Source organism: Phaseolus vulgaris, chromosome 8, assembly GCF_051622355.1.
Source record: "Phaseolus vulgaris cultivar YP4 chromosome 8, ASM5162235v1, whole genome shotgun sequence".
Lineage (NCBI taxonomy): Eukaryota > Viridiplantae > Streptophyta > Magnoliopsida > Fabales > Fabaceae > Phaseolus > Phaseolus vulgaris.
Window position 1 is genome coordinate 10,110,443 of NC_143505.1, and position 72,089 is coordinate 10,182,531.

General features: G+C 33.9%; 4 protein-coding genes, 2 non-coding genes and 1 pseudogene across 9 annotated transcripts in view; 4 read left to right on the plus strand and 3 right to left on the minus strand.

The window, feature by feature from the left end:
• Positions 1-6,958: 6,958 nt before the first annotated feature.
• On the minus strand, positions 6,959-12,394 carry LOC137825998 (ERBB-3 BINDING PROTEIN 1). Its single transcript, XM_068631832.1, has 10 exons — positions 12,175-12,394; positions 11,894-12,014; positions 11,630-11,714; positions 11,350-11,499; positions 11,092-11,245; positions 7,957-8,172; positions 7,746-7,882; positions 7,561-7,652; positions 7,291-7,470; positions 6,959-7,174 (listed from the first exon to the last, which is right to left on the minus strand). Exons 2-10 carry the CDS (start codon positions 11,982-11,984, stop codon positions 7,101-7,103), a joined length of 1,179 nt encoding a protein of 392 aa, XP_068487933.1. The 5' UTR covers positions 11,985-12,014; positions 12,175-12,394; the 3' UTR covers positions 6,959-7,100.
• A 3,049-nt stretch (positions 12,395-15,443) lies between these two features.
• LOC137824540 (vacuolar protein sorting-associated protein 2 homolog 2-like) lies at positions 15,444-18,899 on the plus strand (annotated as a pseudogene).
• A 2,645-nt stretch (positions 18,900-21,544) lies between these two features.
• LOC137824422 (ferrochelatase-2, chloroplastic) lies at positions 21,545-29,170 on the minus strand. Of its 2 annotated transcripts, none has more exons than XM_068630063.2 (9): positions 28,630-29,170; positions 23,643-23,973; positions 23,378-23,521; positions 23,113-23,214; positions 22,838-22,941; positions 22,629-22,755; positions 22,372-22,524; positions 22,139-22,239; positions 21,545-22,012 (listed from the first exon to the last, which is right to left on the minus strand). In XM_068630063.2, the coding sequence occupies exons 1-9, from the start codon at positions 28,728-28,730 to the stop codon at positions 21,697-21,699; spliced, it is 1,479 nt and encodes a 492-aa protein (XP_068486164.1). In that variant the 5' UTR covers positions 28,731-29,170; the 3' UTR covers positions 21,545-21,696. The 2 variants fall into 2 exon arrangements, with proteins under 2 accessions (XP_068486164.1, XP_090150093.1); XM_090293967.1 differs by lacking the exon at positions 28,630-29,170 and adding an exon at positions 24,160-25,559.
• Positions 29,171-36,118: 6,948 nt separating this feature from the next.
• Positions 36,119-36,189, plus strand: TRNAG-GCC (transfer RNA glycine (anticodon GCC)). The gene has a single exon. It is a non-coding gene; the product is annotated as a tRNA-Gly (tRNA).
• A 19,883-nt stretch (positions 36,190-56,072) lies between these two features.
• On the plus strand, positions 56,073-56,143 carry TRNAG-GCC (transfer RNA glycine (anticodon GCC)). The gene has a single exon. It is a non-coding gene; the product is annotated as a tRNA-Gly (tRNA).
• Positions 56,144-69,990: 13,847 nt separating this feature from the next.
• EM1 (Stress induced protein) lies at positions 69,991-70,851 on the plus strand. Its single transcript, XM_068629585.2, has 2 exons — positions 69,991-70,231; positions 70,370-70,851. The coding sequence occupies exons 1-2, from the start codon at positions 70,114-70,116 to the stop codon at positions 70,588-70,590; spliced, it is 339 nt and encodes a 112-aa protein (XP_068485686.1). The 5' UTR covers positions 69,991-70,113; the 3' UTR covers positions 70,591-70,851.
• Positions 70,852-71,123: 272 nt separating this feature from the next.
• G4 (UbiA prenyltransferase family protein) overlaps positions 71,124-72,089 on the minus strand; it is a 5,842-nt gene continuing 4,876 nt past the window's right edge. For all 3 annotated transcript variants that reach the window (XR_016514839.1, XR_016514838.1, XM_068629584.2), the window contains 3 exons: positions 71,760-71,836; positions 71,624-71,671; positions 71,124-71,496 (listed from right to left, as the gene is read on the minus strand). Coding sequence is in view for 1 of the 3 variants with exons in the window: in XM_068629584.2 (XP_068485685.1) it covers positions 71,434-71,496; positions 71,624-71,671; positions 71,760-71,836 (188 nt within the window). In the remaining 2 variants the exon portion in view is untranslated. The remainder of the gene's footprint in view (positions 71,497-71,623; positions 71,672-71,759; positions 71,837-72,089) is intronic.

Below are 72,089 nucleotides of genomic sequence, written 5' to 3' on the forward strand. Positions count from 1 at the left end.
ATGCGTTGTTCTTATTTCTAAGTTTTTGCATTATTTTGAAGTTGATCTTGAAGAGGAGCAAACTGAAGTGGTCAAGGCATCACACGAAATCAACAATGGTTATCTAAGCAAGATGGGGTTCACAAAAATTGAAGGAAAATTGGTCAGCAAGGATGGTGATTAAGTTGGTTCCTCAAGTGGAGCTCATGCCGAAGATGGTGGAGAAGAGCAAGCTGGTTTTGTTGTTGGACTCCAAGATGGAGAAGATGATGTTGGTCCAAGTGTTGGAATCATGGGAGAACGCATCACCTTTATGTCACCATTTGAGAGATTGATGCTAAGAAGGATGGATAACTTTGCTGATGAATAAAGAAATCATCATGAGTTTTGTGTGACATGTTTTTCAGAACCTTAATGAGCAGATTGAAGTTGTTCAAAATAAGATTTTTGAGCTTCAATATGGCATAAATGATTAAAGTATTTCAATACTTTATTTCCTATTCTATTTTAGTCTACTGAACACATTTTAAAGGAACGTTTTGGAAGTTGTGTGTAATTAAAGGAATAATTAAATAAGATATTTTAAATAAACAAATAAAGTAGCATATTAATAACATATACCTTTTATTCATTGGCTTTTGGTACCAAAATTATCACTCTCAATGGAATTTGATTTTGATATATGAGTTTGATTAAGTTCATCGACAACTGCAAAAATACAGGATATAACATCTTCATGATAATATTTTGGTATAGTTGTCTTGTTTTGAATGTTAACAACATGGAAAAGGTGAACACATTCTTAATAAGACACCAAGCCAAAACATAAAATCTATAAACCTAGCTATATGTATGAATTAAATTTGAAAATATAAGTTTGAGCATTTCATATTATTAAATAAACAAATTTTAAATAAGGCTGCAAAGGGTCAATTAGATCAAACTATTATAATCGAAATTTATTAACTTTTGCATAACTATATGTAACAAGAGCTGTATACAACAATTTTGCAATAAGTGACATGGAAGAACATAACTTATTTGCACAATAACATTTTCAACCTATAAGGTATTGGAAAATATATTAGATTGATTAAAGCTTTGTCAGAGAAGAGGTACTTAGTCACACAACATAACAAAAGTGAACAAACAATAGCAAATAAAATACAAAGTTATTTTTCTTTACCTGCCATAATTTGAGTGTTTAGCAATATGAGATTTAATGTCAACACATATAAATTAGCACAACATGTGAATTACACGACAACAAAAAATTGTGGCTAAAAAAATAGATTTACAAAGACATGTAACCCTAAATACCATTAATTACACAAAGAAAAAGTTATCAAATACGAAGAATGATTTAGTACTTGTAATAGATTTTGTCTTAGTAGTTTAAAGCAAACATAAAACTGAGGTTAATAATGTGAGAAAAAAAATAAGATAAAATAAAATTATATAAGATATGAGGTTAACAAAGATGTATATTCATGTTTGTCTATGTCATATTGAGAAAGTATTTGTGCTACCTTATTGCTTCAGTTTGTTAACAAACCACAATATTCTTAAGTCTATGGATTACTGCATTTACTTTTTTAAATTGACATAAACATTTAATACAAAATTGTGTGTTTGAATGCATAATATGTGAACGAATGCTGATAAAAAAAACAAATGTAATATTATATGAAAACTAAAATAATACAAAAACAAACAAACTTGACGCATGACCACTGCTATTATGGAGCAGTATGTAACAAAACCTGTGTAAACTATAATGATTGGATTACAGTTTATAGTGGATAATCACAGTTGTGGTTACAAATCACATTAACATTCCTTAAAATAATACAAATAAGAGTAAATTGATTTAAGAAAATGTAAATTTAGAAAATTATAATTATGGAAGTTATCCATTATGTGTAGATTTGTACCTTTGAATTCGAGTATTGTCTTCTTGAAATGATTAAAATAAAAAAAAATGAAAGAAACCTGTTATTATAAAAAACAATGGATTAACATTGTTAGCTTCATATATGAGAATAAAGAAACCACAAATGAATCAATTTTGAATTACAGAATGTTCATACCTAATATGTATGGCTGGAAAAACATGTTGCAAAGATTTTCAAATATTTCCTTGTATACCACATTAGTAGTTGAATTAGTTATTCCATCTTCATTTGAAATCAATATTTCAACCTTTTTTTAGATTTCACTCTGGAAACAACAACATATAATTGACCGTGTATAAATAAAGGACGTGGTAGATAAAATGCCAACTTTATAAAGGGTTTGACCTTGGCTTTTATTTATTGTCATTGCAAAACACAAAGATACTGTGTCTTCTTTGAAACTTAAAAGGAAAGCCAGAGTTAGAAGGAATTAAGTACATTCTAGGTATAAATATTTTATCACCAATATCTTTTTCCTGTAATCATTGTGGCACCAATAACATTCTTCCCCAAGTCATTGACTTGTAATCTTGTTACATTACATAGTCCATTCGCTTGATCAATATTTCTTATAATTATTATACGAACTCTGACTTTTAGTTTAAGATAGTAATTAGGAATTCCTGAGCATTCGATATCATTCAAAAAAAATATGTAAATCACTCAGCTTGAACATTTAGTTGTTCATCAAATTGGCAAGGTGTGTCTGAACTTAAATAAATAATTTGTTCTTCAGGTGTTAAAGATAAGATAAACTCATTCACTTCATCTACACATTCAGTTGTAGGACAAAGTATTGTGCCATCATAAAAAAATCCAGCAAAGCTCATAGTTTATAGGAAGCCAAGATAAACAAATTCAACCAAGTTTCGTAAAGGTTGTTCAATATTTTTGATTAAAAGATCTTGAGGTATTTTGACAATGCCTTCACCAACTTCATTTAAGTTCATATCTCCATTGCTAATCTGAAGGATCCAATCAACAAACTCTTTAATGTCTACTGTAGTTTCGAATGATTGCTCAGTGCTTAATCTCATATTCTCTTAAAGTTTCAAGACTTTGTCATGTTTCCATAATTCATAGTAGTTTATTGTTGCCTTGACAATGTCATATGTTGATCCATTCTTGACAACATGCAAAATTTGCATAAAATCTCCTCCCAATACAATGACTTTACCCCCAAAAAGGTTTATGACAATTTTCTTCACTTCAGCTCTCACAACGTCCCTTAAAAGTTTTGTCCAAAACTTCAAAACATAACCTATTCATTATTGGAGCTTTATCCCGTATAATTAATTTAGTTTTAATCAACAACCTAGCACGAAGACTTCCTTAAATTATGTTGCGGGTTGAATCCTCATGTATTAACAATGAAATGCAAAATGTAGAATGAATTGTTTTCTCTGATGAAAGTAACAAAGAAGCAATACCGCTAGAAGCTACATTCAACACAATCATCCCTTAAGATATCATGAAAGTGGACAATGTTCTCCACATGAATTTTTTTTTGTGCCACCATATCTGTATAAGAAAAAAATCTGCCAACTTCAGAAAATACTGTTGTCGTGATATTCTCGTAGACATCAACTTGATCCACCATATCCATATAAGAAAAAAATTCACCAACTTCGAAAAATACTACTGTCATGATATTCTCGTAAACATCAACTTGTTCAACAGTAAAACATTGAGACAAAGATGCATGCCTTTCAGACATGCTTATTTTATCATAGTTTAATTCTTCAATAATAAATTTTAAAAAATAAAAGAATCTAAATGAATAGGTTTTGAAAGAATATATATTTTCAAGGTAAATATGTGAATTGAGTTCAACACTTAATTTCATGTTACAGATAGATAAACATCTAAAAAAGTTATACTAGCTCTTCCCTTGTCATTTCTATTGTGCAATTCAACAAACATATATTTCTTTTTTGTTCTTGCATTGTTTGCATCATTTGGATGAATAACTAAAGCTAATGAATTACAAAAAAATACACCATATATACAAAAATAAAACATATTTGAGAAAAAAATACAAATGAACCTCACCACAATTCATCTAAGTTAATAGTATTTTGTTTTCAATGTGATATGGTGCATTCTGACAACTATTAAAAGCACTTGCATGTACAGTAACAATTGGACCCTTAGTTTTTGTTTTAAATAAGTTGTTACTAGATAGTTTAAAAAAAATAAACTAATAATATATAGTACCATAATAACTATTTGACCTGACAAGCTAAAACAGTTAGTAAGCTCATGCTAGCTTTGAGTAATCTTCAATTTCATTGTTGAGAATTGTGAATCACTTTCATTCATACCCATGTCTGATATCAGAAATGAGAAATATTTGTATGTCTAATTTAGATTTACTATTTAGATATTTGAGCAACTATATTACTTAGTTTTTTACTTCCATTTTGCGCATTGTTTGGATGAATATCTGAATCAATATTTATAATTTTGAAAATACTTATACAAAAAAAAATACTTTGGAAATAACCAAAATTAAAAATAAACCCCACCACAATTCATCTCAGTTAAGAGTATCTTGTTTTGAACATCATATGGTGCATTGTAATAACTTGTATCTTGTTTTGAACATCATATGGTGCATTGTAATAACTTTTAACTGCAATTGCATATACATTGACAATTATCATGTAGTTTTCATTGTAAATAGACGATTAGTGGACAAATTTATTCGTTTACAAAAAATAGTCTAAGAACATAAGTTAGCAGAATAATTATTTTACCTTAGGCTATTACATTTAATAAGCTAACATAAGACCTAAATCATCTTAAATTTTATGGTTCAAAATTGTAAAAAATATTTGTGGGTCTAATTTATATTTTTTTGTTTAGATATGTCAATTGAGTTCAACACTTCAATTGCAGTACATCTTCCTTTAACATTTTTGTTGTGCAATTCAGCAAGTATATTTTTCCTTTTTCTTTTTGCGTTTCTTGCATCATCTAGATTAATAACTAAAGGTAATGAATTAGAAAAAAAAAATCATATATACAAAAACATACCATAATTTGGACTAAAACAAAAGATAAAAAAATTAAGCTCACCATTGCTTATCTCAGATAAAGAGTATCCTCTTTGGAATGACATGTGTTGTAAATAGCAATACATCAATAAATTCATGCATATCAAGTTAGATTTGTACTATGAATATAAATTACAAATAATTTGTTCATCCCGTGAATACATGACATAAATAATATAAGAATGATGATATTGTTTGGTATCATAAAACTTTTATGTTGTGTTTTTTGCTAGGAAATAATATTCGCAATAGTTTAAAATATGAGTTAGGTTAAGTTCAATGCCAACTGCAAATAGAGGATATTGCATCTTTAAACACCATATAAACATCATATAACATTAAAGGATCAAAATATAAGAAGTATATGTTGTGTATGATATATTAGTAGATATATTTTTTCTTTGAGAATGCATAAGAATTTTGTTTCATCAAGCCGTTTTTTACCTGACTTTCTCCATAGTTTGAGCAACCTTAATCTCTCCACTTCAAATGAAAACAATATTAAAGTCAAAAGTATTTTTTGAGATATGAAAGTTTTTACTTCTTGGATTACTTGGTATGCACAAACTATAGTTACGAGTATAAATTTGGTTTTCCAATTAGCACAATTTTGAAGATAGTTGATGAGCAAAATTTGATTAACTATTATATTATTGGTTTGTACTTATAGATATAATAATAATGAAATTGTATTTTAAAAAAAAAAGTTAGAGATGGAATAAAAGAATTACACATTAAAGTTAACACCAAACCAAAATAGGAGACATATGCTATGAGATTGTCAGCGTCAATATTTACATAAGCACACAATTTTTTAAATAATGTCAACATGTATTTTCTAAAAAATCTTAAATTTCACATTTTATAAAAGTTAAAAAACAATTTCCTATCTGATAGAAATAAAATAAAAAGTTATAAGAACCAAAATCAAAATTTACTAACTTTAGCTAAAAATACATTTAAATATCTGTTAAACGTTATCTTCAATACATTCAGGAAGTCCATCTCCTTAGAAATTTAATCACATGCATTATATTGTCAAAATATTATTCTTAAAATATTTTAAAAACTTTAAAATGATTAAAACCGAAAATTGAACTAAAACAGAAATTATGCTGGGTTTTCATAAAAAATTTACCTTTTGACCCTTTAGTTTTAAAATAAAACAGGTACAAGTACCAAAAATGAAATTTTCAACAAGGCATTGATAACTTTTAATAATCAATGAAATAAAAAGTTCCACTTTAACAAATTTTAAACACTCATAGCCAAGAAAACACATTAAAGTTCCTTCTCAGAGTTAACCCTCATTTCAATAATAAAATTTAATTCATTTAAAATTAATTTTAGAATGACATAATTATATTAAATATTCTATTATAAAAACATAATGTATAAGTACAGTAACGTTTTTTATTACTGCAGAAGTTATTAAAATAAATTCAACTCAATTCATCAGTTTGTTAAAAGCATTTAAACATAGTATTCTGTACAATTCAACTTGAATGCTTTACTCTAAGTAGCATGAATTTCTTTTGAAAATAATATAGGTATGCACAATCATTGATTCTGATTTTTAAATTACGAATGTTCTGCATTGCACAAAAAGAAAGGATAGAAGATAACTTTACTCAGTTATTTAACTTAATTGTTTGAGATAACTTATCAAATTCAAGTTTGCCTCACCCATGGAATTCAAACCCCTTCAGCTTCAACTCATCTCAAAATTTACATATTTCACAAAAATTATTGGAAAACTAATAAAAAAGACGGTTTTAGACAAAATGATTCAAAAACCAACTTGAAACTGGTTTGGCTTTAAAAATCAGCCCAAAACTATTTAATTCAGATTCAGTTCACCAAAAACCAAACCATTTTATCAAATTAACAAACAGTTTGGATAATTAACCAAACCATTGAAGTGAACGGTTTGGTTTTTTTAAGGAACCATATGAAAATTGCTACTGGAATCAAGGTCGGAAAACTATACTAAAATTCATAATCCAACAAAATACAATTTGGTGAACAATGTACCAAAATTGAAAAGGGGTAATGAAATGAAAATTTCTTTCATTGTTTGGGGAGAGAGGATGGGTTTAACTCAATCTTAAGAAGTGGCCCCGTTTGTTGAGTCCATAGGCTCAGCTTCAGCTGACTCATCTACCTTGTCCCCTTTCTTACCTGTACAAACAATCAAACATTGCTATTTATTAAGCCATTCAACACAAGGAATAATAAAATTTTAGATGATTTGTTCAAGAATATAAAAGTATGATACAAACCAAACAGCAACCTACCTTTTTTCTTCTTTCCACCACCCTTTTTCTTTGTTTTTGTGCCCAAGGCTAGCCAGGCCTTAATATCAGGATCATCTATAGTTTTTGTAGGCTGCAATTCTTGGAGTGGATGAGATGTGACCCGATCCGATCCATTTGGCATTAACAAGACTGTGAATTTGATGTGAGCAACATAATCACCTGAAAAACAAACAGTGTAATCAATCATACAAAGGCTTAAATAAATTACATCTGGCTATGTAATTATGCTACCAGTCAAAGGTTTTTTACCAGGCTTTTCATGCAGAACAGGATATGGCTGCAAGAGCTCATGGTTGACACATTCCACTAAACCCAGACGAGCTCTTTTCTCTTCCAAAGCCCTATTACAAAACAAATGAAATTTTAAGAGAAATGACATAATAGGATCAGAATTAGAATACTAGTAGATGGAGTATAAAAAAAAGTTAAGTTACCTAGCAGAAAATGGCATAATAGGAAATTTCTGACTGATTTCACTGAAGATGAACCTAGATGCTTTCATCTTCAAGTGATAACTCTTATCAACAGCCCTCTTATAGATGGTTGTCTGTTTCTCATCAAATAACTTCGGCTGCAAGACAATGAAAATTTACATTTTGCATATGGTGTACAATACTAGGAAATATGTTGATATAACTAACTTACCTTGCCATCTCCCGTGCTTGTTACTATATCAATTGCATAAACTTCGTTCTCCTCAAACTCTGCTTCGTCAACCCTTGTGTCTGGATTAGACAAACTAAGCACAACTTTATTCCCATCAATAACAAACTGCTTCATTTGGTGGCTGAGAACACCTTCAACAATTTTACAGTCATAGGCAGCAGCAACCTTTTGAATAGCATCAGTTACATCCTTGTTCTGTGAAAAAATAATTCGATTAAAAAGAAGAATGAGCATCTACTTACTTGTGTATATGAACAATAATGTTAATGCGGTTAAAATAGACAAACATGCTGTCAATAATAAATCAGCATCACCAAAAGATAATTTTCAACTTATTTTAAATTAAACAATAGGGAAAGGAGGAAGTCAATAGGCCCTTAATCATCAAAGCAAAGTTAACCTTACTAAGGTTTTATAAATGGAAAGGCATTCAATCCCACGTCAGAAATAATTAAAATAACTAAACCAAATTAATGGTTTGAATATGATGTTTCCCTCTTTTCTAATTCTATAAAAAATAACGATAAGTAAAGACTTCTACAGGGTATTTTTATGTTGGCTATACTAGACAAGTGTACTGCAATAAAAATATAAACCAGCACAATCATGAAACTATTTTCAGCCAATTCTAGTTTTGGCAACAGGGAAAGGAGGAAACCAATATGATACTGATCACCTCGGCAAAGTTGCCTTTGTTAAAAGCTTTAACGTTGCTACAAATATTAGAATCAGGATATACTGATAAAACTAACAAGAGAGGCCAATTACAAAAACATTAAAAGAATATTAATGAGAAAACAACGGATAAAGGATAATGGTTAAAATCGAGCACAATGTTGGCTATACTAGACAAGAGTACTGACTGTATACAATCAGCACAACCATGAAACTATTCTCAGCCAAATCAAGTATCGGCAACAGGGAAAAGAGGAAACCAATATGGTTCTGATCACCTCGGCAAAGTTGCCATTCTTACGGATATAATATTTGCTAAAAAATCAGAATCCAGACATACACACTGACAAGGCTAAGAAGGCAAATTACAGTAATATAAAATAGTATATCAAGACACCATGTTTTGTTGGCTATACTAGACAAGTGTACTGACTATATAAAGCAGCACAGTCATGAAACTATTCTCAGCCAATTCTAGTATAGGCAACAGGGAAAAGAGGAAACCAATATGGTTCTGATCACCTCGGCAAAGTTGCCTTTCTTACAGATTTAATATTTGCTAAAAAATCAGAATCCAGACATACACTGACAAGGCTGACAAGGGAGGAAAATTGCAGTAACATAAAATAGTATATAAAGGAACCATGTTTTGTTGGCTATACTAGACAAGTGTTCTGACTATATAAATCAGCACAGCCATGAAACTATTATCAGCCAATTCTAGTATAGGCAACAGGGAAAAGAGGAAACCAATATGGTTCTGATCACCTCGGCAAAGTTGCCTTCCTAACAGATTTAATATTTGCTAAAAAAATCAGAATCCAGACATACACTGACAAGGCTGACAAGGGAGGAAAATTGCAGTAATATAAAATAGTATATAAATGCACCATGTTTTGTTGGCTATACTAGACAAGTGTGCTGACTATATAAATCAGCACAGCCATGAAACTATTTTCAGCCAATTCTAGTATCAGCAACAGGGAAAAGAGGAAACCAATAAGGTTCTGATCACCTCGGCAAAGTTGCATTTCTTACAGATTTAATATTTGCTAAAAAATCAGAATCCAGACATACACTGACAAGGCTAAAAAGAAAGGCATATTACAGTAACATAAAATAGTATACTAAAGCACCATGTTTTGTTGGCTATACTAGACAAGTGTGCTGACTATATAAATCAGCACAGACATGAAATTATTTCCAGCCAATTCTAGTGTCAGCAACAGGGAAAAGAGGAAACCAATTTGATACTGATCACCTCGGCAAAGTTACCTTTAATATACGTTTAACATTTGCTACAATTATTATAATCTAGATCTTCACTGATAAATCTATAACAAGAGAGTCAGATTACATTAACATTTAAAGTATATTAGGAGATTATACAGGTATAGAATATCTTAAACCTTTAATACATAACCACATTTAGCATAAAAAATGCAACAAAAACTTGAGAAACAGGCATATTTCACATTACATGAACCATCCTAGATACCATATATTTTTGCCTGGTTGACTACAGATCCATTATGCCAATGGTGGTAATCAGTCAGTCAGGTATAAATAGAACAGAGTATGAACAACTCTCTATCAGTGTAACTATGACAGAAATAGGCATCATTGAACTTTATCCATAGCCTAGAATTTCTTCATCATATAGAGATCAGTTCACACATTTAAATTACGATATTATGGATCACATTAAGATTTTAGGAGGGGTGGTATGTAAAGAAAAATTAAATCATGTTCATAATTCTTCTAAAATTTCATCCGAATTAAAATAAAACAATGCGTTTGATAACAGTACATGACAGAAACCATCATGCAGGAAAAATAACAAAACAAAGAGAAAAAAAATCAACAATTCTCTGTCAGTGTAACTATGACAAAAACAGGCTTCATTGGAATTTATCCATAGCCAATAATTTCTTCATCATACAGAGATAAATTGTTCAAATTACAATACATTATAAATCAAATTTAAATAATTTCAAGAAAAGGTGGAAAACTGGAAAAAAAATCTTTTAACAACGATTTCAATTAGAGTAGCGACAAATGAAGTCCTTGATGAAATTCCATGATAATATTCATTATGCAGAATACAGTACCAACACAACAAGAAAAGACATATATGATCTCTATCAGTGTAACTATGACAATTAAGCTTCATCGGATTTTATCCATGGCCCATAACAGTTTACATCATCTAGAGATCAAAATCCAAAAGGCACACATTTAGGCAAACAAGAACCCACAATCAACAACACACATAACCGACCTAATTTATCTCCAAAATAAATAAGCCGAATTGCTTATATATCATATGACCTTACACCCACCAAAAAAGGTACAGTAAAAAAAAGCAACACGTAATGAAACCAAATCAAACAATTATAGAAATGCAGCTACAGTAAAAACTAGTTACAAAATGTTTACCTTCTTTCCTGGCCTGACAAGCCTCAAGGCCACCTCTGCAGCAGTATTTGCAGCAGCAATGACATCGGCTGCCCTTCCTGAAACAGGACCTTCCTGAAGTACATGGGTGTGAGCCACCGCAGCAATGAAACCATCTATATGACAAGCCATATCACTGCAAACAAACAGAGAAGCAACCATCAACGTCTGAGTAATAGCAAAAAACACAGGCCCCATTTCCCCACAAATAGTCACAAATTCAAGCACTGAAAATCTTACATTTTCAATATATCACCTTCTTCCAACACGGCCTCATCACTGGCTAGTGGAGAGAAATGGCAGACCAAGTTGTTTACTGATAAACATGTCGGAAAAGCAACACCTCGCTCAATCTTCCTCTTCACGTTCTTGTACACATTTCCAGTTTGCCTACACAGGCCCAAAACAAACCCTATGAGCAAAATTCCACAAATATAAATAAATAACAGAAAATCAATTACATATACATATCTTTAAAAAATATCAAAGACATTGTTCATAAGAATATACAAAAGCTTACTCTCTAATATATGAATCCCCTTTCTCACAAAGGTCCACAATTTTTGCCTTAGGTTTGCATTCTGAAATAACTAACTTCAAGGCCTCTGAAAAATCATACACAAACAAACAATAAAGTTCATGAAATCGTACATATGCATACACGTATAAATAAAAAGCAGCGAATTTGGAGTGGGTTTCAGCAAAAAAGTGTGTCCAATGTAGAAAAAAAAAACAAAAACACAGAAAGAACTTGAGAAAGACATTGAGAGAGTGAGAAACACACTGTTAACGATCTCAGCAGCGGTCTTATATTTGGTGACCACTTCCGCAGAAGAGAGATCCAACTCCTTCTCCTCCCTTTCCTCGTCCGACATGGTGACACAGTTCTGTAGTCCCTCTTACCTCTAAGACACCAAAATGAAATGGGACAAAAAATCAAGAAAATTAGAACAAAAATCAAATCTTTATCTAGTTGGGTCGTGAAAGATAATTAAAAAAACAGGGGAAAGAAAGAAGACCCAGATGAGAATTTGAGAGATTGATGAATTTTGAAGCAGCACTCACCGTGAAGATGTTGGGGATGATGAAAGAGGCAAAAAATGGTGAAGAAGGGAAAGGGTCAGGAAACAAAATGGAGAAGGGTAGTCTTGTAGAGCCAAACGGTGGCTCTGTGCAACTAGGGTTACAGCCACACAGAGACAGCTTTGGCTTATATAGGATTTTTCATTTTCATTGCAACAATACAAACCTTGGAGTAGGGTTTTTACACTCCATTTCTTGCCTTAGTTTTTTTTTATTTTTTTATTTTATTATTTTATTTATATTGCAGTACATCACCCTTTTGGTAATGGAATATGTACTGTGATAATTCTCTACATAGCAAGTTAACAATATAACTTGGGTTAATTCCAAGGGACAAAATTTTATTTAAATAATAATACTTTTAATTATTTTAATATTTTTAATTTTAGTAGAATTCACATGAATTTTATTAAATTCTTAGTAAAATTTAGTATATTAAAAGTAAAATTGACATTATTTTAATAATGTAAAAAACGTGTTGTATGGTGTTCATATGTTTGAAAATAGAATAACACTAATAATTACTATTTTCATGGTTGTGTGTCTTTTTATTTTATTTTATGACATATGTTTATGAATTTTTATACTAAATAAATATCTGTTTAAAAAATAGAGTAAATTGCATTAACACGTATAGCCAAATTCTATTAAAATTCCACATAAACATTTTCTTTATTTAAAAACATTATATTGTTATTTCTTTTTACAATGTACATAACCCCATTAATAATAATAATATTTTCATTTTTAACGCTTTGTATTAAAAATGTAAAACTGTTTATATTATATATTCACTTTGTGTTAATATAATAATTTAAAAAATGACGTGTAAGTATAATCTGATGTAATAAATGGATGATGATATTTTGACACTCAACTCCACTTTACACCCATAACAAAAATAATAAAAAATAAATAAAATAAAATAAATTTTTTTTAATAAAAATATAAGAAAAATATAAAATATTAAAATAATTTTTAAAATTAAAAATATTATAACTAACTAAAATATTAATATTTATTGAAATATAAGGTAGAGGTTGTACGTAAAAAAAACATTTTTCAATAAATACAATGTGAATATTACATTGAGGATTGAAGTTTCATATCTGGAATATGTAATAAATGACCATAATGTAATGTTATTATGATAAAACGTTAATTTTAATTAGAACCAGCATAAATAATATTTAAATTTTATCCCTAAAAATTATCTGTTTTATTACATGTATTTTACAAAACAACAACTTGTTAAATAAACAAGGTTTATGTTAATTGGACTTCAGTATATATGAATTAATCAAATGGCATTCGTTAATTGAACACAATTAATTGATACTAAGATAAAAACACATGTATGTTTCACTGATGGATGAATAAATCACTAATTAAATTTATATTGAATTCGTTCTTTTTCAATTTCATCTTTGTATGCCAACCTCATTAACTAAACATGATTCTCTAATAATAAGATAACACTATATAATTATTTTTAAAAACGACAACTTGTTAAATACTCCTTCTAATTTTTAAAATATACTTTAAAATTTTCTTACAGACCAATAAAAACATTAACTTTTCTAATTTGTAATAAAAACAAATTAAAAAAATCAATATAAAAAAGTATTCAAATTGTTCTCTTTTTACTTAATAAAAAATAAGTACACTACCGAAAACATTTTTTTCCGTCTCAGTAAAAAATAAGTTTTCCTCTATAATTTTTACCGCCAAAATTTTGATTTAAAAAATTATAAGTTTTTTTCTTCTCACCTGAAATTTTTTTTATATATATATTATTAAATCTAAACTTAAAAAATTATTATTCCACAAATATGAGTACACAAGATAGATTTTCATTATTTGATATTATAATAAGAAAATCATGAAATAGAAATCAATTTTTTTTATAATAAATAGAAATCATGAAATAGAAATATGGGTACACAAGATAGTTTCTATTTCATGTTTTTCTTGTAGTGTATAGATTTAAATATTTGTATTGAAAATGAAGATGATCAATTTGTCTCACTAAGATAAATTAAATTTTTTTGTCAAACTTAATCTTTATTTTATTTTATATTTTCCAAAATGAGTTTTCATTTTATTTAAATAAATAGGCACATGACAATGATGATGATATTGAAGTGACTAACTATAATATGGGTATGTAGCTCTATTTGTTTTTAATACATAAAATAGCATTCAAAATCTTTGTAATCATAATTCACCTATATCTCAATTTATGTATGATACTACTATTCCATATCCCTCTCTTTTATCTATAATTGATATTGTTTATCTTCATCACGATTCATAATAAACATTCTCGGATTATTCTTTGTTTGTTCTTCGTTTTGAGTCAAAATTTCAGTTTTGTTTGATAAGGTAACCTCCCTCTCTCTTGTTTAACATTTTACAAAACAAAATATTGTTCGTGTTTGTAACTTTTATACCAAAATGTAATAATCTAGAAGGTTAAATAAATTTAGACCTATTTATTTAGTGGGTGTATGTTTATAGTTGTTGTGAAAGTTTCACCAAATACATTACCAGGTATTATAGATGAAGCACAAAGTCCATTCATAACAAGGAAGAATCTATTCCTAAAAACTTATGGCTATTGAGTAGTGATTATAATCTATTCCTAAAAACTTATGGCTATTTAGTAGTGACTATAGCAAAGAGAAAAACAACTAATGTCTAATGTTTAAAGGAGATTATAAAATGGCTTACAATTTAAATAATTGGATTTTTTTTCTTTTATAGCTAAGAATATTGTGTTTCTCAAAGAAATCGTGGACCTTCAAATGCTTAACCTCAAATTCATTGTCTACATTAGTCAATGACAATCCTACAAAGTAACTCCTATGTGTAAAAATTGATTTTACAAATAAAGAAAGAAGATAGAAAAAAACTAATGATAAGAAAAAAAAAAGATAAAAGAATTACATGTCATTGTCGCTATAAGAGGATTAAAATTGTCGTACTTCTTGGATGGATCTTCCTTCATGCAAGATTTGCCACTGAAGAAGATGAACATAGTGATACTATAAGTGTTGTGTTTCTTAACTATGATGAGTAAGACCAATTAATTGTAGCATGACTTCTAGCTTCAATGAATACTCTCATCCTCACCAAGATGATGGGTCTTGATTCCTTCTATCAAATATGGACCAAGCTTCAAACTTATTGTACCTCTCAAATACATGCTCACTTTAAAAAGCTCAAGCTTCAACTTTGTAATCCCAAACATGATCACACCATTCTCTTATTTACGTCTTGATATCAACAAGACAGTATACACCTTGGCCATTGTTGGATGTCCTCCTAGCACTGACAATCACATTAAATCTATTTTTGTTGGCTTATCCTATGAATATGATTCGTTCATTACTTCCATAACATCACGTCTTGATCCTTACATTGTGGAAGGGATTGAGGTTTTCTTACTGGCTCGAGAAGAAAGATTTGATAAGGTGAGGACTTTTGTTGATCATTTATTTGTTTTAAGCTAATGTTGCTTATGTTCCACCATCAACTCTTGCTTCATCTTTTCAACGCACTCGTTATTTTTTTACTCCTCACAAATTTGGTCGTGGTCAATCGTGTAATCCTTTTCCAAACAAAAAATCCTCATTCCTTTAGTGCAAGAAAATGCAATTAAAATTCTTGAATTTCTTCTTCTTTTCACTCTTGGTAGAATACAAAGATCCAATGTCAAATTTGTGGCAAGACTAGTCACTTTGCACTTGACCGCTAACACATATATGATAATACATCTCAACTAGTTATCAATGTTAATTCTTTTCATTTTATTTCCACAGTTAGTAAAGTTGATAAACTATCACTTCTTGATACATCATCTACCTTTCATGATCCATTATGGTACCTAGATGGTGGTACCTCACAAGGAAATTTTAAGAAAATATTCAGGCTTATATACGTAAGTCCAAGTTACCTCAACTTTCAACAATATTTCTCAACTTTAATTTTGTCCTTGCTCCTAATTTTTACTTTTGTCCTAAGTAGCTCACTCTTTACCTTAATGGTTTCTTGTAATCTATATATCCCAAATGGTTTTCTTTAAAACCCTTGCCTTGAATTTTAACCAATCATTTTTGTTTCCTTATATTGTTTGCCTATGCTATGATTTTTATAATTTCCTGCATGTATAGTTTAATATTTTTGGAAGGAGGTTTGTGCTTGATGGGTATGATACTTGTTATTATTTCTTAGGAAATATACTTTAAGTTTAACTCAACCTCACAAAACTAACTTGTAAGGTAAAGTTTACACCTACTCATAAACTATAATTTGGTTATATCTTTGGTTGTTGTGAGATCTTCAATGTACTCCCTCATGCAGAAGACTAGAATATTGAGTGTGGAATAGAAAGGGTTGATAATGGATGGCACAATAGACTCAACATACCTAACTAGAATAAGTTCTGATAGCATTTTAGAAAATGGACTTTAAGCTTCACTTAATATCACAAAAGTGACTTGTAAGATGAGATTAACACCCACTTATATACCATAACTTGGTCATATCTCTAGTTGATGTGATTTCTCAAACATTATTAATGGCTAATTCCATAATATATGTTTAAAATTCCATTCAAATTAAAAAAAAAATAACTAGAAGCAAATGAAATGCTTGATGGCTAGGATCAACAAAAAGATGGACACCAAAATAATACTCAAATTACATATGTATTTCTTCTTAAAGGATTTCTTTCCAAACATTGGCATCAACATAGGTTGGGTGTCACTAATGGTCTATATCATATGTGGCTGTACTTTTAAAAATATTAGTAATAATTAGTAAGGCTTGACATTCGATATTGTTCTTCTCTGTTTTCTTCTCTTCATTTACTTGTTATTTTTATCTTTGGGATGTACATTTAAAGGTATTGGTACAAAATACCTAGAGTTCAAATTTAGTTCATATTTCCATAAGGCAACACTTATGTTTGTTTCCTTTTTCTTTTATTTGTCCTTGTAGGAATTGAAAGAGAGATAACATCACTTCAGATGGAGGTACATAATGATAACAGTGACATTCTTAGTGATTTTCTTTCTGTTTCATATTTCCTTTTAGTGCTTCACTACCTTGTTAATTGCAGGAAAAAAAATTGGTTGCAGAAATGAAGAGAGAAGCAAAAACTGGAAATGAAGTATGTTTCTCATCTAAATGCATCTCCTCCACAATTGCTTATGAGCCATAAAACCATGCTTGTTTTGTGTCTATGTGCTCCACAGATCATATTGATAATAATCTTTTAACCTGTTGTATATCTGTGGTTTCATCTCATCTCACTTTGGATTTCCAGTTCACTTGTGTATTCTCCACCATTAGTCTGCGGGGAATGATAGTATATTAGTTTATGTCATTCAACAGAGTAATTTATACGTTAATTTGAGCTTCATAAGTAATATCATTTACCTATTTCTATGATACTGTTATATGTGTGTGCAATGCAGTCATTTTGTTATTCAAGCTCCCTTTCCTTGGCAGTAAAAAATCTTAATATAGACTTGAACATTTAAAGGCCAAAATTTCTTGAACTTGACACGCCATTGCCAAGGAAGCGAACTGAGCATAATAAGATCCTGTGTTAAAAGTTACCTAGCTCCCGTTGGCTATGTTGACTGTAACCTACAGTGGCTTCTCTCAGCAATTTTACGTTGTCACTGAATCAAAAGTTCATATATGTGAGATTCTTTTGTGAAATTGATGCGTTATCTTTTCTTCTCAGCAAATGGCACCAGCAAAACAGGTGAAAGTGATCAGAGAATTCCAAAAGCAATCAGCACAATTGGACATGACAGTAATTTACCCTTTTAACCAAGATTTCTTATGTGCTCTGATGCATTAGTGGTAGCCTTTTATTTTAAACTATGATCCAGTTTAGTCTTCATTAGGTAGCATTTAACCCAGTTGCCTGAACAATTTGTCATTATTGTTAGACGTTGTTAGAAGGATCAACATTGGTGTCTATTGGTTGGCATTACAATAGCAACTCTCAGTTCATGAAAGAGGGTTCTGCACACTAAAGATTGAATAAGAAGTTATTTGTTTTTCACTTCAGCATATAATATTTGCAGATTGAGATGATGTCAGAATCTATTTGATGAAACTTTAGACAAAGATGAAGCTGAGGAAGAAATGGAAGAGCTCACTAACCAGATGAATATAAATAACCAACTTCTTATTTATACAGCCTGCTATTATAAGTATTCCCTTTTTCTAACATTTTCATTTTATTCATGACAGGTTCTTCATGAGATTGGAGTGGATATTGCATCCCAGGTTGGTTTTGGACACAACATTGTCTTTGCACTAATTTTTTCATTACTTTAGTTTTCTGAATGTTGAGCCTGATGCTGGTCTCTTATGATGCTAGTTATCTTCTGCTCCAAAAGGGCGAATTGCTTCAAGAAATACTGAAAATGTTGCTCCAAGGTACATTTTAACCTTTTTATACTACACTGTTTTGTATTGGATTATCCTTCAAAATTTGTTTCCCTTCAAAACTTGTTCGATCTTTCAGTTAAAACTTTTAAAACACTTTCTTTTGTTGAGTTGACTGTGGTATTTTAAGAGAAAAAATTATTTTTGGATGCAGATCAGAAGAATCCAAAGATGTTGAAGAACTTGAAAAGAGATTGGCTTCTCTTCGAAGAATATAAATATCTGCTACAAATGCTCACCTATGTGTTTCTTAATGTACAAATAGTTGTATACACTATAGCAATGCAGAGATTATATTTATTCCAAACCTTTATTAAATTTGGGAATTTGTAAATGTGTATGTGGGTGTTTTATAAATATTTTTTTTCTGGTTTATTTTTTATATTTTGAAAGAAAGAGACTGATGATGTGAAAAAAAAATGAAGAGAAATATAGTAAAAGTTGACACACTCTGATGTTTTTCCCTATAATTCATGTTCAAAAATTACTACATAATCGGTGATTTCATTTTTTTCTATACTAATTCTTGTTTAAAAATACTACATTATTGATTATGTTGACTTTTTCAATCTCCAACACTAGGCTAGGATTTTGCAACCAGTCTACACACGTGATAGGGTTCATGAGAGACAAATATACACTAGGTTCTCATCTTAATTAATTTTTTATTATTTTTCACTCTTTTTTTTACTTATCATACCTTTTCCTGAGTTCATCCAATCATAGACTAATTTTATTCACAATTATTAATATTTAAGTTAATTAGTGATGATTTTGTTGAGGTTCAAACATAAGAGAAACCAAAATCAAACCAATATCAACACTTGAAAAACAGTAATATATATAATAAGAAAGCCAATAAAAAAAACATAAATTGTTAATATATATATATATATATATATATATATAAAGATGTGAAAAAAAAAACTTATTCTTAATGGTTAAAAAAAATCTCTTTAAGGAGATAAATTTATATCTAAAGACCTTGAGCCATGTATAAAGAAATTTATGGATACGTGCATACGTGTATATAGGACAAATATCATTGTGATTCGTGTACACGTATATGCGTGTATAAGACCACTAGCATTTATGCGAGTGGTGCTGTAAAATATGTGGTTTTCGTTTTCTTCCTTCTTATTATGTGTTAAAGTATTTTGGAACTCATGATTCTTTAACCATTTTAGGTAAGATAACTTTTTTTAGTGAAAACTTAGGGGTGCGACTTTTTTTTTATAGTTTTTAGTTCATAGTGAGAAAGTTCAAACCCAAAAGCCCCCAAAAGTGAACAAAAGTTTGCTCAAACACAACTTTAAGAAGAAGTTAGTTGCATAATGTATTGGACTCTTTATGTTGAATAGTAGGTTGTTGAAGCGATATTCATATATTCATAAGGATTGTCGACATCTTACAATGCATATTTAACTATGGACATGTGTTACAAAGTACTCCAGCATGAGACAAAATTCACAGTGCATTGCAGTTAGTCCACAACATATGAAGAAACCATTTACATCAAAAATCCATGTGTAGCACGTTGAAGACCACAAGACCATAATTCTTAGATAGTTTTATTATAATTTTGTTATGTAATTAGATTTTACATTTTTAAATTAAAAAAATTATTATTTCATAACTTTTAAACATCAATATATGAGATATTATGATGATGTATGACAAATATGTTATGTTATATATTTTCTTTATGTGAATATTTTTATCATTACAAAAAATTAATTTTGTATTAAGTGACAAAAAAATCAAGAAAATGTATTTTGGAATACATGCATATTGTGCATTCCTGAATACAAATTCCGAAAGAGTAAAATTGAAATTTCAATTTATATGGGAGTGTAACTTCAAATCATGAGGATGGAGAATGTAAGGACCCATCAAAACATTGACTTAAATTAGGCAATTTCTTTTTTGCACTATATCAATTCTAACCTGTACCACATCACTTATTTTTATTTTCAAAATTACCCATTCTGGATTTAAAAATCCAGAATATAAAATATAATTAAAAAAAAACATTCCGGACAAAGAAATCTGGAACACAAAATTAAAAATGCATTCCAGATAAATTTTCTGGAATTAAAAAATGTGTTATGGATATCCAAATCCAGAATATTTTTGGATAACAGTTCTCGAAGTAATTTTCATTTACACCCTTTTTCATTTAAGGTTATTTTCATCATTTTGAAGGAGAAGTTGAGTGCAGGTTGGAATTGATATGCTGCAGCGAAAAATTGCCTCGAAGTTATTTCAAGGCCCATGTATTCATGTCCTCACTTTTTTGTTATTGCACTCCATGGTGTTCATATGTACCATCATAAATTTTAAAATTCCAAATTTACCTTTGTGGTATTAAATGGCAAAGGAGGGGTATCGTTGATTTGGTGTTGTGGCTTCTTTTAATATGGGGCGGAAAAAAAAGACCACCTTATCCAAAAAAATTCGTAAAGGTGAAATTAAAATAGTTGATATATTATCATATGTAAGTTGAAAGTAATAATTATGAGAATGAAACATTTATTTTTATGCAAAGCTTGGAACTGGTTTTCTCTAGACTTCTTTGCAAGTTAATGGCGGTGAACTTGTCACACAATAGAAAAAAATCATAACTATCCAAATCCAAGGAAGACATATTTAATATTACCATTTGAGTTTATGTATCTTTTTAATTGATAATTCTTGTATTCTGAACTTGCTGAAATTATGTATTTCATCAACAAAGAAATATTTAATATTACCATTTGAGTTTATCTTCAATGCTCATTTATACTTGTATTTCTCTTGTAATGATATTAATATTTATATATTTTTTTATGTATCTTTTTAATTGATAATTCTTGTATTCTGTTGCTGAAATTATGTATTTCATCAACAATGAATACAATTTATATTTAACTGAATATTTTATATATTTTGTACTTATTCTCAATCAAAGGTGCTCTCACTATGTTTTCTATCAATAGATTCATCTTTATATGCTTGCGGATCGAATTCAACAAGCAGATTCTATTCCTTCTAAATAACATGATTCCTGAATGCCATGATCATTTTGGGTGACAAGAACAAGATGAATGCCAAGAATGAACCAAAGAACAACTTGATGAAATATTTGACAGGGTCATGATCAACATCTTCAGAAGTGCTGATTCGTGGATACATTGCTTTTGCCGACGGGAGAGCTTCTATTACTGCATCAGCCAAATCAGTGATGAAGGAAGGGGTAAGACCAAGGGCAGGTACGCGTGCCCAATTCTTGATGCCAGATTCAAGAGCCAATTCCTTATACTCCATGTCAATTTCTTCAAGAGTTTCAATATGCTCACTCACAAAGCTGGGATAAAAGAAGACAGGATTACTTTTACTCTCGTATATTCATAAATTTCGACAGTACTGTAAAACTCATAAGCTGCCGTCTAGAATTTAAATCTACAAGCGTATAAGACCAATAATAGTGTACCTCACGGGAACAGCCAAAAGACTCCTTACACCTTTTTTGCCAAGCTCAACAAGAACTTCATCCGTATATGGTTTCAGCCACTGTACAGGACCCACACGACTCTGAAAATTCATCCAACAAAAAAGGTATGATAACAGAAAGCAAGAATACAAGCCAGCATTAAAATATGAAATCTCCATTTAACTCAAGATGCCAGAAAAGTTAAGTTCAAAGGGTTCATGATCAAAAGGAACCTGATAAGCAAGAGTGTGCTCATTACTAACTCCTCTAGCTTTCAACTCTTGAATGATCAAGAAAATGCACTCCTCCATTTGATCTCGGTATGGATCCCCAGCATCCTCAACGTAACTGACAGGTACACCGTGGGCACTGAAAAATATCATTGCCTACACAGAAAAAAACCATGGTTCAGACTGCAGTAAAATACATCAGGCAGCCTTCAATTTATGTAAGAGGCAAGTTGAAAGCATTCAACACAATAATAATCTACCTCTTTTGGTTCAGAAAAGCTTTGGAGCTCTTTCTCAATTAAGTCAGCCATTGACTTAATGTAAGCTTCTCGTTGATACCAAGAGTTTATAATGGAAACAGGAAGAGTAGACAAATAGGCATCCTCCCTGAATTAAATGATATCAGTTGATAAAAAAATAATCCTAGAATCACTAAGGGCATTCATCATGAAGTGTGAATAAGCAGTACCTGAATGCTTGCTCAAGAACACGGACGCTTGATCCAGTTGTGGATATAGAAAATTGCGGATAAAGAGGTAGTACCACAAGCCTTGTTATTCTGTCCCTCTTAATCTGTCATGCAAGACAAGCTTTGATTTTAGACTCAAGTAAAAGGTGAGCTACTTGAGCCCAGAATAATATAATTCATAATTAATTGTCCAGTATGTTATTTACTTATGAAAAGAGAAAATGGATGTGTGGGAGAATAATGAAGAAAGGCCAAAAAGCATGAGAAAAACTGACTTGCTGAATTGCTTCTTCGGTGAATGGATACCAGTACCGCATCCCCACGTAAACATTTGAAGAGAGGCCCTTCGTTTCCAAAGCCTTTTTTATTGCAAGTGCCTGCACAAGCACAATGAATCAAGCTTCATTACATTAGTTCCAGAAAAATTACCAATAGAGATAACTTTTATTGATTGTAACAGGAAAAGGGCCAACAAAGAATTCTTGTTGCAGAAAAACACAGCGCAGCATATAATGGTAAAACCAAAAAATTGAACTCTACCTGGTCATTAGTAATTTTGCGTAAAGGAGAGCCACCACCAATAGCAGCATACCCTTCCTTAGATTTAGGAGCCCGAAGTACAGAAATCAATTTTGCCAGTGGTCGCTGGAGGAACCTAAACAATCTTGGAAGACGAATGATGTCCTGTTGCAATACAAGAAGCACATGGCATTCAAATTATATGAAGTACTAAGGCCACTATGGAATTTACAGAAACAGAATAAAATAACCAACCATAGAAAAAACACAAACAAACTTAACATACAGGATCTGCAAAAAGATTAAACAGAAAAGGTTGAACGTCATTCAATGTCTCCGGTCCTCCAAGATTGAGAAGTAGCACACCAACTTTTTCTTCAGCAACATGCGTAGGAGGTTCTAAGGCAGCCACATCATAAGCACTTGTCTCCACAGAATAAGAAGCTGGACCAACTAGGTTTCTCCTGCCAGAAGGGTTCACACAAAGTGGTCCACCAAGCAGGCCATTTCTTCTATTGGTGGAGTCAGAACACAAAAACAAAGACACTTGAGATGTAGACCTGTTACAATTTGAATGGCAATCAACACTGCCAGAATTTCGGATATCAGAACATAACCTGAAAATTAAGAGTGACCAAGCATTTAGATAGCAAACTTTACAAGTGATAAATTCAGCATTACATAGAAAATTGCAAATTAAATTAACTTAGTTTGGCAATGTCAAAGACAAAACAACAATAAAGTTCAAAGGCAATAATAATAATAACAACATCAAAAACCATCTACTAGAGAAAAATCCCAACCTAGTGGATGAGGCATTATAATAGATGGAACTGCCAGCATTATGGTGTATGTTCTTCACGATTGTAGAGAGTAATTTTGACCTCAAGAAAACATTCTGACAATTGAAATAAATAAAGTAGCAGAGTCTTACAAGTGGTTTAGCAAGTTGGCTAATGCTCAAAACCAGAACTTACATGGGAGACATTTGGAATAACTTATACAGAGTTTTATCTGAGCATACGAAAACAACTTGTTGTGACTCCCATAAACTTTTTTAGCTTATTCCAAGAAGTTTTAAGAACAAATATATGACCTAAGTCCTCATGTAGTGTTTTGAAACAGACAGTCATTAGGAGGATTAATAGGCCAACAATATATTTTATATTTATTGTGCATGATCATTGATCCTAAATTGTAGGAATAGATTATATCCATTATAAATTAGGAGTTTTAGTTATTATGTCTTTGTATTCTATTCAAGAGCAATTGCTCTGCTAAATAAAATTTCTGACATGGTATCAACGCTCTAAAACTTTCGGGAGCCTGTGTAATCTCGTGCGCAGTCTGCATTGCTGCAAAACCGCTGCCCTTTCTTTCTCCTATTGTATTCACCTGCGCACTTGCAATTGTGCAACACCACAACCCTTTCTTTATTCCACTATATTCCTTCTAGGCCTGCATTGCCATACTTCAAACCTTAAAAATGTCCAATACTCAAAGAACCCTTAACCAAAAAGACAATTTGGGTAATGTTGAACTGCAAAATATTCAATCAAGCCTTAGGCTTAATGGGAAAAATTACCTAAAATGGTCTCACTTTGTCCAAACCTTTTTAAAAGGGGAGGGCAAATCATCATCTTACTGACAACCCTTGATTATCTTTGGATCCCAAACTTGCAGCATGGAACAAGGCAAATGTGGTTGTAATCATGGTTGTGGAATGGCATGACACCAGAGGAGAGTGATACTTACATGTTTATGAAGACAACTAAGGATGTATGGGATATTTGTAAAGCAAATAATTCCAAAGTTGGTGATGCTTCCCAAATCTATGAGATTAAGATGAGAATCTCTAATACAAAACAAGGGAATTACTCAGTCAGTGAGTATGTCCATACACTACAAAATTAGTGACAGGAGTTAGACCAACAATTTGAAGTAGAATGTAATGAAGATACTGACCTACTCAAACGCTATGAGAAGGACAAGATGTACAAGTTCCTAATAGGATTAAACAATAAATTTGAACCTGTTAGAATTCAAGTGCTAGGGAAGGACCTATCCTCACTCAATGAGAGAATGATTGTGTATCATGCAGAAGAAGACCGTAGAGGAGTTATGTTAGAACCCCATGAACTGAAAGTTCAGCCTTGCTTGTACAAAATAAGGGGAAGAAAGTTGGACAAGGGCAGATTACTTCATTTGGAAATGAGGTAGGAGGAATAAATATACCTAAAGGAGAAAATGAAGACTCCCTTTGGTGTACCTATTGTAAGAAGTTGCGACACACTCAAGACAAGTGTTGGAAACTTCATGGGAAGCCTCCAAATCCAAGCTGGAATTGGACACTTAAAGGAAATAAAAGTGGAGGACATACTAAAGTCCATATGGCATAAAAAGGCCCAGCAGAAGACAATTCTTCACAACCCACCACAAAGTTCAACATTGGGGATATTATGAAATTAAAGGGGTTGTTGGACACATTAACAAAACCTGCAGACTCAAGTCATTGCTCCTTAGTATTTATAGTAATATTCCTTACTCCTATTCACTAAATGCCTTCAATTCCTCTAAAGAAGGTGCCTAGGTAGTTGATTTTGGAGCCACAAACCACATGACTCAATCATCTACTAGGTTTATATCTTATAGACCTTGTCAAAGCAACAAAAAAATTGCACTTGCAGATGGAACTTTCATTACAACTGTTGGAAAAGGAGATGTTATGATAAATCAAAATCTAATTTTGAAGGATGTTTTGCATGTGCCCAAACTATGTCAATTTGACTTCTGTTCACAAGCTTATAATAGATTTACATTGTTTGGTATTTTTTAATCCTAAGAAGGATTAAGGAACATGAAAATGATTGGACTTGCTAAGGAAGACAAAGGGCTCTACCTTCTAGAAGATGCTAACAAGATGCGTAGCACTAAGAGTCAAAATCCCTTGTCTTTGATGTCAGAAACCACCCTCTCCAATAAAGGAAAAATCTAGTTATACCACCTTCGTTTTGGTCATCCATCATTCAATACCTTAGAAATTATGTTTCCTAATTTATTTCAAAAGTTGACGTAAAAATGTTTTATTGTAATACTTGTGAATTTGCAAATCACAAGCATGTTGACTTTCCCTCTAGTAATAAAAGAATGACTATTCCTTTTGCATCAGTACATAGTGATGTGTGGGGATTCTCTAGTATTTCTAACCTATCTGGAGTTCATTGGTTTGTCATATTTATTGATGATTGCACTTGAGTGTCATGGGTATTTCTCTTCTTGAAACAAAAGAGTGAAGTGAGCCAAGTTTTCAAAAACTTCATCCAAATGATTAAAAATCAATTTGAGACAACCATTAAAAGAGTCCGCTCAGAAAGAGTTTTTTCAACCAAACATTGTCTTCCTTCCTCAATGAACAAGGGATGATACATGAATCTTTGTGTGAACACCATACAACAAAATGGGGTGACAAAACCAAAACTTGGGCACCTCAAAACCGTAACTAGAGCTTTTCTTCATCATAAAAATGTTCCAAAACAGTATTGGAGAGAAATTCTTACTGCTACCTATTTTGTTTATCATCTACCCTTCAAAACACTAAACAATAACAATCCCATAAACTATTCTCCAATTTTTTCCAGACTTTGGGACAACAAATCATCTTATACCTCGAGTCTTTGGTTGTGTATCCTTTGTCAATGTTCATTCTAATCATAGGAGGAAACTTGATCCTCGAGCTATTAAGTACATATTTATTGGTTACTTACCTACCCAAAAGGGATACAAATGTTACTACCACCCTTCAACAAAATGATTCCTTGTGTCTTGTGATGCCACCTTTGATGAAAAAACACTATATTTTCAACCTTATCTTTAGGGGAAAAGCTTATGCATTGAAGATAAGAACAATTAGCTCTTAACAGAAAACCTCATTCTTCCAAAATCACCCCATCTATTGACTCTAATACTTCACCATCTACTGTGTCTAGTCCTGTTGCTTCTCTTATTCATTCTCCTTTTGTGTCAACCCCAAAGAAAATTGGAGAACAAACTTAGAGGTGCTACCCATCCACTACAAGTATACTCATGAAGGAGAAGGTCTATTATTTAGTCACTACAAGTCCATGAATCTGAAGAACAGAATATGCCTGCCTTTGAAGTTCTGGATCTTCCAATTGCAGTTAGGAAAAGTGTTAGAGCATGTAATCAAAAGTCAAGGTACCCATTGCTACATTTTGTGTCTTATGAAAAATTATCCAATAATCACAAACTTTCTTGGTCATCTAAATACTGTCACTATTCCAAAAACTGTGGATGAGATTGAATAGTAAGGACAGGAAAAATGCTATGAAGGTCGAAATTGTTGCTTTAGATAGAACAAAACTTGGGAGTTGATGGATCTAAAGGAAAAAATCTTGTTGGATGTAGGTGGGTATTCACTCTTAATACAAAGCAGATGGGGCATTAGAAAGGTATAAGACAAGGTTAGTATCTAAGGGATATACTCAAACATCTAGGATTGACTATCTTGAAACTTTTTCGCCTGTTCCAAAAGTGAGTTAGAATTTGATTGTCCCTGGCAGCTAACTATGGATGGAGTTTGCAGCAATTTGATGTCACAAATGCCATTTTGCATGAAAATCTTGAGGAAGAAATTTACATGGAGGTCCCACCTGGGTTTAAACCTGAGGAGGGAAAGATGTGTAAACTTAGGAAGATATTATGGATTGAAACAGTCATCTAGAGCATGGTTTGGCAGGTTTACTACTGTAATGAAGACCAAGTGGAAATCGCCTACATATAAACAAAGACGCGAAAGCATTGATAGTAATCTGAGAGTGATCTCTTCAGAAGCACATGGAGGCAGTGATCTCTTCAGCAATCTGCGAGTCCTAATCAGGAACCGGTGGTATTATCACCATTAAAACAGTTTCCCATCAACAATAAACTGAAACTAAACTAAGGTTACAACACCAGAAGAAGAGTCAATTGAAACAAACAAAACACATGAACATCGGCAAGATTAAATCTCTCTTGAATGCAATTTAGTTACATAAATCCTCAATTAACACCGAACAAAATTTATGTTTAAAATTCTCTCAACATGTATATAAACAAAGACCCGAAAGCATTGATAGCATACAAAAGTGAAATCGCCTACAGATGTGACAGAGAAAGCAAACCAGTGGATGGAGTGAGAGATACGATTTGGAATCGGTGGAAAGGAAAACAAATAAGAGAAGTAAAAAAACCTTAAAAACTGGACAAACAATTACTTGTTGGCGGCGAAGGTCACGCAATCAGTATGGTGAGGGCTGGGCCTGAAAACGACGCCGAATCGATCCACATTGCAGGGGGCCGCACCGACTTGCATCATTTCGACGGCAGAGGAGGTGAGGCCGAACAACGATTTCGCAAGGACCAGATCTGCGGAGCTTCGCGGCTGTCGCGGCTTCGTCGAGATCGCAGGTGCGGCGGCACTACGTGGTGACGCGTTTTGCGGTGGTGGCAGCGGCGCTGGTCGCGGTAGGTGGAGGTGACGTTGCGCGGGTCTGGTTGCGGACGTGGACAGCGGCGGCTGGCGGGCTTGGCGGAGGCGGCGTTGTGCGGGGCTGATCGCGTTTTTTTTATATTTATGAACTTTTATAATTATCTTAAAAATTATATTTATGATTATTTCTATTAATTAGTTGTCAATAAAGAAAACTTCACACTGATAATATATAAAAATTAAACTCTTGATGCAGTGAGGAATAGTGACCATAGTTATAAAAGTAAGAATCATCTTCATATTCTACATAAATTATTCGATAACCATCTTTAATGTTCTAGAACAGTGATACAAATATACACACAAAATTGTATTTCTATTTTAAGAATGATAAAAAAATACACCAATTTTAAAATTGGAATTGATTTAAAACAATTATTATGAAGAGTGAGGTGAACAAAGTTTATAAATTATATTAATTTATTATATAATGTCGATACATAATTATCATTTTATGTGTCTTTTATTAATTTTCACTAGCTAGCTAGTTTTCCTCTTCTTTCCCACCCCAAAACAGCACCATTAGTGGTCTTCATGGCAATTATATATCATAATATTAGTGTGCTATGAAAAGTTAATTCCTCACAATATAATTTTTATCGGTAAATTATGTATTATATACATATATTATGTATTATATACAAATTATGTATTATATACATATATTATATACATATGTATTATAATCAACAAAAAACATTGTTTTAGGCTTAATGGCCAACACTCACAATAGGGCATATTTCTACACTTTGGTCCCTCAAGTTTATTCTTGTCTAGTGGAAAAAAATGTGTTAATAATCCAAACACACTACATAGATGTTTTCTTTTTGTGTGGATTTGATTTAAACACACTAACAATTTAAAAGTTGTTTACATTATTATCATCTACTAATTTTAGGTGTGCACTGGTGTTATGATGCATGGCTATGGTCTTGTGAACAAACTATGTCTTGAGCTTAAAGATTTCATGAAAAAGCACAATTTCACATCAATAGAAGACTTCAGAGGGTATAGTTTTGAACTGATATGGTTTCTTTCTTCCAATATCTTGAAAAACAGAAAAAAAAATGCATGTTTGACTTTTCACCCCTCCTTTTTCTTTATAAAAATCACAGGGCTTCTCTTGAGTACTTTACTACTCACACTGAGTTGGTGAGAAGGCAGCAAGAAGCAATTCAGAAGAGGAAAGCCATCAAGAAAGGCTTGCAATCTGACAAAGACTGGAGAGGAGATGGTTTTGTGAAAGAAAGTGAAAGTATGGTATCTAACTGAAAATCTTCAACCAAATTAAGCAACCTTTCTTATATAATTACATAGTCATGCAAATCAGGAGGTGAAGGACATTATCCTTGTTATTAATAATGGATATTTATATTTTCAAGAACATTATAATGTATTTTATGCCAGAAAATAATGGAAGTATTTTTTATAAAATTCTGGGAAGAATATCACAAACCTTGACTTGGGTAAGCATTCTCTTGCCAACATTCATCATCCTTATGTTACTTTGGTATACTCTAATAGAATGAAGTGCTAAAAAATAGTTGTCCACTTTTAATATTGACGGAGAGATGAAAAAAAAATATAATTTTGCTAAATTCTTCAGAAATATAATTTATATAAATGAAAACAGAATTCTTAGCTTCAGCTATTGGTTTCAAATTTTGAGACTCAATCTGTTCAGTTCTAAGCATGTATTCTTAGACCTGGTTCAAGTATTTTGTTTCAATTATTTATAATATTAAGCATGTATTCTTAGACTTTTAGATTATTTGTTTATAATATTAGATTTAATTTGATATTTTTACTATTTATATAGCTATTATTATTAATTTAAATCATATTCTTTTATTTTGTTAGGAATATAAGATAATTCTTTAATATTAAATGGAAGTTTGACTTCACTAAAGTTTTGAAATTTTAAAATTTATGGAGGTACGTATGAACACCATGGGGTGCAATAACAAAAAAGTGAGGACATGAATACATGGGCCTTGAAATAACTTCGGTGCAATTTCTCCTTGCACCATATCAATTCCAACTTGCACCCAACCTGTCCCTTCAAAATGACGAAAATAACTTTAAATGAAAAATAATGTAAATGAAAATTATTTCCAGAACCTGTTATCTAGAAATATTCCGGATTTGGATAGTAGAAAATAACCTTAAATGAAAAAGGATGGAAATGAAAATTATTTCCAGATATCTAGAAATATTCCAGATTTGGATAGTCGGAACACATTTTTTAATTTTAGAATGTATTTTTAATTTTGTGTTTCGAATTTTTTTGTCCTGGAATGTATTTTTTTTTAATTATTTTTTAAATTTGGAAAGGGTAATTTTGGAAAAAAAAATGATATGGTGCAGGTTAGAATTGATATATTACATGAAGAAATTGCCTAACTTCGGACAATGTTTTGAAGGGTCGTTACATTCTCTAACCTCATAATTTGAAGTTACACTCCCATATTTGAAATTCCAATTTTACTCTTTCGAAATTTGTATTGGAATGTACAATATGCATGTATTCCAAAATACATTTTCTTGATTTTTTTGTCACTTAATACAAAATTAATTTTTTGTAATGATAACAATATTAACATAAGAAAATATATAACATAACATATTTGTCATACATCATCATAATATCTCATATATTGATGTTTAATAGTTATAAAATGATATATTTTTTAATTTAAAAATGCAAAATCTAATTACATAACAAAATTATCTAAGAATTATGGTATTGTGGTCTTCAACATGCACCACATACATGATGCTTGGTGTAAACAACCTGATTATAATTTTTTCAATTTATTGTGCTTATTAGTTGTATTAAGGTTGTATAAGAAGCATAAATTGACTTTTATTTCATTACTATGTTTGTTTTTTTGGATATAGTTCTACACAAAAGATATTTATGTCTATCTACTTCTGATAAACTTTATATTATCTGATATGTAATTTTTAATGATTCCACTTTTTTGTTTTCATTATGTAAAAATATTATTTGTTCTTGAAACTGCTACTCACAATCCAGAATTGATAAACAATTTCTAAAATTGATATAGAGTCTCCCAAAATTACTAGACGATCCCCCAAATTTGTTAGATAGTCTCCAAATTTACTATACATTACACTAGCATTTCTAGACATTACCTCACAACAACCGATAGATACCTTACAGATTTTTAGGTTCTCAAATTAATTTTTTTAAAGATGGAGAAATCTACCTACACTCAAATCAGTAAAAATTATAAAAAATATAAAACATATTAGTATAAAGTAAGTTTGTTTTTTAAATCAATGTATATTTATAATTTTTTAATCTTTTAACAAAAATCAAGATAAACAAAGTTAAAATAAAATAAAAAATTAATTAATTATTTACAATTTGATAAATAATATACATAAGTTACAATTATATGTTAAAGTATATTTGACTGCAATAAAGAAAATCACTTTTTGATTGGTAACATGAAGTTTTTTTTTTTTTTTTTACCTGAGAATCATTGGTAACATGAAATTCTTAATATACACATAAAAAGTAGAAGTACACCTTTCTGGAATTTGTGAAATTATAGCATTAAGGTACATAAAAATAAAGGTAGTTTTGCTCCTACTCTTAACTTTTTCGTCCTTTAACTAATTGAAATATTAAATATTTATGTATGAGTCAGCAAGGGCACCAGTGGTCTAGTGGTAGAATAGTACCCTGCCACGTACAGACCCGGGTTCGATTCCCGGCTGGTGCATGTTTCAAAGGCTGCTGTGATGAACCTTGTTGTAATTGATGGGTCAATTACCAACCACTCTCACCTTTCTGGTGCATCAAAACTTTCTTCTGAGCAACCTTTTTTTATTTTTTTCCTCATCATTTTTCTCTGTTAGTGTGACAGCATTCTTTAACCCTTCTTTTTGCTGGTAAATATCATAATATAATTGTAAACATAGTTCCTTTTCTCTCCTTTATTGTATTTTAAATACCTTTAAACAGTTGACTATTTTATATTAAATATATAAATTAAAATTTTAATTGATTATTTATTTTATTTTCCTACTTTTAAAAAAAGAATTAGAGTTGATAGTTAGTGAAATGGTGATAAAGTGATTTGATCAATAAAAAAATTCAATCAAAGTAAATTTTTGTTTTTCCTCAAATATTAAATCACTTTTTCTTGGTTAAAAATACCTTAATTGATTTGATTTGACTTTGCAATATTGAGTGGGATTTTAAACTTATTAAACATATTTGAATTTCAGAGTAATTTTTTATTGAGTGTTTAGAATGTTTTTAGTTGTTATACAATTTCATTTTCTGACATTTTTAATCAAGAGAGATATTTTTTATTCTAGAGAAAATTAAGTTAAGACAATTTCTTCTCATTAAAAGATGTTTCCTGAAGTGAAAATTTTGTCGCTCAAGCGAGAGAGGGGCAAAGGTTAATTCCTTATTCTTGGCATGATTTTTGCTTAAGAGATAATTCTATGATAAAATTTTACGTGTAATGAAGATTTTATGTATTTTAAATTGTGATATAGGTATATATATGTATACACATTGATATATAATTTTTGTTGATTGATGATGACTGATCTGTATTTATAGATTTAAATGATAAATTTGATTAAAATGAATATCTAATGGATTAAAACAAATATCTAATTGATTAAAACGCTTTTAGCAATCATTCATGATTCAAATAAGAATATTTTAACAAATTAGAAACATCTTTTAATCAATTAATTTTTTTTTATCACCAAGATAAGTTCTAAAACAAATTGCATGACATTCTAATAGTAATTATAAAATCAACTACTAATGCAATCCTAACTTGATTTGCATTATTTCTTTTGGTTTAGTTCTTTGTTGCGGAAGATGGAGGTGATTTGTGGCTTCTATGGATGAATTTAAACCATAGATGAAGGTGAAATGAAGTAAGGAAAAGATGCTTAGAAGATGTGAGACCAACTTTTAAGAGGATCCTTACTAAAACACCCACATAAGTGCTAAATATGAGGGAGCTAAGAGACAAATTGAGGCTGAATTTGTGCAGCAATTCATTGGTCAATCAAAGCTGGAAAATACATGAGTTGAGAACCTTTATTTATAACCTAAATAATGGCAGTCATGCTTCCAATGTTGGCTGTCCAACTGGCTCTTCACACTTCCCTTGCCATGTAGGTGTTGTCCATGCAGGTGTTGTCCATGCCTCCTTAGAATGCATTCCATAAACCCTAGATGGTTTAGGGTTACAATTGGGCAAATGGGCTCAAAGAAGCCCAATTGTAACCCTAGCTAGACTCTCTACATCCTATTCTAATAGGCCCAATACATGGCCCAAAAATAAGCCCAAATAAGGCTCAAATAAAATCTTACACTATTCTTTACATTTTCATAAGATTAGGAAAATTGGAAGAAAAGTTAAAAATTAATTATCCATAAAAATAAAGTTTTTTCAAATCCTTCTTCTTTTTTCCATTCTTCTAGCCATGACCCTAGTTAAAGGCCCAATATGTGTCCTTCCGGATGAACCTCCATCAACTACTCAAAGAGAAACTTACATATAGCCTTACATAACACAACACATTCCCGAAACCTATATAAGCTTTCAATCTTTCAAGAGTCTTAAAGGAGAGTTGGATTCATCAAATTTCGATTAGCTCCAACAAAATCAACACATATATTATAACAAAGATTCATTGCTTCATTGATAGCTTAATTCAAGTAGACTAAAAATCAAGTAATGAGAAACACCAAATTTAACTTCCTACATATTATGACACTCTCGGTTCGGTCATGCAAATGCAAATACTAAAGTAATTGATCATATAATGCAACAATGTAATGTTCCATACAGTTAAAAACTAGTTATGTGAATCATGCATTCCTAGCAAATCACATCAGTTGCACATTATTGCATTTCTTTTCTTGATGCTTATTCTAAATATGTTTGGCTTTATCTTCTTCATAACAAGTCTCAATCTCCAGTTGTTTTCAAACTATACGTTGGGAAACAAACTAATTTTCTACTTAAAAGCATTCAAACAGATAATGACAAAGAGTTTATTTGTCCCAAATCCTATCTTGATGAACATGGAATTCAACAAAGATTAATATACCATCATACGTATGAACAAAACAAAATGGGTTCATGAAACGGAAATATCGACACATTACAAACATGAAATTATCTCTTCTTGCAAAGGCTTCTCTACCATTGAAATTCAAGAGAGAAGTTTTTACTATAGTAGTTAACATCATCAATGTTTTACATTCTTCTGTCTTGAATTACAATAATCCATATCACATGTTATTTCACAAATAACCTGACTATTACCCTTTATTAAGACCGTATAACAAACATAAATTGACTTTTAGTTCTTCAATATGTTTATATTTTTATATAGAGTTTTACACACCAGGAATATTTATGCTTATCCATTTATGGTAAACTTTATATTATCCAACATGTCGTTTTAATGATTCCAATTTTTTTTTCATTACGCAATTATTTTACTGCTAAAATTACTAATCAAAGAGAATTGATAAACAATTCCTAAAAATGATATAAAATCTCCCATAATTGCTAATTAGTCCTCCAAATTTTCTAAATAGTCCCTAAATTTACTAAACGTCAATATTAATAGACACTTCCCCACATCTAAAAGACTATTCTCACATTGTTAGGATGTCAAGTTAAATTTTTAAAAATATAAACACCCAACTATGATGAAGAGTGAGGAGAAATCTAGCTACACTCAAACAATAAAATTGATTCAAAATATCAAACATATTAATATTCAATAGGTTTTCTTTTTGAAATTAATGTATATTTATAAATTTTGAGCCTTTTAATAAAAATCAAGATAACCAAAGTTAAAATAATAAAAAAAATATATATAATTGATTATTGAGTATTTTTACAATTTGATAAATAATATATATAAGTTACAATTATAAGTTAAAGTATCTTTTGTGGTTTTTATCAATCTGGTCCTCAAAGTTTATTTATTTATTTTACCTGAGAATCATTGGTAAGATTAAATTCTTAATATAAACACATAAAAAGTAGAAGTATAGCTTTCCGGAATTAGTAAAATTATAGCATTGTTTCTACATGATGTTGGCAACCTCTACTGTTCTAAGTGTTTGGGTGGAGTGAATGACCACTTTATTTGATACTAAACGTTTATGCATGAGCTAACAAGAGGCACCAGTGGTCTAGTGGTAGAATAGTACCCTGCCACGGTACAGACCCGGGTTCGATTCCCGGCTGGTGCATACTTGATGTCGCTGTGATGAACCTTCTTGTAATTGATGGGTCAGTTACTAACTATCACCTTCTTCTGGTGCATTAAACTTTCTTCTGAGCGACTTTGTTTTTTATAAATTAGAGATTGATAGAGTTTTTGAAAGACTTAATCGGTTAGTTTGATTTTTGAATTTGAAATAGAGTTTTTGAATTTGAGGTAGTCTTTTGAGCTAAAAACCAATTATTATGTAATGATATTAAAACAAATATATAATGGTATTTATTTCTTGTTTAGAAATATGTGAACTATTTTGAATTGATTTTGCAGTATTAAGTGGGGTCTTAAACTTGTTAAACATGTTTGTATCTAGAATTTTTTTTTTTTTTGAGTTTTTGGAATGTCTTTTAGTTGTTATACAATTTCAATTTTTGGGATTTTTAATCAAATGGAAATTTCTTATTTTAGAGAAAATCAAGTTAAGGCAATTCTTTTTCTATTAAGAAATGTTTCCTTAAACAAAATCTTCCTTGCTGAAGTGAAAGAGATGCAAAGAATAATTTATTGTTCTTGGCATGATTTTTCTTAAGAAAAATCATTTGCTTAAGTGATAATTCTATGATAAGCTTTTGTGTGTAATGAAAAGTTTATGTATTTCTAAATTGTGATATAGGTATATGTATATATATACATTGATGTGAATGAATTGTATTTATGGATTTAAATGATAAATTTGATTAAATTAATATAGGTACAATGTTGTTGAATTATATTGGTTTAGTTGCATACTCAAAGATGACGTGTGACTTCATACACATTTATAAATATTAAGTAAAAAACATATTGTTATAATAAGAAGTTGAGTTCAATAGAAGAGATGAATTGAACTATCATATTTTTTTTAAAAAATACAATAAACTTTATTAGCCAAAATAGTTTTAGGATTTAGTTACTTTGAAAAAAAAGTCATATCTGAGAACACACAAGAACAAGGTTGATTCATAGAAACAATAGTAAAAAGAGATAAAAGAAAACATGCACAAGGATTTATACTATTTTACTCTTTCTCATAAATACACCTAATTGTGTAGCCATACTAGTCAAACTCACACTATGACAATGTTATTACAAATCCAATACAAACAACTTAAGAAATAAAATCTTGAACCTACAAAAGTGAATTTCCAATCTAGTAACACCCTGTTGCTGAATTGTGACTAGAAACCCCATCCAAAAACAACAAAATCCCACGAAAATTAAAAAGTACAATGAAAAAAAGTCACATAAAACACAACAAAAGAAAATACATGTGAAACTCTATGTTTTTCTCTTATACTGAGAGAGTGATCTTGAAATCACACAAGAAAGCTCTAAGAAATTTGTATAAAATTCTTTCTCAATATTAAAAAATGTTTTAGAAATATAAGTTCAAAAATCGTGTTTAACTATATAGATTTTAAAATATTAAACTACATTTTAATCCGTTAATTTCCTGTTAATTTCATTTATTTGGGAAATTAATGGATTAAACCAATTTTTAACATATTAAAATAGAGTAACTTAAAATCTTTTGAAAGTACAATAAATATTAATTTATTAAAAGTGTTTTAACAAATTAAAAATAGTCTCACAAAATCAAGTAAGTCTACAAGTAATCTTAATCGATTCAAATGAATATCTATTTGATTAAAATATTCTTAGTAATCATTCCTGACTCAAATAAGAACATTTTAACAAATTAAAAATATATTTTAATCAATAAAAATTCTTATCACCAAGATAAGTTCTAAAACAAAATGGATGTAATTATAAGATCAACTACTCAAAGAGAAACTTAAATATAACCCTATATAACACAACACATTCCCTAAAGAGATCTAAGTCTCCAATCTTCAAGAGTTTTAAAGGAGAGTTGGATTCATAAATGTCGATTAGCTCCCACAATACCAACACATATAGTATAACAAAAATTCATTGCTTCACTCATAACTTAAGTCAAGTAGATTAAAAATTAAGTGGTGAGGATTTGAGGAAGTTCCTTGCATTGTCTTTGACCCAATGTGATGTATAGATATAGGTTGTATTAAAACCATTCTAATATTTGATTTTTAGAATTTGATGATTATTTAAGTCTTGACGTACTTAATAAGAATATTTAAAAAAGTATTCTCTATTCTTATCTTTCCATTTTTATCTTTCCATTTGTCTAAAATGAAATTAATTAAAAATATTATTTTAACCTAATTTATACTCGTGAAACTCCCATAAACAATCATAAAACACTCATAATTAATCATGGATATTTCTTCTCTTTCTATTATAACAAAATAATAAATAATTTTAATTTTTTTCAACTAAATAATTTTTTTAAACTTATTTCTTGCTCATCCACTCTTTTATTTCTCTGTCCTCTAACGAACACAACTTAAAAGTTTCTTTCATCCATGTATGAAAACATAAAAGAAAAACCTTGGGTTTCATGGGATAATATTATATTTCTTTTATAAACGCGTTACGTTTTATACTTCTTTTATATTTTTAATTTTACATTCACACTCACCTCACTTTTGAATATATTCTAAATATTCTCAATAATATATTTGAGCAATCAAATCAAATTTAATCATTCTGAAAATCATAATTTCCACTATTTATGTAAACTTTGTGTGTTTAATGGAATTATGACCATATATTTAAGTAAAAAAAAGTTTATGTATACATCTACTGTAATTATAATTGGAGATAAGAATATAAAATATTAATTGCTTGAGTTCATTTCATGAGTTATTCAAATAATTTTGATTTATGGACATAAAATTAGAAAAACACCGAAACATATATATTATAGTACATAAAAGATTAATTTTAATATATAAGTCTCAAAAAATTAAAGTAAAATGATATTATGACATAAAAATAGAAAAATATCAATTATTGTAGTCTTATATAAAATAATAAAATCAATATAATAATAATTCTAAAATAAAATTTAGAGTTTATTTTTGTGTAATTCTATTTGTTTACTTTTTATCGTATAATACTAATATGAAAATATATTTGATATTCAATATGACAAACTTAAATTCTATTTGTGATTCATGTTAGATTAGGCTTTAAAAGCAAGTTATTTAAATAAAAGTAGTTTTTTAATATTTGACTCTATGTCCATATACGTTAAGGTTAGGATCATCTACAGAGTAATAAATTAAACTGAACTTGTTGATTTTTTTTCATATTAAGATGTTATTTTTATTATCGATATTACATAAACATTTTAAATAATTGGGTGTTAAATTTTTCAGTAAACAAATATTAAAGTGATAAAACTGTTTTGGCGTCTTAAAAATTTTAATATAATTATTTTAAATAATATTTAAACTATATATGATGCATGTTGTACCTGAGTGGGGAGATGGGCCCAAGCACGGTCGGTTGATGTAGTATAATTGCTGACGTGTCGATCTTCTTCTTCTTCTTCAGACGGTCGTTCCTTCTTGGTGTCTCCTTCGGTCAGGCGGGGGAGGGTACCTGCGAAAGCACTCCGACGCTCAAGTGAGTGAGAGATTCTAAGTGTAATTCAGTAAGTGGATGAAAAACGTACCATTTTTTGGCTTGAGCACAGTATTTATAGGATTGCCTAATGGGCTTTCTGTCCCTTGGACTCAGGGTGGTTATGGATAAGTCTTGTTAGTCATGCCCCGGAATACCCGGAGAACATATCTTCTCTAAGCGCGTTCTCCTTATTTTTCGGAGGTGTATCTTAACCACCTTAGCGTGCCACATAAATGCCCTCGCATTTATTATGCATTCGGTCGGTCGGCCACGTGTGTTCGTCCGGTGCCTACCGGTACACTTGCTCCCAGGCTCGAGGTGAATAAAAGCCGAAGAGTCGTAATGATTGTTGCGCATTTCGAGGTGTTAGGCATTAAATGTAACAGAATGACGGGACGTTTGCTTTTGGTCAGAGGGGACAAAGATTGATCTGACGGTGGAGATTGAGTGACGGTTCGACTTCCGACTGGCTGAAGCCGTAGGATGAACGTGCATCTAACGGTTGAGGGAGAGGGGGGGATACTATAAATAGCGTTCTCATTTGGAGTAGTTTCACGTTTTCGTGAATTCAGCATTCGAGTCGCTCTGAGTGCCGAGTCTATATTGCGAGCTTGTGTTGTTGATCGATCTGTAAGCGCCGACCGGCTGTTTATTTCCGCACCTTGAGGTTAGTTATGTCATCTCAACTCTCCTCAAATAGAATAGTGAGTATAGAGTCGTCTGGGAGTGAGGGGTCCTCGTCCGGGAGTGGTGAAAGTACGAGTGGGTCAAGGGGTCCAACTTATGACTGAGTGGACGTTAGTGTTAGGAATATCCCTACCATTCTTAGAAAACCGGACGACCTAGACAAAGTAATATTAAGGGCTCCCCTCGTGCGGTCGGATTTACCTCTAGATATTGTGATTGCGGAGATATGTGGGTATACCGACCGTGTCTGTCATGGAAGGGAGAACGCTCCGGTTGATTTCTTTTATGTTTATAGTACATTGTTCACTGATTTGAAAGTGACTTTGCCGTTCGATGACTTCACTATGGACGTGCTACGGTTTCTCAACCTAGCCCCAACCCAACTTCATCCGAACTCATGGGCGTGCATGCAGGCCTTCCGAATGGTGTGTCAACTTTTTGATTTGACACCCAGAGTGGAAGTGTTTCTGTTTTATTATAACACACATCCGGGCAGCCCAGTAAGTTGGGTGTCATTGTCGAGCCGTTCGGGGAGCGTGCGTTTTGCGGCCTTTACCACATCCTACAAGAACTTCAAGGAACGATATTTGTGGAGCCGGACGACCGAGAGTATTTTTATAATGATGAAGGTGTTACCAAGTTCCCATTTCATTGGACACAGAATCCGACCACTCTTACCACTAGCCCCCGGATGGCCATGCCGGCTTTGGATAAGGCCGTAATGGTGGTGTTCAACCAACTCCCTCACAAGTTACCCACGAGGGAGATAATTGCGTTATATGCGTCGTCTGACCCCTGGGCGGATTTTATTGGTATGTCATTTTGCAATTTTGTTGGTTGAATTGCTTCATTAATGGTGGTTAATTCTTGTGTGTTTGCAGAAATCATGACTCGGACGGACGACTCTCTGCATGAATATATGAACAAGTTGCGTCAAACAAGGGACCGCCGGACGGCTTCCTTTGACACGAGCAGTGCGTTGGTGGCCATCCCGGCTACGACGGTACTCGTACCGGGGATTGCGGCTACGACGACAAAGAAAAGGGGCCGACCTCCCAAAGGGCACCAAGAGGGTCGGGCCGGGCCCTCTCGGACGACCTCTGAGCCATTGCTAGTGGCCGGCTTGGATATAGCGACTCATTTGCAGGCAGAGCTGACCGCGGAGGAGAACGAAGTGTTGTCCACCATTCCTACAACCAAATTGATGGTGGAAACGCTTGAGTTGCAGAGCCGGGCGCTCGTTGCAAGCCGAACGGTGATCAAGGAGCTCGAAAGAGTGACGACCGTCACCGTTGCCCGGTTAATGAAGGAGGTGACCGAGGCTGCTCAAGCTCTAAAGACATCGGCCGAGATGGTCGAAAAGCTGAAGTGCTAACTGGATGAGAAGGAGGCGGCCCTGAAAGTGCAAGGGGAGTTGAAAGAGGGGCTCGAGGCGCAGCTGAAGGAAGGAGCCGACCGGAAGGAGGAGTTGAAAGCTGAAGTGGCTAAGTGCCAGGATTTCATGCTTCGTATTAGCGAAGAGTATTTCCGGTTGGGCATCCAACAAATGGCTTGTCTTCATGGGGCGCTGGTGGAGGACGACCGGTATGATATAGAGAAGGTGGTAGTGGACGGAGAGCTGGTGCCGACCAATTCCACGGACAATCAGAATGAGGAAGTCGAGGTGGAGACTCCAGGGCCACAGCCGGACGCCTCATTTGAAGAGCTGATGAATGTTCGTTAAAAATTTGTTGGACCCGGCATGTGGGCAATATACCATGGGTGTATTTTGAATGTTTGTTTGATGACTTCTTTTTGTTTTTGTTTTTAATGTTGATTACCGGCTGAGTTGGTGTGCTTAAATGGTGTCCAATGAGGTAATGAATTAGACGCCGAACGAGGCATAAAAATAATGAATTTCTGATCACTTGGGTAATAATTTGAATGCCGAGCGAGGCATAAGAATAATGAATTTCTGATCACGTGGGTAGTGATTTGGATGCCGAGCGAGGCATAAGAATAATGAATTTCTGATCACCTGGGTAGTGATTTGGATGCCTTGCGAGACATAAGAATAATGAATTTCTGATCACTTGGGTAATAATTTGAATGCCGAGTGAGGCATAAGAATAATGAATTTCTGATCACTTGGTTAATAATTTGAATGTCGAGTGAGGCATAAGAATAATGAATTTTTAATCACTTGGGTAATAATTTGAATGCCGAGTGAGGCATAAGAATAATGAATTTCTGATCACCTGGGTAGTGATTTGGATGCCGAACGAGGCATAAAGATAATGAATTTCTGATTACATGTGGCGTAGAAGGATTCGGTTTAAGTAAGGAAAGAGATGGGAATCTTTTCTGGTTTATAGTGCCTCGTTAAAACCTGTTCGGTCGTAAACCTTTCTTAGGGAAAAACCGGCCGAGCGAGGAAAGAGTACACTGTCGTATTAATTTAACTATAATAGAATTTGAGATGCGTGGCATTCCACGTTCTCGGTACATCTTTTCCAGATAAATATTCTAAATAATAAGCACCGCCGGCCACCGTATCTGCAATACGGAACGACCCTTCCGAGTTGCTAGAAAATTTACCGCCTTCCTTCCGGGCGTCGCCTCGCATCCGCCACACCAAATCACCTTTGTGGAACTGTCTTGGTTTAACCTTGGAATTGTACCGCCTGGGCTGCCTGGGTCTTGCATGCTTCTTTCACGAATTCTACACTTGTCTCGAAGTTCGTTGATAAGATCTATGCCGACCGAGAGGCTTTCTTTGTTGAGGTCAAGATCAAGGGTTTGCCGTCGGAGGGAAGGTTCACCAATTTCGACAGGGATCATGGTTTCAGTACCGTACGTCAGGCTGTACGACGTTTCTTGTGTAGTTGTCTGAGGAGTGCAACGATATGCCCATAAGACTTCTAAGAGTTCTTCGGTCCAATTGCCCTTAGCTGGGCCGAGACGTTTCTTCAACTCATTCAGAATGGTCTTGTTAGCAGCTTATGCCTGACCGTTTGTCTGCGGATGTTCGACTGAGCTAGCAATGTGTTTGATGTGAAGCTTCTCATAAAATTCGGCTAACGTCCGGTCGGTAAATTGCCGACCGTTATCAGTGATGATAATCTGGGGAAGGCCGAAACGACAAAAAATATTCTTCCATACGAAATTTTGGACATTGCGAGCGGTGATTGCGGTAAGAGGCTCGGCTTCAATCCATTTGGTAAAATAATCAATGCCGACCTAGAGAAACTTACATTATCCTTTACCGGGGGCGAAAGGGCCAATGATATCCATACCCCATTGGACGAACGACCAGGGTGATAGCATATAATGAAGTTCTTCACGTTTTTGGTGAGATAAAGCGCCAAACTCTTGACATTTACGGCATTTTCGGACAAAATCTGTGCAATCGCCTTGGACGGTCGGCCAATAGTATCCGGCGCGGAATACTTTGGCAGCCATCGTTCTCGCGCCGGAATGAGTACCACAAATTCCTTCATGCAATTCTCGAACGACATAGGAAGCCTGATCGGGTGTTAAGCATTTAAGGAGTGGTCGGGTATAACCATGACGATAAAGATCGTCGCCAATTAAGACAAATCGGGCGGCCTGCTGCTTCATGGTTCTCTCACTTCTAGGACTGCATATGCCATCAAGCAGATATTGCTTAATTGGGGTGATCCAAGTAGATTCTGAGTCGGTCGTTAGACATTCTTATAAATCGATGCTCGGTCGTGTAAGCGTAACGTGGATGACCGACCGCTGAATTCCTTTATGTTTCGTGGTTGCCAGTCGAGACAAGGCATCCGCACGAGTATTATGATCACGTCGGACGTGATGCATGGATATTTCTGAGAATGTGCTTATCAGTTGTTTGACTAAGTGGTAGTACCGTTGCAACAAGTTTTCCCGAACTTCGTACTTGTCGTTGAGCTGACCGATGACGAGCCGAGAATCACTTTTACAAATTAATTTAGTGATTTCTAATTCTTGAGCTAGGCGTAAACCGGCTATAATGGCCTCATATTCGGCCTGATTGTTTGAAGCTTTGAATTCGAATTTTAAGGCTTGTTCGATAACAATCTCGCCGGGTCCTTCCAACACGACTCCGGCGCTGCACGACTGCTCATTGGAGGAGCCGTCCACGTATAAAATCCATGATGAGTGTTCAATCCCGGCTGAGGAAGGAGTGAGTTCGGCTGCAAAGTCAACAAGGGCTTGCGACTTGATGGCCCCTCGTGGCTGGTACTGGATATGGAATTCTGATAATTCTATTGTCCATCCAATCATTCGTCCGGCTAAATCTGGCTTAGTAAGAATTTTCACAATAGGGTAGTTTGTCCGAACAATAATACGATGATTTTGAAAATACATACGCATCCTTCGGACGGTAATGATGAGAGCCATAACCACCTTTTCAATCATTTGGTATCGAACCTCGGCGCCATGAAGGGCGCGACTAACGAAATAAACCGGACGCTCTTCGGAATTAATCTCTTGCACCAAGGCTGAACTAACAGCTTCGTTAGAAACAGCTAAATATACTATGATCGGCTCTCGAGTGTCCGGTTTCTGGATGACCAGTGGAGAGGACAAAAAGGCTTTCAATTGGAGGAAGATTTCCTCACATTCGGCCGACCACTCAAAGCGAGATTCTTTTTTCAATAATTGGACTATGGGTTTCGTTTTTTCTGCAAGTTTAGAAACAAATCTGGACAAAGCAGTGAGCCGACCGATGAGTCTCTGAATTTCTTTAATGAAGCTGGGGCTCCTCATTTCGGAAATAGCTTTACATTTTTCAGGGTTAGCTTCTATGCCTCGGTGAGTAAGCATAAAACCTAAGAACTTTCCTCCCTCAACGCTGAACGCACACTTGTCGGGATTGAGTCTCATCCGGTGCTGGCGGAGAGCCTGAAAAACTTCTTTAAGATCGGCAACGTGTTGTTTGCATGAGTCAGACTTGACGACAATATCGTCGACATAGACTTCAACATTTCGGCCGATCATGTCGTGGAATACATGATCCATTAATCTTTGATAGGTGGCCCTAACATTCTTGAGGCTGAAAGGCATAACTTCATAATAGAAGTTATCGGAATCGGTCATGAAGGTCGTCTTCTTTCGGTCGATCGGGTACATCTGAATTTGATTATATCCTGAATAGGCATCAAGGAAGTTGAGGATGTGATGCCCGGTCGCCCCATCAACTAGACGATTGATAAGTGTCTAATTTCAGTAATATTTCATATTAAAATATAGACACTTATGAGGATTTATTGCTAATTTACATATAAAATAATCCCTAATTTATGAATTTATACCTTTTTACATTTTTTATGATCTTTATTTGAATAAGAGTATTTTATTCCCAAATTTGGTGTTAATTGCAGATTTCTAAGGAAGATTGGAGATTTGGATTAAATATGAATGATTTGAGCTTAAAAGATAAAGATAGAAGGTCCCAGAATGGAAAAGATGCAAAGAAAGATTGGGCCTTTTTTATGTTTTATCATTTAGCCCATTAGCGCGACACAATAAACAACCTAACCCTAGAAAACTAGGATAAATAGAGGGCTAGAGGCTCAACCTTAGTGTGCCAGATTGAGAGGAAAACACCATAGAGTGAATTGTAACCCAATTGGGAGAATGGAAGGTGATAGAAGTATGCGTGGCTAATTCTACCCTTTGGGATTGGGAGTAATCTGCTCAAACTCTTATGTATTGAGGTGATATTTTATATATTAATATTCAGTTCTTGATTGATTATTGGTATTGTTGTTTTACTTTTAATTCTCCGTGACAAATTGAGAATCTTAAATCTGACCGGGAGGTATTTTTAGGGTTCGGACCTAAACAACAATACTTAACATATTTGAGTGCTAGGAATAGACTTGAAATGTTAATTGCTATTAAACGTCTGAGCTTCGTTCTAAGTTGTTCTTATAAGTATGCGAGGGATCGATAGTTAGGGAACATTCTTAAGGATTTTATATGCGAGGAATCGATATAAATGATTTTTATACGGGCATCAATTTCAATTAAAGAACTTAATATTAACATGCTAATCAAAATACATGAGAGTGAGAGAGATGAAACTTAATCCCAATTTTTCCAATTGAAGCAACTAATTCTTTGTTTGTTTTCTTATTGATCAGTGCCAACATAATCACTTCACAATCTTTTTTATTGTTCTGTTGTTATATTTAGCGAATATTATACTCGATGATTCACTGTTCTTTGTGGGATCGATATCTGTCCTTAGGGACAATTATTACTTCTGACAAACGCGGTGCACTTGCCGTAAAAAGTCATCAAGTTTTTGGCGCCGTTGCCGGGGACAGGTTTGATTTGTTGAGTATAATTTCCTAAATATTGTGAATATACTAACTATTTTATTTTTTTTATGTGAATAATTTTTTTTTAGTTTTTATTTTTTTTAATTTAAATATTTTTGTAAATATTTTGTTTTTCTTTTTAGATGTGAATAATTTTGTTTTTTTGTTTTCTAGATTTTTTTATTATTTTGTAAAGATTTTGTTTTTTTCTCAGTTTTGAATACGTACAAAGTTTTTTTTTAATGTGAATATGTTTGTTTGTTTTTTTTTGTAAAACTGTTATTTTTATGTTAATATTTTTTCTTTTAAGTTTTTTTTTATTTGTTTACTTTATTTATTTTATTTGTATTTTGTTTTGTTATATTTTATTTTATTCTTTACTTTTTTTGTTTTTATATTGTTTACGTAGTAAGAAAGTAGTGACTCGGAACAGTGAGGGAACCACTATTTATAACCTTTGGAGAGGTCGGAAGACGAAGCGTCAATCTCATCTCAATTGTTAGATCTCCCTTGATCCAACGGTTCACGACGAATGACGCCAAAAAACCCCGTCATTAATACGCGTCACATCACGCGTTCGGCGCCGCCAACGTCACGTCCAACCTCGGGAAGCCCAACCGTCACTACGACCTCAGATAAAGACTCTTTGGATTAACCATCCTTGAGCCTAGGGGGCAAGTGTATCGATACGGTGAAATCAACGCACATTCGCCATTTTCCATTCGCTTTCTTTACCAAAACTACGTTGGCTATCCATGTAGTGTAATGAGCTTTCCGAATGAATCCAGCTTGTAATAATTTATCAGCTTCGTCACGTGCGGCTTGGCGTCGTTCCTCTCCTAGATTTCTTTTCTTTTGAGCTATTGGCCTAGCTTCTTTATACAGTGATAATTAGTGAGTAATGACCTTCGGGTCTACGCCAGGCATGTCAGCGCCCGTCCATGCGAAAAGATCAGCATTTTTCACAAGCGTCGTGCCGATGGCTATTCGGTCATCCGCCTTCAGTGAGGTGCCAATATGTGTAGCATGGCGATCATCACAAAGTGGGAATGGATGTAAGTCTTCTCCTGCTTCCATACGAGGATCATCCATACGAGGATCGAGATCAACGAGGGCTATCATATGGCGACGGGACATACGCCTTCCTGAATGTCGAGTCGGGGATCGTCCTCTTTTTTGTGGGAGTCGGTCGTCCGGATTGACCGTGTAGAGCCGCTGAGTTGGCTCACTTTTCAAACTCGCAACATAACATTCTCGAGCAGTTTTTTGATCGACATGGATTGTTGCAATGTCGTCATTTGCCGAGGGGAACTTCATGGCTAAGTGTGGGGTGGAAACAATGGCTTTTAACCTGTTGATGGAAGGACGACCGAGGAGGATGTTGTAGGAAGTTTGGGCGTTAACTAGAAGATATCGTACGTTTATTGTTTTATGGAGACCGTCTTCCTCACCAAAAGTTGTATACAAGTTTATATACCCCTTAGTGTCGACCCGTTCACCTGAGAACCCTACAATTTGTTCATTATAGGGTTGAATATCTGCTTCTGAGATGCGCATTTTCTTAAAGATTTCCCAGTATAGTATGTCGACTGAGCTGCCTTGGTCCACTAAAGTCTTGGCAATCGCGAACTTGTCAATCTCCACAGTAATCACCATAGGGTTGTCCTGGGCTGGATCTATGGCTGTGAAGTCGTTGTCAATGAAAGTGATCGGAGGTATGAGTGGACGCCTTCTCGTAGTAGCATGAGCGGACTAAATGGCCCGGAGATGTTTCTTTCGGGCGGAATTAGAGCACCCGCCACCGGCAAAGCCTCCTGCTATGTAGTTTATTTCGTGGTTTGGTTCACCCAAGGTAACTGGTTCGACAATCATATTGATAACTTCGCGAACTCGTTGGCGAGGTCGGGCGTTTCGGTCGGGACTTGTGCTGCGGGCGCACGTACGCCGAACAGGACTTTCAGTGCGTTTTCGTGAAACCTGGCCATGGTCAGTTCGGCGTTTATAGTCATTGCGGTAAGACCGGTCGTCACCACGGGACGAACGATCGGTGCTTCGTGGTGGGGATCTTGAATTTCTTGTCTTCTTGATGAATTGCCGCAAATGGCCAGCCTGGATGAGCTCTTCGATTTTGTCCTTCAACGCTTGACATCCCTGGGTCGTATGGCCGAAATTACGGTGATACTGGCAATGTTTAGCAGTATCTGCGTTCGGTGGTGTTTGATATCGTTTTAGTGTCAGAATTAACTCCGTTTGTAATGCTTCATCTAAGGCTCGCCCCTTGGGAACAGTTAAAGGGGTGTAACTGTTGAATCTGGGAATTCGGCCTCTTCTATTCCGGTCGGACCTTGGAGTGGTCCGGACGGTCCGTTTTGTCTCAATTTCTCTTTCTTTGCTCGGGGTTTGATCCTTTAGGACTACAGATCCGACGACTTTGAACCGTTGGTGATAGTCAATGTGTTCCTCGATTTGCATGAATTTGGTTGCCCGAGTGCGAAGATCTTCCATTTCTTGAGGTGGCTTCTTGATGAAACTTTCAGTAAAATGACTCGGCCGGATGATCGAAACCAAATGGTGTAATGCAACTTCCTGTTTGAGCCCTCAGATATTCATACATGCTTTGTTGAAGCTGTCTAAAAAGGTTCTAAGAGATTCACCTTTCTCTTGTTGCACCGCTAGGAGAGACATGGACGACATGTGATGCGGCTAGCTGGTGGCATATTGGGTAGAAAACTTTGTGGCTAAGACGTCAAAGTCATATATGGAATTCGAAGGCAGCTCTGTAAACCAAGTAAGAGGTTTTCCTTGAAGTGACGTGGGGAATACTTTACACCACATATTGTTATCTGTGGTATACAAAGTTATCTGCGTTTTGTAAACATTTAAATGTTCGTCTGGGTCGGTCGAGCCGTCATAGAGTTTAATGTTGAGACCCCTCCACTTGTCAGGGAGTGGTGTAGTGATAATTTCGTCTGTAAAAGGATGACCCCTTTTACTTAGCTTTCTTTCAACAATTTTAGTTATGGAACTGGGATTGGGGTCGGTCGGTGTAGGTATGTGAGATGCAGTTCGGTCGGCCATATGGGATTGGCCTTCTCGTTCGGGATTATCAACCTGTTGCTGGAGTTGTGCGTTTTTCTCTCTTAATAAGGAAATTTCTTCCTCTTGACGACGTCTATTCTCTTCATGTTGGCGACGGTCTTCAATCCCCTTTTGTCGCAATTCCTCCATTTGAGTTTGGAGGGTTTGAATCATAGTCATCTGTTCTGCCATAGCGTCGTTGTTGTTCCTCGTTGCGACCATTGTCTCAAAAATTGAAATATTGCCTCGGCCCCACGGTGGGCGCCAATTGTACCTGAGTGGGCAGATGGGGCCCAGGCACGGTTGGTTGATGTAGTATAATTGCTGACGTGTCGATCTTCTTCTTCTTCAGACGGTCGTTCCTTCTTGGTGTCTCCTTCGGTCGGGCGGGGGAGGGTACCTGCGAAGGCACTCCGACACTCAAGTGAGTGAGAGATTCTAAGTGTAATTCAGTAAGTGGATGAAAAACGTACCTTTCTTTGGCTTGAGCACAGTATTTATAGGATTGCCTAATGGGCTTTCTGTCCCTTGGGCTCAGGGTGGTTATGGATAAGTCTTGCCAGTCATGCCCCGGAATACCCGGAGAACATATCTTCTATAAGCGCGTTCTCCTTATTTTTCGGAGATGTATCTTAACCACCTTAGCGTGCCACATAAATGCCCTCGCATTTATTATACACTCGGTCGGTCGGCCACGTCTGTTCGTCCGGTGCCTACCGGTATACATGCTATTATTGTATAACACATCTCATTGTTGAATATTAAAATTTAAATATATCTTGATTTTTTAAGGACATATTATATATTTGTTTTAATTAGTTTATATCAAATCCCAATGAAATAAACTTTAGTAAAAAAATATTGTTTGAATATGATTAATAAAATTCAATAGGTAATGAACATCATTGGTCCTTCAGCTTGGGCAAACCAAGTTCTTCTTGGTTGGAGTAGATAACTTTACCAAGTGGATCAAGGTCGAGCCCCTCGCCTCCATCTCGGTTAAAAATGTACAAAATTTTGTTTGGTGGAACATAGTGTACCGATTCAAGGTACCCCACAAAATCATAATCGATAACGGTGGACAATTCATCGACCAAGGTCTCTAAACCTTTTATGAAGGGCTCAACATCAAGTCTATAACGAGCTCGGTCGAACACCCCTAGACCAATGGGCAGGCCGAGACAACAAACAAGGTCATTCTCAATGAGTTGATGAAACGTCTCGACACGACTAAAAGACGATGGACATAAGAATTAGTGGAGGTCCTATGGGCATATCACTGCACGCCGCAAACCTCAACGCAAGAAACACCTTATAGCTTGACTTATGGGACCGAGGCCATGATTCCGGTTGAGGTGGAGGAGCCATCCCTCAGAAGACAAATTTTTGACTTATCCTCCAACCAGGAGAGTTTGTCGATCGGACTCGACCTTACAATTGAGAAGGTCCCTTATGGATCTGAGACTTCGCAGCCGAGAGGGCATATTACCTAGAATGGTTATCAAGCAAAATTGTACCGAGGACGTGGAATGTCACGCACCTCAAGTTTTATTATAGCTAAATCAATAAAATCATGGATTCTTTCATCGTCCGACCTTTTTGTCCCTAATGAGGATTTTCGGTCGGGAAGGTTTTAATGAGGCATTTTCTTACGACCTATTAATTTAAATTCAAGTTAAATTTTATGCCTAGTCACAGTTCTCAGCTCAACCAAGGATGCTTACTTTAACCGGTAATCTCTCCAGAGACCCAAAGAAAACTCGGCCAAGAATGCTTACCTTAACCAGTAATCCCTTCCAAAACTCAAAGACTCGACTCAGCCAAGGATGCTTACCTTAATCGGTAATCCCTCCCAAGACCCAAAGATAACTCAGGCAAGGATGCTTACCATAACTAATAATTCCTCCCGAGAATTAAAGACGGGTCGACTTAGGACGCTTAACCGGTAATCCCCCCCGAGACCCAACAACTTAAAGTAAAGTAAAAGAACCAGTTATCCTGACCGAACGATGGTACGATCTTCTCAATACATCTCAATTATTATTACTTGTTCATTTTAGAAACATAATAAAGCAAAATGAACGATTCATTATATTAAACAAAAGAGGAAGAGGTCACACCCTGGCCCTGAAGGAACAAAATACATTAAAAACTAAGACTTAATTGTATTCGTCTTCAACGTCCTCAACAGTTGTCCTCGACGTCAGATTTCGAAGAGCCACTAACTCATCAAAGAACACCAGACGGGCCTCGAACACGTCTTTGTTAACGTCAAAAGGACTTTCTGGGGGAGGACCCTTGTAAAGCACGTGGGTTTGTCGGACAGCCTGATTGAAACTTTCACCCAACATCAGTAAGGTATTATCTTGCAATTGGTCGAGTTCAGTCTCCACCCAAGCTTTCTCGATCCCCAAGGTCGAGCATTTGGCCTTCAACTCCTCCATGGCCTTCCCTAGGTCGACCACCTTCTTCTTCTCACGCTCCTCGAGCTCGGCGTACCTCATATTGCTAAGCTCAAGGTCTGCATTGGCCTTGGCCATCAGCGACTCGAAAGCTGACACTACTTCTAGTGATGACTTTAGAGAGCTTAAGGCCTCAACAATCTCATGTTCCAGCCGGAAGATTTCCTTGATCGACCGTCGGTTGTGAATGTCAGCAGCTAGCCTGGTCAGTACCAAAGCTTGGGACTACATATCAAAGGTGGCCGAGATCACCTTGTCTCTAGGAACAAAGGAGAGAAGATTCTCCTCGGTCGGTGTCAATCCAACTTGGATGCCCTTGGAAAACTGAGTGTTTCCTCCAAGAAGCGCCAAGGGAGTCTCGATAGCAGCAACCCCAATCGACGAAGGAGTTTTGAGCCGAATGGGAGATGGAGGGGGAGGTCACCTCGGTGTGTCGTGTGGGGAACAAGTGGTGGAGGAAGTCCCTTTCCTTTTCCTTTTCTTGCCCCCATCAGTAGGAGCACTTGAGGAACCGGACACCCCAACAGCGTTAGGGCTGCCTGCCGCAATCGTTTCCATGATACCCTTGCCTTTGCCAAGGGCCTCGCATGGAATGCAACCAGAACATCTCCCGCTTGGGGAGCCTTTTGAGTCATAATGTCTGCATCAACTAAAAAAACATAAGTCAACAATTTCGACTGACTGAGACTGAGAATAATGCAAACATACCATGAGATACACCGCTAGGACGAGTTATACACATTTAATAGTTTTCGGGTAGGGAGCCTTTGGGGGAGATTTTCAAACATAGACCTCTAGCTCCTTGGTGCTCAAGGCCATTGTTTGAACCGGGTAGGGGTCTTGATCCAATACAAAGGAAACTTAGACAGGCCGTTTTCATCAATGAAAAGCTCCTTACCCTCGGGCTCAACAAAAAGCTTGAAAAATTTCCCTTTTAAAATTCTTATATGAAGTGGTGTAGGGGACAAACAGAATGTTACCCAGTCGAATGATAAGTAATAGCCAGCTAACGGGGTTGGTCGGGTGGGAGGTGTTGTAGTGAAGAAAGGTGGAAGGGGTCGGAGAAAGGTGAAACATGTCACATGTGAGCCAAAAGGTTTGAAGAGAGGCCCAAGTGTTAGGATGAAGTTGGGAGAGAGCAATGTTAAGTGCCCGGAGGACACCTATGATGAAGTCATCAAAAGAAAGCACTACAGGTAAATTTGAAGAAAAAAAAGACAAGAGTAAACAAAGATAAAAAGGGTTTCTGAAGGAGGCCAATCGATACAAATGGTATCGGTAAGATGACAATAATCATTGCTAGAATGCTATCATTAGCATCCAGTTTCAAAATGTTATACTTATCTACAAAAGCGAATATATAAGATGAATCCCTAAACACAGAGGTGAATCCAATCACCTTGGGATCAACCCAGTCAAATCTCGAACGATAGGATGACTCTTCGACAAGGTCTGACCGGTCAACATCGTCTTTCGAATCATTTACCCTTACTGAAGTCTCCACAAGGCAACGTTTGAATTTCCCCAACCGACAGAGGTTCAGACATGGAGGAACTAGGAGAAGAGGAAGACAAAGAACTAAGGAAGACATGATTAACTTCTCAGAATGTATGGAAAACACCTGGCCAAAGTGATTAGGTTTCGGGAGTCGAAGAAAACAAGTAGTGAGACGGAATAGTGGGGGGCGACTATTTATAGCCTCGAAGGAGAGAGGAATAGTGAACATCTCTCTCATCTCAACCATTAAATCTTCTTCGATCCAACGACCCACAACGAATTGTGCCAAAAAACCCTAAGTAACCATTACACATCACGTCATGTGTTCGGTGTCGCCTATGTCACATCTTGCCTCGGAAAGCGCAATCGTCAGAAAGACTCTTCGGACTCAAGCTGCTCGAGCCTGAAGGGCAAGTGTATCGGTCGGGTCCGTACGACACTTGGAGGTCCGGCAGCCGGTCAAGACCGACTGACACGACCAAAATCATTACGCCCAAACAGAGGATTAACGAGACTAATATGTGATCAAACACTAGGTAATACACTCTTAATCACAATCTAAATCCATAATTCGACCCAATAACAAAAGGCCCATGATAATAATATAAATAGACACAAATTCCAAGAATCAGGTACGTCATCATCCAATACTAATAACATCGAGGGCCGAACACCGAATTCTCACTTGAGCGTCAGAGTGTCTTTTGCAGGTACCATCCGAACTTGGAGTTTACGAAAGAGTGATAGGAGAGTGCAAAGAGAGTTTCGAGAAGAAGGGAAGAGAGGCAGACCAACCAATCGAGAAGGAGAATAATAGTTCTCTTGGTTCCAACTCCGTTCGAGAACATATATCAAAATTTTAAATTACAATAATTTATATCACATGTTATTTCACAAACAACCTGATTATTATTTTTTCAAAATGGTTGGTTGTACCTGTTACCCTTTATTAAAATCGTATAACAAACATAACCTAAACTAGCTTTTAGTTCATCAATATGTTTATTTTTTTTATATAGTTATACACACAAGGAATATTTATACTTATTCACTTCTGATAAGCTTTATATTACTTGACATGTCATTCAAATGATTCCACTTTTTTGTTTTCATTACGCAATTTTTTTTTACTGCTAAAACTACTATTCACAAACAAAATTGATAAACAATTCCTGAAAATGATATACAATTTTCATAATTGCTAATTAGTCCTCTAAATTTGTTACATGGTCCCAAAATTTACTAGTCGTTACTCCAATATTGTTAGAGACTACCTTACATCTAATAGAATGTGAAGTTAAACTTTTAAAAATATAAACATCCAATTATGATGAAGAATGAGAAGAAATCTACCTACCCTCAAACAATAAAATTTATACAAAATATCAAACATATTAATATTCAATAGTTTTTCCTTTTGAAATCAATGTATATTTCTAAATTTTGAACCTTTTAATAAAAATCAAGATAACCAAAGTTAAATTAAACAAAATATATATATATATATATATATATATATATATATATTCCAATTACGACCAGATATATTCAGACAATAACTATTTGTTTAATATTATATTTAATACACATAAATTAAACCATCAATCGGTTATATGTTAGTAGCAGTTATAGTTATTATTTTAAAATCCATTTATATATCATGATAATCATTCAATGTTTTTCTTAATAGTTTAAATGCAACAAGACCTATAAATAAGTGATGACTCTCTAAGTAAAAGGACATATTAAACTCTATTTTATACTCTTACCCTTAGCTCTTTGTTAAAAATTTATCATCTTCTACCGACTTAAGCATCAGAAAGTCTTTTGTAGATGCATTTCCCTCTCTCATCGAAAACCCACTGAAAGCTTGTTTTTCGAAAAACACGCAGTTCTCACTGAGTTGCAATTCCCGAATTTATTTCCAGTAGAAAAAATATATAAATGATTATTGAGTATTTATAATTTGATAAATAATATATATAAGTTACAATTATAAGTTAAAGTATCTTTAAGTGCGATGAAGAAAGTGACCTTTTGTGATTTTTATCAATCTGGATCCTCAAGTTTATTTATTTATTTTATCTGAGAATCACTGGTAATTAAATTCTTAATATATACACATAAAAAAGTAGAAGTATAGCCCGGAATTAGTGAAATTATAGCATTGTTCTTCATGATGTTGGCAACATCTACTGTTCTGAGTGTTTGGGTGAAGTGAAACCTAGTTCTGCACTTACTATTAACTTTTCCGTCATTTAAAGTAATTAATAAATTACATGAACACGTTATTTCACAAATATTTATGCATGAGCTAACAAGAGGCACCAGTGGTCTAGTGGTAGAATAGTACCCTGCCACGGTACAGACCCGGGTTCGATTCCCGGCTAGTGCATATTTCGAAGGCTGCTGTGATGAAACTTGTCGTAATTGATGGGTCAATTACACATATTCTCACCTTCTGGTGTATGAGACATTCTTCTGAGCAACCTTCATTTTTTTATCCTAGGGATTGGATTTAGTTTGATATTTTCCTTAAAAACAATTAATTATATTTATGTTATAAAATCACAATAAAACGAAAATTATATTTTTATAATATATATCAAGATTTTAACTATACCTATAAAGCTATAAAAAGCTTGCTTTCTGTCATTCTTTAACTTTGCTCGTCAATAAAATTTTATAATAAAATTGCTAAGTATTTCATATTTATACTATTATAGTTCATTTCCTCTCCTTTACTGTATTTTAAATACCTTTAAATATTAATTATTTTGAAACAGTTGGTGTGAAACCTGAACGGTTGATTTATTAGAGATGTTTCTTTATGACTCTATTTTATATTAAATATATAAATTAAAATTTTAACTGATTAATTTTAAATATTTTATTTTATTTTTCCTCATGTTTTAAATTTTTTTTAGAGTTGATAGTTAGTGAAATGGTTATAAAGTGATTTGATCAATAAAAAAATTCAATTAAAGTAAATTTTTGTTTTTCCTCAACATCAAATCTACTTTTCTTGTGTGATTTGCATGTGAGGGTTTTGTTAACAAATGACTACGTGATTTTTTTGTTAGAATAGGTATTTAGTGAGAATATGAGAATCTTGTAGGTATTAAGAGTTGATTGAAATGAAAAGTGTGTTTTATTAATTATGAAGCTAATTATATTAAATTTTATTGAATTGTTTTGATTAGTAAAGTGGTTATATTAAACTTGAATATAAGCTATAGAATTTGGAATTGAACTAGTGACATATGAATTAGAGATTGATGAAGTTTTTGAACAAGTTAATATGATAGTTTGGTTTTGAACTTGAAATATGAATAACAAATTTAAGTTTGAGGTTGTATATTTAGCTAGAAACCAATTATTATGTAATGATAGATAAAACAAATATATAATGGTATTTATTTCTTATTTAAAAATGTGTAAACTGATTTGATTTTATTTGATTTTGCATAATTGAGTAAGGTTTTAAACTTGTTAAACATGTTTGAATCTCGAGTATTGTTCTTGTTTGAATCTCGAGTATTGTTCTTGTGTGAGGGTTGTGTTGGGTATGAAGCCAGTACCAATTGGGTTGGGCTGACTAGACACATGTTTAGTGAGTGAGCTTAATTATTATGTCCCTTTATTATCTCTATTTATCTCTATTTAAAGAGATCATTGTACTTGTAATTGGTGTGCAACAGGATATAATGTAAACCTAATAGTTGCCCGTGTGGATGTAGGTTGCAGTTTGCGACCGAACCACGTTAAATCTTGTGTCGTTTATTTTTTTGCAGTTGATTCATGATTGTGTGTGTTGCTTCCGTGTGCGTTTTTCCTATCAAGTGGTATCAAGAGCCTTGGTTCGTTTACACACCAGAGATCCGATCAGCAGAAATTAATCGACGAGATGTGAAAATTGCGGTTGCAGTAGCGTCCCAAAGTTAGGGTTTCGCAGAGGCGGCAACAATGTCCCAAAGTTAGGGTTTCGCAGAGGCGGCAACAATGTCCCAAAGTTAGGGTTTCGCAGAGGCGGCAACAACATCCCAAAGCTAGGGTTTTGCAGGGGTTGCAGCAGCATCCTAAGGCTTAGGGTTTCCCAGATCTGCTTCACAATAGCGGTGACCAACGACGGTGGTGGTGCGGAGCGCCAGGGCAGTGGGGACTGCGACCAGGTCTGTTGGTGAGTGATTTTGGGTGGTGCAATTTTTGTGTTGTTGATTTAAAAAAAAAAAAAAAGATTGCCAAGATCTGAAATCAGTTGTACCGAGTATCTCGTCTAGTCATTTGAGATGACAAAAGAACGGAGGTTCCGAATTGAAAAATTCGATGGTATAGATTTCAGTTGGTGGAAAATTCAAATTGAGGATTTGCTAGTTCAAAACGATTTGGACGTGGCTTTGGATAACAAGCTAGAAAAGATGTCTAATGCAGAGTGGGCAGGTTTGGATCGGAAAGCTATGTCCGTTATCCGACTCTCTTTGAGTAAGAATGTTGCGTTCAACATTTTGAAGGAGAAGACAACGAAAGGTATCATGGAAGCATTGTCTAACATGTACGAGAAGCCATCTGCTGCAAACAAGGTGTTTCTGATTAGAGAATTGGTAAACACAAGGATGAAGGAAGACAATTCAGTTACTGAGCACATCAATAAAACGAATTCGATCTTAGCCAGACTTATGTCAGTGGGCATTAAGTTCGATGATGAAGTTCAAGCTTTACTATTGTTATCGTCTTTGCCTGACAGTTGGTCCGGAACGGTTACAGCAGTTACAAGTTCAGCGGGATCCGATGGATTCACTTTTGAGAAGATTCGTGATCTCATTCTTGGCGAGGATGTTCGAAGAAGGAGTTCTGGGGAATTATCAAGTGGATCGTTATATGTCATGAGAGGTAGGAGAAATATCAGAGATAGTGGGAGCAAGAACAAAGGAAGGAGTCAGTCAAAGACTTGGGATTGCTCAAGTGTAACATGTTGGAACTGCAAGGAGGAGGGGCATTTCAGGAATCAATGCCCAAATGATAAACAAGTCAGCATTGCAGAAGATTCCGCGGACGAGGACCTCTTAGTCTGTTGCGCGGAGAGCAGTGTGGATTCCTGGGTCATGGATTCTGAAGCATTGCAGAATCTAGTTATTGGAGACTTTGGAAAGGTAAGACTAGCGGACAATAGAACTCTTGATGTTACGCGGGCATGGGTGACATAGTGTTGAAGACACCAGTTGGTAGGGATGGCAAAGCGGGGCGGGTCATGCGGGCCGGCCCGCAACCCGCTAGTAAAAAACGCGGGGCGGGTTGACCTTTTCAACCCGCTAACCCGCATTAGCCCGCGCGGGCCAACAACGGTGCGGGGCGGGCTGGCCCGCTAACCCGCAAGAAAAAAAAATTGTCATTGTTTTAATGTGTGCAGATGATGAGGAAGATTATAATTATGAAAAAATGGATGAAATTTCTTTTAAGACGACATCCAATGTTATTGAAATGGAAGAATGTCAATAATGTTTATGTTTATGTTTAATGTTTTGGAATTAAGTATTTTTAATGTTTTGGAAGTGGAAGAATAGTGATATTTGATATTTATCTTAATGTTTAATTTTTTTTATGTTTGACTATGTTTGAAAAGGAAGAAAAAAAATTAGGTTTGATAATAACAAATATATAGGTTTAATTTGACAATTTTTTAAGAAAAAAATGTAAAAAAAAAAATATTTAATTTTTTTTTAAAAAAATGCGGGCTGACCCCAAACCCGCGGGCCAGCTCTTATGCAGGACGGGTCGAGAATTCTAACCCGCAATAATTTTGTGGGGCGGGCCAACCCGTCCCGCATTTTTGCGGGCTAAACGCGGGGCGGGCTGGCCCGCTTTGCCACCCTTACCAGTTGGTTTTTGGACTTTGAAGGATGTCAGAGTTATTCCAAGCTTGAGGAAAAGTTTGATTTCTGTTAGGCAGTTGGACGAACAGGGACATGAAGTGAAGTTCGGAAATCAACAGTGGAAGGTCGTCAAGGGAAATCTTGTCATGGCCTGCGAAAGAAAGAGAGGTTCATTGTATATAGTCAGATTACCGTGTCTGAGGGAGTGACCATCCCAGTTCAGAAGATAAACAAAGTCCGGTTCACAAAATCTCGTGGGCAGAAGAGGGTTGTCTTTACAAGAGAGAAACCTAGAGCCACAAGTCAGATTCAGGATGAACGAGCATGGAAAGGTTCAGGTAGACCAGTCAGAGGTACTTGTGGCAGTGGGAGCACGGGTCGTGCTTCAGCTAAGGTTCCTAGATGACAGTGGGTTAGGAGAACCAGTATTCCAGCGGTTGAAACTTCTCCAGAAAAATTCTTGTTGAATATGGAGAGTGTTTGTTCTCAGGTTGTTTCAGGATCTGGCAGTTCCTATAAGTGGGAGTCGATAGGAACAAAGAACGGGTCAGTGACTGACGTGTTGAAACTCAGGTTGTTTCAGGATCTGACAGTTCCTGTAAGTGGGAGTCGGTAGGAACAGAGAACAAGTCAGTGACTGACGTGTTGAAACTCAGGGGAGTTTTAACGAAGTCTTCAAAATGATTAAGAAGGCTGGTGGCAACTAGAGGTGGAACAGTGAGTTCCATCGACAAATTACAGAAGTACATGTACACAGTTGAAGCGCAGGTGAACATTGTTCCGTGACTTCAAGTGGGAGATTGTTGGTATGAAGTCAAGACCAATTGGGTTGGGCTGACAAGACACCATGTACACAATTGAAGCGTAGGTGAGCATTGTTCCGTGGCTTCAAGTGGGAGATTGTTGGGTATGAAGCCAGGACCAATTGGGTTGGGCTGACTAGACACATGTTTAGTGAGTGGGCTTAATTATTATGTCCCTTTATTATCTCTATTTATCTCTATTTAAAGAGATCATTGTACTTGTAATTGGTGTGCAACATGATATAATGTAAACCTAATAGTTTCCCGTGTGGATGTAGGTTGCAGTTGGCGACCGAACCACGTTAAATCTTGTGTCGTTTATTTTTCTGCAGTTGATTCATGATTGTGTGTGTTGCTTCCGCGTGCGTTTTTCCCATCAGGTTGGACCTAGAGAACTATTGAGAGAATTTTTCTATCTCCTTCTATCGGTCGGTCGTACATTTCTTAAACTCCTTTCCTTGCAGTTTTCTCGCTCTTCCTTCCTAGCTTCGGCTCTCGGCCTTCTTGTAATCCAGACTCGAAGGGTACCTGCAGAAGACACTCCGACGCTCAAGTCAGCAAAGGCGTTCGGTACTCGTTCTCATAACACGTTATATGATGACGTACCTGATTCTTGGAACATGTGCTATTTATATTACCTTTGGTGAGCTTTCTTTATTTGGTTAGGTTAAGGAGTTGGATTGTGTTTAAGGCTGCATTATCTAACTCCTAATCACGGATTAAGTTCCCTAACCTTGGTTGAGTGTAATTGGACTTGAGCTATCGATCGACCTTACGGACATGAGCCTTAACTACCTTTGATCGGTCTAGTAATGAAAATCGAGACGTGATGAAAACCGAGACGTGATATCAGTTGTACGACCGTTACCGGTACAAGTAACTTAAAACTTTCTTTCATCAATGTACAAAAATATAAAAGAAAAACCTTGGATTTTGATGGAATAATATTATTTTTCATCTTTCTATAAAGAGATAAAATTTAGGAAACCGCTAAGGTATACTTTTATGAGGAGTGGAGTGGACAAATGTTGGTGTGGTCACTCAAAACAAATACAATTACTCTCAAAATTCATACGGGGCCTACTAAGTACTAAACGCGTTACGTTTTATACTTTTTTTTTTTATATTCTTAATTTTACATTCACACTCACATCACTTTTGAATATATTTTAAATATTCTCAATAATATGTTTGAGCAATCAAATCAAATTTAATCATTCTGAAAATAATAATTTCCACTATTTATGTTTATTAAGACTCATAATGTTTGAAAACTGTGTTTAGTGGAATTATGACCATATTATTTAAGTAAAAAGAATTTTATATATACACCTAATGTAATTATAATTGGAGATAAGAATATAAAATATTAATTGCTTGAGTTCATTTTATGAGTTATATCAAATAATTTGAATTTATTGATCTAAAATTAGAAACACGTCGAAGCATATTATAGTACATAAAAGTTTATTTTTAATATATAAGTCTAAAAAATTAAAGTAAAATAATATTATGACATAAAAAATAGAAAAAAAATCAATTATTGTAGTCTTATATAAAATACTAAAATCAAAATAATAATAATTCAAAAATAAAATTTAGAGTGCGTTGTTGTCTAATTCTATTTGTTTACTTTTTTTTATCGTACAATACTAATTAATGTTAGTTTCATTAAAAAAAATTATTTTATAAAAGTAAAAATAAGTATATAAAAAAAATTGATATTCAATATTACAAACTTATTACTTGATATTTAATGGTTTAAGATTGTTTAAATAGATATGAACACACATGTATTTTGTGCCATTTGTGACTCATGTTAGATTAGGCTTTAAAAGCAAGTTATTTAAATAAAAGTAGTTTTTTAATATTTGACTCGATGTCCATATAGGTACAAGGTTAGAATCATCTACAAAGTAATAAATTAAACTGAACTTATTGTTTTTTTCATATTTAAAATGTTATTTTTATTTCTTATATTTATCGATATTACATAAACATTTTAAATAATTGGGTGTTAAATTTTTCAGTAAACAAATATGAAAGTGCTAAAACTGTTTTGGTGTCTTAAAAATGTTGAATATAATTATTTTAAATAATATTTAAACTATATATGATGCATGCTATTATTGTATAACACATCTCATAGTTGAATATTAAAATTTAAATATATCTTGATCTTTTTTAAGGACATATTATATTTTTTTAATTTTCAAATAGTTTATATCAAGTCCCAATGAAATAAACTTTAGTAAAAAAATATTGTTTGAATATGATTAATAGAATTCAATAGAATTTATATTTTTTCTATTAACTCTAAAGTTCATTACTATTGTTTATATTTTTTGATTTCTGTATAATGTTGTAAATTTAGAACTGACAAATGTTGTCGCACAAAATATTTATGTTTATTTCTTTGATATATTCTTTTTTGAAAAATATTTCTTCTAATTTATTGGATCCGAAACTAATTTAATTTATGCCAATATGAATGTCACTTTATAAAAAAGTTTTGATATCTTAAAACCCCAACATGAATTTCTGAAGGCAGTGATAAATGGTTCACAATTCTAAAACGTTTCTTGGTCAACGTGACATCGATACATACCCTCATATGTTATTTGTTAATAAAAGAGAAACACTAAGTTTAAAACCAAACGTATTATACTTGAGTTTGAGTTGTGACTCAACATTTTTATGGACACTTTTTATAAGGAAAAGAAACAAAAGACTTCCAAATAGGTGAGGATCATATGTTTGTGCATTTATGAAACATATTACATTACAAATGAAATTTAAACCTAACTCAATTTCATAAAACTCTGACTAAATCTGTACACATTTATATACAATTAAATGTTTTAATTTATAATCGACATTGGATCTCTAACAAAAATTAGGGGAATGCACAATTAAATACTACTGCACACTATATTCTAAAGCAATTAAATGTGTCTAAAATCTGTATAAATTGTACTAGAGTTTATGAATAAAAGAAGCTATTTCATGCAGTAAAGTAAAAATAAGAAAGTTACTATTTCATGGATCAAAGTACAGATTCTTTCCAACGCAAGAATAAAAAACAAAGAAAACTATAACAGATGCCACAGAAAGCATAATTTTGAAACAATGACAATAAACAAGTGTGAACAGAGTTTGGCTGTGGTTCTCTGTTTTTTGTCTAGAGAGGAAGCAAACACGATCTTCTTTGAGGAACAACATACATGTAAACAACCAATGTCAAAATTGCAACCCACAAAACCAAATTGATAATAGCAATACTTAATGAGAAGAAACTCAAAACCAGAAATGAAGCAGCACCTCCCGCAATGAACATGCCACAGATTATGATTGGAAGAAGGTTTCTATTATGCATCTTCAGTATTGTTCCAGCAATCACCAAGAAGGAGTATAGAACAATGGTCCAAACCAGAAGAGTCATCTGCTTGTGGTGTTTGATGAACACAGAGTTTGTTGTTGCTGTAATAAGGGCAAGCAGCAGTGTTGAGAACTTGTTAAGGTTCTCTGAAACCTCTTTGAATAGATCCCTAACCACATTCATTGAGAGAACACAAAAGGGTTAAACACATGTAAGAGAGTTCAAGTGATGGAGCTTTATATTTGGTGCAACTCCATAATAGTGAGATACTACAAATAGTGTGTATTTGGTGAGCAATATAAAGGAATGAAAAATGAAGAGATTTGTTACTGTTCAGCGTTTCTACTTGATTCTCAAAGTACTAAACGTTTTAAACGTATTTTACTCTCACTAGAGAGAGAAGGAGAAAGAAACCTTTCTTTCACTTTCATAAATCTTTATTTGACAAATTCTACAATTCATGTTAAACTCAGCTTTTGATTTATAAATCCAAATATTTTCACTCTGTTTCTTTAAGACCAAAAGTTGGATTTATTTATTGCAGTGGTTAATCGTATGGTTGGAAATTAACAAACCATTATGGCTCCTTAAAAACAATATAGAACTATGAATTTTTTGTTAAATTATATTAATGTATTTGTCCATTTAAAATCAAAACTTTAAAAAAATTAACAATGAAAAGTAAACATACTTGTTTTTTTTGAATAATTACTCCAAGAGAAATATACCAACCCTTATATTATATATTTGAATCTTCCTTCTTGGAAATTATGTAATTTCGTGTTTATTTTTTATTTCATTTTATGACAGTTTTTATATTAATCAAATTAGGTTTCCTTCTTTAATCTGATGTATAACTAAACAAGATTTATTTCCATAGTTATTTAAATTAATATATAAATTTTCTTAATTAATACTATCTATTAATAACTTAACTATAGTTTTTATTTTGGTCTCTTGTTGTTTGAAATTAGATTCAATTAATTGACACTGAAAAAGAGTTTGAATCAAATTGTTGTAATAAATTGCAGTGGTTCCTGAGTTAGTAATGCATTAATACTGAAATAGAATATTAAGAGGCATAAGAGAGGAAGCAGAGAGATTGTGAAAGAGATTGGAACCTAAAGAATAGAATAACAACACTGCAACAAACTGTATTCGAAAAACAAAATATCTAAATTAACATACACTTTATAGTAATTATACAAATAATTTTGTAAAAGAAAATTTGCATATATTTCTTGAGGAAAGCCTTTTACAAAAAAAATTCGGATAGGTGTTTCTTGCAATGAATATTTCAGACAAAAAATCACATATTTTCTGTGAAAAGAAATTATAGAAAAATCTACAGGTAATAATTTTTTTTCTAGTAATTGATGCAGCAAAATTGGCAAGTATTAATATCGATTTTCTATCCTAAATTTTGTACACAAAAAAATCGTAGGTATTTTCTGCAAAAAATGTTTCTCAAAAAAATACATGTATATTTTTTAGGGAAAATATTTCACAATAAAAAATTGCAAGTATTTTCTATGAATAATTTTTTGCATGAAGGTTTGTAGGAAATAAACTATAAGAAAATGGTAAGAAGAAGAAATGTTTCTTATTCTCTTATGTGTATATTACATCACTGCATGTATAGGGAGTTCCTCTCTCCAAATTACAATCTAATTAGGTAGGATACTAATCATGAGATTCTATAATTATTAAATTAATTGCATATAATTGGGTACAATGTCGTCAAATATTGCATACAATAATTGCATATAATTTTATAATTATTATTTTCTTAATACTCCCCTCAAGTTGGTAGGTGAAGATCAAGAACCCCCAACTTGTGTCGTAGCGTCAAAAATCGTTCCTTACCCAATGCCTTAGTAAAAATATTTGCGAGTTGATACTGTGTCGGTACATATGAAGGACTGATTATCCCAGCTTGTAATTTTTCTCGCACAATGTGGCAGTCTATCTCAATGTGTTTTGTGCGTTCATGAAATACGGGTTTGCTGCTATATGTAATGCCGCTTGATTGTCACAGAAAAGTTGAGCTGGCAAGTTCCTGCAACAGATATCGCAACCAAACTATCTCCAAACAAGTATTGGCCATTGCGCGGTATTCTGCTTCCGCTGATGATCTTGATACGTTTGTCTGTTTTTTTGACTTCCATGAGATAATAGAGGAACCAAGAAAAATGCAATATCCAGATACTGATCTCCGAGTTGTCTGACAACCTCCCCAGTCTGAGTCGCAATAAGCTGTCAATGTCAGATTGTTTTCGGATGGCAATAACAGTCCTTGTCCTGGTGATCCTTTGATGTACTTTAGTACTCGAATTGCGGCATCCCAATGAGGTTCCGTGGATCCTGTATATATTGACTTAGGGTCCGAACCGAAAATGCTATGTCAGGCCGAGTAACCGTGAGGTATATAAGTCGTCCCACGAGTCGCCTGTATTTGACTGGATCCTTTAATAACTCTCCATCGTCTGGTGTGAGTTTTAGGTATTGTTCCATTGGAAATTTGTCTGGACGAGCACCTGTGAGTCTCGTATCCTGCAAAATATCAAGCGCATATTCTTTGGGACATGTAAATACCAGCTTTGGAACGGGAAAATTCAATCCCTAGAAAATATTTTAGGTCTCCAAGATCTTTAATGCGAAATTGTTGTAATAAACCATCTTTAATACGCTGAATTTCTGTCAAATCATTTCCTGTCAAAAGAATATCATCCACATAAATCAAAAGAGCAGTAAATGATGAATTATTCTGTCTTGTGAATAGAGAGTAATCTGTCTTGGACGGTTGAAATCCTACAGATTTAATCACATGAGAAAATGTTGAAAACCATGTTCGAGATGCTTGTTTGAGACCATAAAGGGATTTGTTGAGTCGACATACAATGTTCTCCCTTGTCGATGACGCCCGGGTGGCAAGTCCATGTAAATAATTTCATGCAATGTGCCATGTAAGAAGGCATTTTGCACATCTAGCTGGTGAGTAAACCAATTTCTGGCTGCTGCAATGGTGAGGAGACACCTCAAAGTTGTTAATTTTGCTGTTGGTGAAAAAGTTTCAGAATAGTCAACACCTTCAATCTGAGTGTACCCCTTTGCGACAAGGCGCGCCTTATATCTGTCGACGCTACCATCTGAGTGGTACTTTATTTTATAGACCCATTTGGATCCGATGGGTTTCTGACCAGCGGGTAACGGTGTCAAGGTCCACGTTTGATTTAGCTGCAAGGCGAAAAGCTCTTCGTCCATTGCTTTTTGCCAATTTGGATCAAGGATAGCTTGAGCATAAGTGTGAGGTTCTTTGGTGGCTGTGATGTTGGCAAGATATGCACTATGTGTAGAAGAAAATCGTGAATTAGAAAGAAAATGATGCATAGGATACCTGGTTCCATTCGGTCGGGTCTTGGGCAATGGTCGAATGATTGGCTTGAGATCCCGTTACGTAGTCTTGAAGCCAGGAAGGTTGGGTTGATGTGCGACTGGATCGTCGAACAGGGAGGTCGGTTGGAGAAGGTTTGGTAATGGGTGCTAAACTTCTTGGCATGAGAGAAGAAGGTTGGTCTACTGGAGGTTCAGGTGTATTATGACGAGTAGGAGAAGAAAGTTGGTTTGATGGAGGTTCAGGTGCATTGTGACGAGTAGGAGAAGAGAGTTGGTTTGATGGAGGTTCAGGTGTATTGTGACGAGTAGGAGAAGAAGGTTGATCGAGTGAATGTTGGACAGGAGTGGGATGTCAATAGTGGGCAAAATACCTTGTAATGGAGGTGAGGATTGTGTCTGTGACTGTTGGCAGAATGGGAAAACACTTTCATGGAAGATGACATCCCGACTTGTAAAAAAAATGTCTGCATCTATATCAAATAATTTGTATGCTTTTTGATTGTGAGGATAACCAATGAAGATGCATTGTCGGGCACGCGGATCAAATTTTTGCTTAGGTGAAACAACAGTTGCGTAACAGAGGCAACCAAAAGTTTTTTTTAGGTGAGAAAGTGAAGGTGGTTGATTATATAGTAGCTCAAAAGGTGATTTATTTTTTAGTAAAGGTGATGGCAAGCGATTAATGATATATGTGGCGGTTAAAACGCATTCTCCCCAAAATTCTAATGGTAAATTGGACTGAAATAGGAGGGCTCGTGCTGTGTTTAAAACATGTCTATGTTTGCGTTCTACTACTCCATTTTGTTGAGGAGTGTAAACGCAAATGTCAACGCGGATAGTTTTAATAGATGCCTGAAATTGATTTTGTGCAAATGTAATGAATGACTCTAAGAGATGTTGGGTTTCAGATTTGTGACTCATAAGAAATAGCCAAGTACATCTAGTATAGTCATCGACTATAGTGAGAAAAAAACGTTTTCCAAAATGAGTTGGGGTTTTATGAGGACCCCAAATGTCACAATGCAATAGATTAAATGGAGAATGAGATTTTATTGTGCTTAAAGGAAAGGGTAGTCTTGTCTGTTTAGCTTTGGGACAAATACTACAATGATTATGAATGGGAATGAGATTTTTACTGATAGGGATAGGTAGTAAGGAAGATACAAGTTGTAGACACGCCGGAGAAGGATGTCCAAGGCGCTTGTGCCATAAATCAGGATCGGTCGATATTTGAGATGCGTGGGCTTGGTTTGGAAGAGGGGACATGTAGTATAAGCCTGCGTGTTGTTTACCCGAGCCAATCATCCTCCCGTAGCCAAGTCCTGTAAAACGCAACCATGTGGAGTAAAAACGACACAACAATTTAGTGAACTGGTTATCTTACTAATGGACATGAGATTTAAATTAAAAGAAGGAACACAAAGAACATCTTTGAGAGTGATTTTGTCATTGAATTTAATTGTGCCGGTAGATGAGATAGGCGCAGTTGAGCCTGTGGGCAGATTAACATTTGAAATAAATGATGATGAAGTGTGTGTGAAAAATTGTGAATCAGATGCAATGTGATGGGTTGCTCCGCTATCCAAAATCCATGGTTTCGTAAAAGCAGAATTAGAAGAGGAGTTATGGGCAAGCAGACCTGCAGAGCTAACAAACGTGTCACTTTTACCGTTATTGTTGAGCGAGTAAATAGTCCTTGCCAATTGCTGAATTTGCTCGGCACTGAAGCGTTGTACGAGGTTTCTATCGGACTCGTTACTGGTGACTTCTTTGTCAGACATGATTTTTTATTTAGGGGATAAAAATGAAGAGGTTGTCAGGCACTACGATCGGTACTCTGATAGAAAATGATACAAAATGGTAAGAAGAAAAAATGTTTCTTATTTTCTTATGTGTATATTACATCACTGTATAGGGAGTTCCTCTCTCCCAATTACAATCTAATTAGGTAGGATACTAATCCTGAGATTCTATAATTATTAAATTAATTGCATATAATTGGGTACAATATCGTCAAATATTGCATACAATAATTGCATATAATTTTATAATTATTATTTCCTTAATATAAATATTTTTCTAGTAGAGAAAATATTGAAAGGATATGTAAAAAAAGGAGGTATATTATTAAGAATTATAAATAAAAATTGTCTAATTTCATAATTAAATAGTCATTATACATGCCCCAAACAAATTTTGGATACTTGTGTCAAATTATTACTGATTTTTTAAATGCTACATCAATAGACTTTTGAATGTTCTTTAGTATTAGTTAAAATTTTATTGTAAATTACAATTTTTAGTTTTCGCTTTTTATTTAATCAGCATTCATAATCTTATATTTTTAAATAAATTTTAATTAAAATGAAAATATATTAAAAATAAATTCAAAGACCACCAAATTACGAGCATAATTGGTGGATTTGTTTCCATTTCAATCCAACTATTTAATCTATCTTTTTTTAACCATTCATTTAAATAATAATAATAATAATAATAATAATAATAATAATTATTATTATTATTATTATTATTATTATTATTATTGTAAGTATAAGTACACTTCTGCTTTTTCCTAAATCACATAATAAATCTATCTGTTTTACAAATTGTATTTCGTATAACATAATAATTATTTCACAATTTAGTTTAAAGGCAAAGAATCAAATGTGTCATGATATGTCATATTCACGTGTCACCTTATAAGTGCGTGTCATCTTTCACCTAAAGCCAAGTGTCCATAATAACAATCTGGGCTTATCTTTTACTGCTATATTCATCACTCTGCATTAGTTTACTCCTTTGCATGCATACTTTTACACACTATAAAAAGATGATGAACGTTTCTACCTCAGGCAAGTGAACAATCTTGAAGTTTTTGTCTGTGGTGTGAAAATTTTTAGTTGAAGTAATTAACATGGCATCAAAGCAAGCAAACCGTGAAGAACTTGATGAGAGGGCAAAGCATGGCGAAACTGTGGTTCCTGGTGGAACTGGAGGGAAGAGTCTAGAGGCTCAAGAACATCTTGCTGAAGGCATGCATGCATGCAACCTCCCTCTCTCTCTTTCTCTTTCTCAAGAACACTTAATTGTCAAATTTTTTCATTGAAGCAAAGACATGTATGTTAATTTTTACTTTAAGATGAGTTTCTATGATGTGAATGTATGTGTAGGAAGGAGCCGTGGAGGGCAGACGAGGAAGCAGCAGCTGGGGTCAGAGGGGTATCATGAGATGGGAACCAAAGGAGGGCAGACAAGGAAGGATCAGATGGGGAAAGAAGGGTACAAAGAGATGGGACGCAAAGGAGGGCTCAGCACCATGGACAAGTCCGGTGGAGAACGTGCTGAAGAGGAAGGCATAGAAATCGATGAGTCCAAGTTTAAGAAAAACTAAAAAATGTCTGAGGAAGTAGTGTTTTGTTGTAGTTGTTTAGTATCTGGGTTATGATGTAGCAGTGATATGATACCTATAAAAAATATGTTTTGATGCTCCTTTCTGGAAGCAATGCTAAGTATTTCAGCTTTAGGAAAGCTTAGGCAGTCTTAATCTTAGGGCAAAAAATGGGGTATGTTTATTGTAGTGATGTTGAAGTGTTAAACTCTCAGTTAAGTCTCGTTTACTTAATGTTCAATGATGTTGTGTATTGTCTACTTTTATCAAGTTTTCAGAGTGGTCTTATGAAAGTTTATCCTAACAATATTAAGGAACAAGGAGGATAGATAGAAACTAACAATAAAGGCAAGTTTTGTCTTGGGAATAAATTTTCTCATTAGCATGAACGAATGGAGAGTATCATGAAAGAGAAAAGAGTGATACTGGTGGTGGAAAATCACACGATTGACCTATGTTTTGTGGTGTTTATAATTGTATGAATAAGTATATGACAAAAGGATTGTGCAAAGTGAAATGGATGAACCTCGAGAGAATACCGAAAATAGCTTTAAATTTGATCTCAAATAAAAGATAGGTAAAAAGGGCCCGTGGTTCAAGGGAATGTGTCTACACTTTGTACAATTCATAGTCCTTTAAAGGTTCCTAAAGAGAAACCTCTTCTCATCCTAAAATAATCAAAAATTGAACAAGGGGATAAGAGGAGAGAGCAAGAAAGATAAGGGGAAACAAAAGCTGTCACATATCTTGAATGCAGGTATGTCACTCTTATCCTTCTAATCGGTGAGTCCCTTCTTTATTATATATGAATTAATGCCCCTTTGGTAGCTTTTTTGGGCATGAAGATCAGTGGCTAGTTGCTAGAGCAGTAACCAACAGACCAAGCACCAAAAATGGTTGTGCGCTAGCCTGAGAAAATTTAAGAAAAAGAATGTTAGATAAAGTTGGAATAATTGCTAATATATCATCTCCAATTCCTATGAATAACCTCCATTCTGTAATGCTTGTAAACTATATTTAAGCATTCATTATGTACCTGATATTTAACATCATATTTCACAGGGTCCTTTAGGAAGTACTTGAACTGCAAGGAATAAGATGATAAGAACAGTTTAGCATGTAGCAGTCACATGATTGTTACTAATATTTTAGCGTGTAAGAGCGTGCTTTACCTGAAATATGACTTGTGGAATAATTAAAGCAAGTAAAGCCAACGCATAAAGCGGTTTATCAGCCCCAAGTAAATACCCTGCAACCGTAAATGTAAGTAAAACTCTTTGCATTAGAATGTAATCCATTTTGCATTTCTTTGTTACAAAATTAAGTGTTGATTACTAATGAAAAATACTGCTTTACTAGAATCCAAGAATCATCTGAAACATGATACTTTAACTTTCTATATTATTATCACCGAAAAGAACAAATGCATTGTCTATAGGAATGATAAAAAAAATTGCATGATATGAAGAATCTGTTATAGTTTACAACGATATGAAAAATAA

Coding starts and splice junctions, on each gene's coding strand:
- EM1 (XM_068629585.2), top strand. CDS start 70,114: ATGGCATCAAAGCAAGCAAACCGTGAAGAACTTGATGAGAGGGCAAAG. Junction 70,232..70,369: donor TCAAGAACATCTTGCTGAAG/GCATGCATGCAT, acceptor ATGTATGTGTAG/GAAGGAGCCGTGGAGGGCAG.
- LOC137824422 (XM_068630063.2), bottom strand. CDS start 28,730: ATGATGCAAGTCGGTGCGGCCCCCTGCAATGTGGATCGATTCGGCGTC. Junction 23,974..28,629: donor GTGACCTTCGCCGCCAACAA/GTAATTGTTTGT, acceptor CTTAATTTTCAG/GTTATGTTCTGATATCCGAA. Junction 22,240..22,371: donor AGCACACTCTTGCTTATCAG/GTTCCTTTTGAT, acceptor ATGAATTTTCAG/AGTCGTGTGGGTCCTGTACA.
- LOC137825998 (XM_068631832.1), bottom strand. CDS start 11,984: ATGTCGGACGAGGAAAGGGAGGAGAAGGAGTTGGATCTCTCTTCTGCG. Junction 11,246..11,349: donor GAAGGTGATATATTGAAAAT/GTAAGATTTTCA, acceptor GTTTGTTTGCAG/TGATATGGCTTGTCATATAG. Junction 8,173..11,091: donor TTGTCAGGCCAGGAAAGAAG/GTAAACATTTTG, acceptor ATTTTTTCACAG/AACAAGGATGTAACTGATGC.